The sequence below is a fragment of the Sitodiplosis mosellana genome, unplaced genomic scaffold (genome assembly GCF_009176505.1).
Source record: "Sitodiplosis mosellana isolate CC-2019 unplaced genomic scaffold, AAFC_SMos_1.0 Smas_scaffold_11, whole genome shotgun sequence".
Lineage (NCBI taxonomy): Eukaryota > Metazoa > Arthropoda > Insecta > Diptera > Cecidomyiidae > Sitodiplosis > Sitodiplosis mosellana.
The window spans coordinates 557,719-617,497 of NW_022595253.1; the positions used below are offsets into that span (position 1 = coordinate 557,719).

At 37.4% G+C, this 59,779-nt stretch overlaps 1 protein-coding gene across 2 annotated transcripts; it reads right to left on the reverse strand.

Annotated features, from left to right (window-relative positions):
* Window positions 1–24,331: 24,331 nt before the first annotated feature.
* LOC129567380 (T-box protein H15-like) lies at window positions 24,332–46,077 on the reverse strand. 2 transcript variants are annotated; one of them, XM_055444208.1, is made up of 6 exons: window positions 45,313–46,077; window positions 41,962–42,284; window positions 41,302–41,432; window positions 28,305–28,590; window positions 26,300–26,535; window positions 24,332–26,119 (listed from the first exon to the last, which is right to left on the reverse strand). In XM_055444208.1, the coding sequence occupies exons 1-6, from the start codon at window positions 45,428–45,430 to the stop codon at window positions 25,618–25,620; spliced, it is 1,596 nt and encodes a 531-aa protein (XP_055300183.1). In that variant the 5' UTR covers window positions 45,431–46,077; the 3' UTR covers window positions 24,332–25,617. The 2 variants fall into 2 exon arrangements, with proteins under 2 accessions (XP_055300183.1, XP_055300182.1); XM_055444207.1 differs by having other exon boundaries at window positions 26,294–26,535.
* Window positions 46,078–59,779: the final 13,702 nt, after the last annotated feature.

Below are 59,779 nucleotides of genomic sequence, written 5' to 3' on the forward strand. Positions count from 1 at the left end.
CTCTTCATCTTCGGTTTCGATGGTTGCATGTGCGTCGACGGATTTGTCGAAGTGAGTGTTTGGAGGTAAGCATGGGCACAAAATACAACAAATCTTACATATCATCCATCAGTTATTCAGTAAATAGGAAAGTGTCAGTAAGTGGCATCGTTTTCTATGTTGTTCATCAACAATTTATCATCGAAACGGTGAGTGGAGTGTCTCTCTCGACCATTCAAGCATGGAAATGATAATTGAAACAAGCACACGTTTTCGGCCACCAAATCTGTGTTTCACGACGGTTTTGATCAGAAAGAGAGAGAGAGAGAGAGAGAGAGAGAGTGGCAACTGATTGAAATTGAAGTGGCCCAACGCTCAACAAGATTAAATTGAATAATAATAGCGCTTCAACTTGATTTTATTGCCGCATGAAACGCGATTGAGAGAATGAGCGTTTTTTTATTGTTGTAGTTTTTCTGCAGCACCACACACAAATCTGTACTAATTGCTTTGCATGTTTGATTCTTTTCGCCCAGTTCTCTTCATTTGACCCAATTGATGTTGCCATTTTCACCGACTTCTTCGCTGTGGTCATTTTTCATCCGATTTTTCCTCATCGAGTGGTTTCGAAATAAAATGCTCTTTATTTAATTAAAATAAAGCAAACAAATTACGTTAATTTACTTTCTCAGAAGCATACACAAACACCACGTGATGCAGATTCACTTGATTGATTCGATTATGCTGCATCTAATGCGACCATCTCTCCACTTTCTTTAATTTCACCATCAAACTTCAGAAGACCACAAATATGAAATTGAAAAGTTTTTTTTTCTCCTTTTTTTTCTGACGTGCACAAAAAGTTTCTCAAAACACCATTTCATTTTATTCAATTAAAACTTTCAATTCTTCTTCGTCGGCAAATATGCGTTAAAGTAGACACAGATGACGCCAAAGATGACAGCTTGTCCTACTCTTCTCAAATTGTTTTGTGTTTTTTTTTCTCACTCTCCAAATGAAAAACAGATTGAAACATGAATGTTTCGGGGCCGAAGCGAAAATGCAAAGCCACAAACAGATTCGTTTGTTGGTTTCCGCACACCAAACAAACTGTCAGACATTTCACAATCGCTTTGAACTATTGACTCCCGAAGTTACAGTTTATTATACAGTTTCGACTCCATCATTAGAAGTCATTAGGTTATTACAATAATACATTTCCGTGAGCCATATAATTTTCCCCCTTAAACAATCATCCAGAATGGGAATAGCACCGAGAATCCAAATGATTCAAAACAACACTGGCTGGAATGACTAAAGCATAATTGTTGATGTCATTACAAAATGTTGCCAGCTGAAAACACCAACAGCAAAGCAGCATCACAAGAATCCATCAGAAAAAAAATTGAATGTTTTCTTTTTCGGTTTGAAGAACAAAAAACAACAACAACGGCAAAAAAAAATGAAATGCATATTGTTTCTTAATTTGGTGTTACAGTGAGATTATATGTTTTTGTTATTTCAAAGCTGAAAAACCAAACTCGACTAGAAAGAAAAAAATTGAAACCAAAAAAAAAGTATGTTTTCTAACAAAAACATTTTTTATGCGTGCTTAATGCATTACACACTGACATTTGGCTAATTTTCTCTCTGTCCACGCGTAGGAGCTTCATTTTCCAACCGTTTTTAAGGGATGTAAATAAAAATGAAATTGAAAAACGCAATGACGCGTGCCTGCAATAAAAAAAAACAGTCGAACGTTTGTAATTAAGAGAGTAGAAAAAGCAAATAGGTGTTTTTTTATCAATCGTTCTGATGCGTCAGACACTTTGAATGGCATTTTTTTATGTAATATTATTATGGAAACCATCCCAGAATTCATCGTTTGACTCGCGTCGTAAATACGTTTGCATTTGATATTGAAATTGTGGGTGTGATGAGGTCATATCGATAAATCGAAGGTCGCGCAATGTTCGAGTACATCAAAATTGCTTCAGCCTCGATTGTCGTATGAATATACACAACACGTGCTATTTGAATACCAATATGACTTTTATCCATTTCACTGGGCAAAAAAAAAACGGAACGTATTGTGGATGGCATTTTCATTAGGGCTAGTAATTACTACACAAGTGAACATTTTCTCAACTTTCGTTGCACTTAGGCTTAATTACAATTTGTTAAAGAGTAAATTGATATTTTGCTAAACACAAGGATCGCTCAACCGTTTTTTTTTACCTTTTTTTCCATCATTTTAGTCGGCGATGTGGAAAGGTGGCACCAAATTGCCATCGGATTTGTTGGATCTTTGAAATGTTGGTAGCTCATCAAAAATGAATATAATTTCGTCGAAAAAGGGGTGAAAATGTGAGCAAGTTAGCATTTTCGGAATTGAATTCGAATAAAAATAAAGTTGTGAAAAACGGAATGATGACGAGTGCTCGGCACAAGGGCTCGAAAATTCCAATTTCAAGTTGCCAGCGTTTGTATGTGTGTGTGTGTTTGAGCGAGAGAAACGAGTTGAAGGCAAGCGACAATATACCCGCACACACATTTCATTCGTCTGATTTATGTGGCGTAACGAATTAGTTCGCATTTTCAGAGCGCGTTCACTATCGAGTTCACATGCTCATTTTCCCGATCATCATTTTATTCGCATTCGGGCTGTAGATTGAGTCGCGATGAAATTGTTATCAAAAAAAGACGATAGCAGTATATCCGAAACTACGGAGAAGCACACAACATCGCATTGTATCCGTGTGCGTTGTGAATTTTACTTGCGCGCTCTCCGTTGAGCCTTTCGAAAATCTAATCGCCTTTTCAATGTCATGTTTGCCTGGCTCTATTTCTCGAGTACAGTCGAGATTTATTATCATGTTGAATGCAAAGAGACCATGATGATACGGCTCTGTGAGCTGCTGCTGAGTTGTTCCATTTTTAGGCCATCCATTCTTCGCATCACTGAATTTTTGCGAGCGTGTACAGAGAAAGCGCAGCACTACCATTTTACACAAAACCGTTGGCATGTATTCTCCCTTTTGACACTCATTTTTAGTTGTGCGCGACTCAATTGCTTTTTCAACGTTTTCACATCCGAATTTTCAGGCGCTGCCAGGCAAACGCATTACTTTAAATCACACGATAATAAAAAATAAAAGTTATGCGCGGAACACACAGAGAGTGAGAGAGAAAAAAAACAGCAAAGTCTTACAGTGATTCCGTTGCAGGAAAACACCGACGAAATTGACGTTGGGAAAAGGGTGGAATGACAAAAAAGAGTCTCCAAAACTGTCTCTGCTACTGGAAATGCTGTGAAGCGTGGGCTATCAACAAAGTAACGCGGGTTTTAGCAAATACATAAACACAACGCCTCCGATAAACGAGAAAATTTTTAAAATGATATAAAAATCGATTTCCTTCTTCCTTTTTCCTCGCTGCTCTGCCATGGAAACTCAAGAGCTCGTTGGCTGCTCTTCTTGCCGTCGCCGCCGCAAGTCACACACTCACTTGTGGAAATAGTAGTAATATTTTGCACATTTTCGAATAGATTACGGATATCGCTTCAGCACATTTCGGAGCGAAAAAAAAAACCTCGTCAAAACTTTCTTAAATTTAAGGCTTTTGGAGCAAATACCCTTTTTTTCTTGGTCTCCAATTCTTTTTTGGACACGAAGATAAGCAACGAAAGAAAGTTTAACACTTTTATCGGTAGTTTTCTTTAAGGGATAAAATGGATGGATATCCAGCCGACAAAAAAAAAGAACAAGGAACATAGTTTCATTGACGGGATTTTGCGAACGAAACACGGATAAACGGAGCAAAATACTCTTAACGCTCTCTTTCTACTCAGCGAATGTTGTGAAGGTGTGTCGATTAACACACATTGAGGATGAAACAAAGACCGTCCCGTTTTTAGTGCTACTCGTTTATGGGCCCGAAATAAACGTCTTTCATTTTCGCATGGCCGCTTTATCATTAACATAAACAATCGACCCAAATCGATTAGTCAACTAAAATCCTCCTTCGACTTGACCTGAAGCATTTGAACATTTTCCACAGCATTCGATTCAACTCAGAGAAAAAAAACAAAAACAACCAATGACCATAATCAGAAAAATGATAAATCGTTTGTTCCTTTTGAGCGTATCGCTTTTCTTTCCATAACCAATTTGTGTTTTTTTTTTTTGCTTTCAAGATCAAAGTTCGACATTCGTGTTAAAATTAATGTGAACATCCTGAGAGCGTCGAAACAGTGCGCTCACTTTCATTAAAGTGTGTTGAAGAGAAAAAACCAAAATGTTACGCATAAAAAAAAACTTAATTTCGTCTAGACGATAGACAAATTCATTAACTTGTACGATGCACCGAAAAATTTGTGTAAATATTAGTGGAGGCTTGAAATATTGGAATCCAATACACGCATTGTTTTGATTTATTCGTATTCATTTTGACTTTATCGAAGCGAATAATAGGAATGGGCAATCAGAGCAACCACTCGAAAAATCAAAAAATTTCTGATTTTTCTTCTTCGCGTAGCTTCATGTATAATTAGACCGAAACACGAAAATGATTTATGAAAAGCGATCGGGTAGGTGTTAACTCACTCATTACGATATGTTGAACTGCCAATTTTGGCTTGAAAACAATGTGATTTTTTCAATCGATCAACCGAGTCAAATAACAAAATCAACCAATTTCGACGTAATTTTTTCGATAATCATGAAACTTTTGTTTTCGTTTCAAATTAAGATTATTTTCTCCAAAAAAAAAGAACACTTGATCTTGCCTTGGATACAAGTGATTTTCTAGTTCCATTAAATGCTTTCCAATAACCATTCAAAGTGGCCATTAAGCTGTGTTTATTATTTTCCAATTGTTGTTAATTTGAGAGTAGAGTAAATGGGCCAGATTGAATGATGCCGCAATTGAGAATGCAAAAACAAAACCGAACCAACGTTGGCGATAATCACTCCAAATAACTGCAATCATTTCATTACTCGCACCCAATATGTACACATCGCGTTATTGATGCTGAGCGAAAAAAAAAAATCACAACAAAACAACGGAAAGCTATAATTTTTTTGTTCCCGCGATCTATTCATTAAAACGATTCGAATTAAATGACTTTGAAGTGTTGTATAACGTAAAGTATCGCGAACACTAAATTGCTGCAGAAAATTTGTTTGAAATCAAACGCGCTGAGAATCGAATCAAAACGCGATTATTTGTGGAAAAAGTTGTGCATGCCGATAAATGCGTCAGTTGTTAATACTTTGTTGCGAAAGTATCACGTTGAATATTCAACCATCGAACGGTTTAACCAGTGATTAGAGCCAGAAAAAATATCATGATTATCACGAAATTTGATCAAAGTGCGATTTGATCGTTTTCATTTCCACAAAAAGTGGTTTAGGCATGGAAGCGAGAGAAAAAACGGTTTCAAGAAAATCGTTTTCTTTTCATACAACTAAAACGGTTTTTATGTTATATATTCACAATCGAGCGATATTTATCAAGTGAAATGTGGCAATGATTAAACGATTCAACACTTTCGATGTACAGTACATGCATGTGTGTGTGTGTGTGTGTGCATTGTGGTCACCCCGTGAACGGCGGCTCATAAATTTGAATGAAAATAGTGACGATGTGGCTGCCAAGGTAAGGAAAAAAGGCGAGAAAAACATGGTGTGTAATCCAGACTATAAAAGGAAATGTGCGGCATCTACTGCGCATAGGAAAAAAGTAGAGTGTTTTTTTTCCGGATCGAACAATTGTAACACAACAGTAATGAAAATTAATTCCCACTTTATTAGCTAAGCAAAGCATGACGAAAAATCATAAAATCAGCTAATTTATTGCTTGTTAGTATGTTGTTCGAATTTGAATTTGAAATTAACAATTGAATATGATGAATGCATCGTTCGTATCTGAAGTGTTGTGCACATTCCCTTCTCCCTCCATCCCGTTGGCGAGCGGGCGCGCATTCATTCGAATTTATGATTTCGTTTTACATGTTTTATCCGATGCAATCGGAGAATAGAACGAATTCCATTTGACGCTGGACACGGTCGCAAATTTTCAAAAGAACCACTAGCCAGCTCCACATTAATGAAAACATTTTAATTAGGTTTCACATTTGCAACTTTTACATTTTATTTCCAAGTTTTGTGTTTTGAATGGGCAACGAATCCGTATATCATTATGGATTAATCGCAAAATTGAATACTTAAGTGAGAAAATTAAGAGCGGAAGAAAAATTAAATGGGAAAAAATACGAGCGAGCAATTGTCGACAGCAATTCGTTAGAAAGTTATTCGCGCTCAATGCCTTTTGAAGTTGATTCGCGTAGAAAACAGGGAAATTAGATTGATTTACGTCAAATTTTGATGACACTCGAATTCATATCGTGCCTTGAAGCGATGCGTGCATACACTAAATTCAAACTATCAAACGTTCAACTCGTTCAATCATCAATTAATTTGAAAAGAGTGCAGTGTATGACCTCGCCACATTTCGACTTCGACCTTAAAATAGCGCAAATTTGGGGTTTTTCAGTATACACACGTTATAAATTATGATATGAATCTAAATTTTGTTGAAAGAAAAAGAAGGCGAGAAACAAGCGAAAAGAAACGAAATTAAAGAGAGAGAGAGAGAGAGAGAGAGAGAGAGAGAAAAGTAACAAAGAAGTGTATGATGGAAACGACAAACGTATGAAAATCATGTTGCACACACCGAAATGGAAAAGGAATATTTTAATGAGAATAACGGCCGTGCCGTCATCGTCTTACATGATAAAGAGAGGAACAGAGGCAAATCGAGGGCTCTCGCGTGAATTTCAGCTTTGGTATGCATGTTCAACGCAATGTTAAAGAGAATAAAATGATTAATTATTTGGCTTTCATTAATAACAGAGAGATTAATTATATTTTTTTGACATTTTTTCACTGGCGTTGTGTTTTTACTCCATGCATTCGTTATTGCTCCGTGTGTGCTCGCGAGTATCTTGAGATTCCAATCAACGATGAAATACGAACAGAACAAAATGGATTCATATATGTTCATGCAAACACGGATGAAATGCAATACGTTGGTGTTTGAGAATTTGCGTTTTGCTCTGGCTCATGTGTGGAATGGTTAAAAAAACAAATTTCCTTAAAATAAATCGATTTAACGAATGGAACAAGCGCAAAAGTGATGCATTTCACACAATTTACGAGAGTGAAAAAAACTACGGATTGAAGTCTTTTGTGAGTGTCGACGTTCAAAAGTCATTAGGGGTTAAAAGAAATTTCATTGTTTCGGCCGAAGAAATCGTTTATTTTTTTTTTTCTTGAAGGCGATAAAGAAAAATGAATCGAAGCGATGATTTTTGAGCCGTTTTGCTGCCTTTTCTTCTCATATGAATGTTTTGACTTTCCTTTTTCATGCTTTACATCGAATTTGTATTCAGATTCCTTTGATTGGTCCTTTCTTTGTATGCTGACGAACACTGAAAAGGCACCCATCGTTGCCTTTTCTTCGAATATTCAACGCTAGCTCTGTTCTCTATTACAAAAAATAGTTCTAAACGCCAGCGAAACAACTGAATTCCACTGAAAATCAAAAACCATTCAAAAAAAAGTCGTCTTTTCACTCGACAGTCAAGCTCTATTACAACCGAGTGATAATTAATTATATCGCTTCTTTTTCGGAGGAGAATCTATTTTGAATATGGTCGAAGCGCACGCCTTCAACGATGCGTAAATCATCGATATATCCGCCTTTGACGAAACAATGACTCGATTTCGACGCAAAACCCATTTCACCCAAACAAGTTCTATTCAAATGGGCTTTGTTTTCATATTTTCCATCAACGCGATCTATCGATTATTCCATTTCATCGGCACCATCATCATCATTCGTTCGACCATATAGTAGTCAATTCATTTTTCTTTCAAGGTGGCGTTACAATTATCGCTTACAATGGGTCGATTTTCCCGATCGTTTACATACATTCAAATCGACTGACAAACGTCAGCTCAAAACGTATGTTGATTGAATTGTTTGCATTAACATTGAAACGGAGTTAGATTGAGCATAAAATCGACTTTTAGTGACGATAGAATCGAATCGGAAGTTGTTATTCAACTAAGCATGGGTGAGACCGAAAATGGATTTTCTAAAGCGAAAATTATGGTTTCGAACCGAAAACGGTGTTTTTTTTTTTTCGAAGAGAAAATCTTTCAACGATCGAAGAACAAATGCAGTGAAGCGTTTTTTTTAACGAAAGGAAGTGGATTTTTTTTTTCTGGTGATTTTCAGCTTCTAACGTTTCATTGACGACCATATGCTGAACCAGCGATTCAACATTCGTATTCAAATTGATAATGATTAATTGTTCGTTGTTTCGGCTTTGAATGTCAACAAATTCGGCTGCAAATGATGGGTTCTGTTGAAAGTGATTTCCTTCTTGAATGCACTTTTGATGGCGTGGCGATTATGACAAAATATTTTCGATACTTTTCCTCCATTCAATCAAATCCCGAAAAAAAGGAATTGAGAAAAAAAAAATCAAAGTAAATGCCAATAAAAAAAAATCAAAATGTGATAGAGAAATCGATAATGTTTTTATCCTGAAAAGACCACTTTGTGTGGGTTCCTATTTAGTGTGTGAAAGAAAATCTAAAAATCGATTCATTCATACGAGTTAATAAGGTGGTGGTGTATTTTGTTGTGCCTGTTCAGCCTCAACAATTTAATTTGAAAATCACATATAAAAAGTCGCTGGATCGATTTCGAATTGGTCTTACATGGATTCGCTAAATAGCGTCATTTATTTTCTCGAAAGTCATTTCAGTGCATCGAATGGTTCGATGATGATATCGTCGTAAATGCATTTAGAAGAGAAAAAAACGAAATTCTGTTGGTCGTTTCGATTGTGCCTTTTGATTGATTGATTGATTCGAATCGATAATAGAATCCATAAAGTATAGTACCTATATAGAAATGCATCCATATTGAATGCTGGAAATGACAACGTGTCTGCGTGTTTGGTTGAATGTGATGGCAACTACATCTTCGGATTGTCGATCATCATTGCCTCCTCTTTTTTCTCTGGTCTTTCATCCGTCGTTGGTTCGTCCGTACAGGCGATTTGCTGAGGGTTTTTTTTCACCGTAGGCTCATCAATTTATATAAAAATGACACATCATTCAACAAAATCGAAGCATTTCAGTGTACAAATCGCTTCGAATGAACCGGCAACAACATCTAACCAGAGAGTGGTGGATGAGCGCGCTCACACAATCTGGTACATCAACGATTTTGGTACGATATCGCGCGCGCCGTCATGATTGCTTGTTCTTTTGTGATCGGTACCAGTGTTTTTTTTAGCAGCAGTAGTTTTCGTCTTTCTTTTCGTTGTCATCTTAACATTTTTATTTTGAAATCATATCAATGCGTTCAATCTTGATCTCATGAGAATGAATGATAAACGTACAAATCAAAAAAATGAATTATTAAGAAGGAAGCGCATGATTGTTATGAAAGACAACAACAACAACAACAACAACAACAAAAAATGAAGAACGAATCGTTCGGAAAAGAGTGTTTTTTTCCTCTTCGTTTGTGTTCATTTATTGAACAAGTTTCGCTTTTTATCGAGATATGCATTTCTGTCATACACATTTTATATTTAACGAAAATGACATTTCACAGAATTGGGCTTTGTTTGTGCGTTTATTCGGCTTCGCTAACATCGAGGTGGCTAATGCGTTTTATCGCTTGACTGACTGCTTTAAAGCATCTATCAACTATGAAAATTCTTCAGATTTTTTTTTGTTTTCTCTGTCTCTTTCTCTCTCTCTCTGTCTCTTTCTCTCTCTCTCTCGAATAAATTAAATATAATTGAAATGAAAAAAGGCAAACACGGTAAATAATGTGTAATCATTAGAGATGGGTGATAATTTACGGTCAGTGGAAGAGGTTATGGAAATGAGCAGACATTTGAAAAAGACGAAGAAAAAGAGGTTGAGAATGCATGCATGGGTCTTTGAACGTCAATTTGAAACCATCGTTCATTTTTCTATTGACGCGCAGTTTTGTTTTCGTCTCTTTTTTTTCGCGATTTCAATGCATCGATAATCCGTGGCATTTACATGAAGCCGAACATGAATGACAATTCGACATGCTTGGCGCAAATTAGCCAAAGCACCCAAGAACTCACAAACAAGTCAGACACATCGAAAAACCATCATTCAACGTTTGCACATTTGTTAAGCGTTCCGAAAAGCAAGAGAAGCAAAAACAGCAAAGGAAAAAACCACGAGCGAACAACAACATTTAACAGCACAACGAACGAACGAACGAACGTTGAAGCGCAGTCATCAGCCCGAATGATTAATTGCGTTAAAATAACTGGTTGATAATATCTTTCTTAAACAACTCAGAATTCAATGAGTTGTTGCCCGTTGTTTCCATCTCGCTCTTGCTTCTTGATCGAGTGATGCGAGACGCCAAATTCCAGGATTATTGCACACTCACAACAGCAATATTCTTGGCCAATTTTTAATTTCTTATTCAATGTCGAACAAAACGTTTTCCTTTCATGCAATATTTTTGTTCTTTGATGAGTGTGTGGCTATATGCATTTACTTCGAACGACTCTTTACGTTTCAAGAAATAGTAAATCTTCGAATTCATTAATCAAATTGGCGTGTTTGTTTTTTTTTTACATTCTTTTTTTCTCTGTTGGTTGGCTTTTCATGGTGTTTTTTTTCTGCTTTTGATTCGGTTACCTGTCTACCAGGACCAGCTTGTTTGAGCCACAAAGAAGTGAGCTTGGTTCGGTGTGAGAAATGGTGTTGTCGTGATACAAGTTGATGAGTTGAGATAGAGAGAGAAGCAAATGTTGTTGCATGGCATGTGCGTGCACTGTTCAAATTTTATTTGTGAATTATTTTTTTTTTCACGTTCGTCTTGTTTCGTTGTTCATTCGTTTTGGTATAAAATTTCCATTGTTATTCCACTTGAGTCGACACAAAATGATCCAACGAGAATGAAGAAAAATGACTGGAAATTGGCTGAAATTCGAGAGTAACCTGAATAGAGATCAAGTTTTAAGCGCTGGCGTTAATATGCAGTAGGCACAATGAGAAAATCTATTTGCTAATGAAGACCTTCATCATTGGCGTCTACAATGTGCTATGCTCGTTTTCCACTCTATGTGTGTGTATATGTGCCAATCTCTTTAACATCCGTGAAAATACCACACACGCACCTATAATTCATTAGTCTAAAAATTGTACGGTTGTGAATATTTTGAAAGTGCTTCGCACATAGTTTTCAGTCGGTTCTCGATAATTACTCATCTGTTTACTGAGCAGCTCAAGTCGAAGAAGATGGGCTGTGGTTCTGAGTCAGATCTCGGAGAGTGTTTTCTTTTGAGTTTCATTGTCGGGCCGCCTTTTTGGTGTCCGATCATCTCTACGGTTGTGCTGCCTCACATTTCCCGGGCCCATAGATTCAGTTTTATTGCATGGAATTTGCTCATAATTTGCGCGCGAGTTATTATTGAGCGTGCATTGACGTTGTGAACGACTATTAATCCAAGAATTTATTGATCTTTGGCAACTACGACGCATTCATTTGGCCGTGTTTTTTTCTCGTTATTTTCGGTACGCTTTTTGCGCACTTGCCATGCCGATTTTGTGCATTCATTCATTTTTCATCGCACTGTTTTTCACTGCATTTTTTTTTTTTTTGCTTCGTTCATTTCGACCGCCGTTCAAGTTTTTATTGATCTTTTCGAAACGATATCTTGCATCGCAGAATTGGCAGACCGCGCACGACTCACTTTGACCATATCGAACACACGAAACAAAGAAGAAAAAAAAGAGTAAAAACAACGAATAATCTTCAGCACATTAGTCGAGATGAAATTATTAGCTTCGGTAGTCTGTAATTATGGCCATGTAATGCCGACACACACTCACATATCGACCACAACGCAATGGACATTCTGCACGAAGCACACATAAAACAAGGAATGCGTTTGTCCAAATCGTTGTTTCGCTTGCATTTTTCCTCTGCTACATGCGTCGCCCGTTGTTGTTGCAGTCTTCTGCCTGTCTTCGTTTTTTAAATCTTGGCTTTGGCTCAAATACGTATTTATCGATGTGCTAATTTTGAATGATACTCGCGCAGACACATTACACTGAAATGGAAACGACTTTTTCATCTCCGAATGGCTGCGCTTTTTTCTCCTTCTTCTGCTTGAAATTACTTTTTCCGAGTTGCTTTGGAATCATCATTTCTCTTCCCATCCGTTGTCGATATTCAGAAGCGCATCGTGCTCGCTTTTATTTCCATATCTAATTAAATCATCCAACTAAATTTTCAAACATATATTGCCGTTGTTTGAACCCATTTAATATGGACATTTCAAGAAGTTATACAATCGGTTTTATGCGCTTTTCGCCCGTTTTATGCTAAATGGGCCACATCTGGGGATGTGCGCCGTGCGCGCGCGCATCTTGAAAAAACCGTTTCTTCGTCCTAAAATGCTATTCTATTTGAAATGGGTTGAACTTGCTGAATGTGATAATAATCCGTTGTGAATGCGCCACAGCACCCAGCGACCGAGCGACACAAGTTGAAAAGTTGTAAAATTGCTTGAGTTTTTGTGTACGTGTGTGTGCGAAGAGAGCATTTTCGTTTTTAGCAAGACCGAAAACGCTAGAGCAGCTCTTTCATTCGACAGCACATTTTATTGTTTAACCGCCGCGCAAATGTTGAAATGATAAAAAACACAAAGAGCACGCGGGTAACTGGCAAATACTCTTCGCTTTGCCCAACCAAATAAAACAGTAAATAAAATGAAATACCCTGAAAAAGTTCGGAATTTAATGCGATTATATATGTGAATGCGCGGCAAGTGCTGATGTAGTAACAATGTGTCCTCTGTAAAAAGCGATTTTCGCTGAATACCTCCCCCTCATGCCGCTCACACTCTTGAGCAAGCTTTATTCGTTCCTCTTGGTTGCCAGAAGAGTATGAGAGACAGAGAAACAGTGAGCGTCGAATGCAAGAATGTTTATGTTATCAGATCAGACGAAATGAGGTTTTTACGATATACCAACATCGTTTTCTTTTGCCAAATTGACATAAAATTTGCTCGTTCCGTTTCGCTTCTATGCATTTTTGTCGTTGAGTTCCGCTCGCGCTCATTTGACATTCAACTTTATCCGCTTATCATTTGCAGGGGATGATTTTTAACTTCACAAATGAACATCCATGCCATTTCACAAGCAAACACCAAAAAAGCAGCTACAGTAAAAAAAAACACGACATCACCAGATAACCGAAACACAAACGCACACAAAATGCATCATCAAAAAAATGTAAGTGTTTAACATTCGACGGGTGCTCCACACGAAAATTCCAAGCTCATAAATGAAAAAGGCGAAGACACACACTCACCAGCACACAGAGAGAGAGATACGCAGAGTCGAGTCGTTTAATACGTACAAATTTAGTGTCAAAGTAATAATAATGGCAGTTGTCAGTAATATCAAGCAGAAGCGTTGGCATCACAAACACTGTGCTATCAGTTGACAATATGAGTGAACGAAAGCAGAACGGAGCAAAAGATGTGATAACCAAATAGCACGGCATATGAAAAAAACAACAGCAACAACAATGCGCGATGGCACTTTGTAGGCGTGGAAAAGGCGAATGAATGGCTGGTTGACCAATTGCCAAGGTTTGTCTCATTTATTTTTTTGTATTCGAAATTCCTTTGAATTGTTGAAATGACGAAACGGCACCAGAAACAAACCCGAAAAAGGTTGAAACAAACCAGCTAGAAAATTGCCTAAAAATTCGTTGTCATAAAGCATTTTTACGACGTCGCCTTTGTATTGTATGTAGTAGATACTCCGGATTTGATAAACATCTCTCACGCCAAAATATAAACTACATAATGTCATCGTACGCGAACCATGGTAAATGTGTGTATGTATCATGGCGTTTTTTTTCTCTTTTCTCCTTTATTCCAACACTCAACACCACTCGGGTATTAATCGTTGCGGAAAAGTACACATAAAATAGGAACCATTCTCTTGGCTGTTTTCTTCTTCTTTGGTGAAATACATTTTTAAGTGCTTGTGATTCTGAATGGTGCGGCTTCAGAGCAATACCTCTAGCAACAGCTCACATGACACAAAGTGGGAAGTCATAAATGCTAAAAGAAGCGAATAATTATCAACCTCAGCGTGTAATCATTGTTTGATCGCAATTTGTGTGTTTATGCGCTTGCCCTCGACATTCATCAAACGAATTTATCATCTGGTTGTTGCTTTTTTTCATTCTTGTTCCACTTTTTTCCGTTCTCTTTTATCGGCGACGGGCAATCGCTATGTCGTCTAATTTCTTAAACAGATCATATTATGCATATTCGGTGCCAAAACATTAAAATACTGTTTTTTCCCTTCTGACCACTCTGGCAGCCTCTGAAAATATGCGACACGTTTTTGCTCACCCGCAAAGTGGGTACAGCAAAGAAGCAGAGAGAGAGAGAGAGAGAGAGAGAGAGAGAGAGAAAGAGCCAGAGTACGTGCCACATTTAATGTGAACAATAGCACATTATAAATTATGTTACGGGTTGGGCTTTTTATCATCAAATTATACGCTAATTTATTTTATATAAAATGTCAAAAAGCAGCCTCGATACAGCACAAAACAGCAGCATCAACACCAACAACAACAAATAAACGGCAAACGCCTCGGAACAAAGACACGACTTTTTATCATTGTCATCGTTTGGTGTTTGCCATCTCTCGCACGCGCACATTCAACGCGAGGGGGAAACAAACAGCACACTGATCGTATCGCTACCCAAAACGAGGATGTGATACCCAAAGTACATGTCGTTTCGCCGGGACGAGAAAGAATTAACGGAAGCTACAGATTTTTATTAGCTCACATTCTGCGTTTAACATTGTTAATTTGCTGTGATATTTTTGAAATCTTTAACTGGTTTGAATAAAAAAAAAAACGTGCCAAGTTAATACATGCAATTTGGTTCGGTAATTTAGAATTTGGAAAAAAAAACTACTCTTTGAAATATAGTGGAAACGATGCTGTTCCCATGACAAAAAAAAATTCAATTATCATTTTCTTCGGATCATGATAATTTTACGCATTTTAAGTGAAACGCAATTGATGAATTTCTCGTCCAAACATTCGCATTCGATTTGATGCTTTGCACCAATACAATTTCCAAACCAATACACGCACCCAGATTATAACTAAATCAAGAGCTTACCAGAAACGAAATGTTCGCAATAACAACAGCGAAATAATGGCAACGGCCGTCTCAATTCTCAAATGAATGAGGCGTATAAAGAAGAGTAAAATATCATCGCAAACATTGATAGCATTTGGATTAGTGTTTGGCTGTTGTTGGTAAAATGTTGCAGAATTTATGGTCGCTTCCTTAGAGCCTCGCTCACTCGAAAAGTGAATTAAATGAAGATATACGATTCAACAATTCCGTTTCTCCCATACGTTTATTTCATATCATTCTTTATTGTTTCGCATTCACTTTTTGGCACCATCACTACCACCACCACCGCTGCCGCCGAACACAAATCGATATATTCGCTATGTGATGAAACACAACGTTTCTATTCTCGTTCAACATTTTTTAGGGATGTTTTCAAGCTTCACTACTTGAATACCAAACTTTCGGAAACCGAAATCGTGCAACATTATTTATAATTTCATTTTGATTGTTACACGAAAACCACCAAGGATTTGACGATGAAAAGTGTTTGCTCATTTTTTTTCTTTCTTCCTTTCTATTTCGGCACCGCTTACCAACTCCACATGTCAATGAATAATTCGCTTATTGTTTGCATGGCTGTGTGTGTATTGGATGAAAGAGGAACAGCTACGAACAACCGTGTGGAGAACGATATACACAGAACGATAATGTACTCCCCTCTTTCGCTATGATAGGGCATAAAAAATGGCCGTGTGAGAGTTTTCTATTTGGGAAATTAAGTACAACACACGAGAGAGTCAAATGCGCGAACTTGCCGTAAGCCATTTTACAACTTGTGATACGAATGAAATGTGAACGACGTTCACTGAACGTGTTCCTTGAACCCTTCGGACGAACTGAGGAAATAACAAAACCTGAACCAGAATTTCAAAAGATTTAGAATGGAGAACATTTCCGTTTGAGACAAATGAAAACAACATTGAAAAGGAATTAGAACATGAATGAAAATTATTCCAAAATTTCGTTCGAATCTGAAAAAGTGTTAAAAACACCAAGAAAATTAGATCTCTCCCTTTCTTCCTCTCTAAGTTTTTGAAAACATCTTCAAAATTGATGCAATTCAAATTAGCTTTGTAACCGCCATATTTACGCCAAATACTCCGACTCTAGTGCCGTTTTTTCTGCGATGTACCCAAGGCTAATAAATATGATTCCGGCATTTTTACACTTGCCATTTGTCGGTGGTGTTTTGTTCTCTCTCTCTCTCATCGTTGTTGTTAGGTATTTCATGTGTTGCTCTTTCGTTTGTGCGATGGAATATTTGAATTTCTCTTACACGTGAAATGATTTATGATGACTTGATGAGACATATTCAGTGCTCTCGAAAAATTGACTCATTTTTTCCCTCGTATATCGCTTCCTGCATTTTCCTATCTACGTTATAGTAATCTGTATTTGAGATTTCGTTCTCGTTTTTTCTTCTTTTCTTCGTTCTGCGTCAATTTTCATTTTGTTTGGTCGCATTGTGGTGGCTGTTGCTCTAAATGTAATTCGTTTGCGGTGTATGATTTGTGATGTTCTTTTTGGGAGAGTTTGCGCTATTGCCGAAAGTGTTTGCGTATTGTATGTGTGAAAAATGCAAACGTTGCCTCGAAGGCATATGAATGATGGTTGTGTTTTCTTCTCTTCCTTTCATGTATGTAATGCTTTCATTCTCTTGAATTTGGTGGGTTTCACATCTTTTGGATAATTCACTGCGTTCAACTCATCGCCGTGAATACCAGTGAACAACTTTGTGTGTATGTTGTTCAAAAATAAATGATTCCGATTTTTATTATTTAAGCGAACAAATAAAATGTTGGGCTTTATGTGAGGCGGTTTTGTTGTTTGGTGGGGCCAGGGAAGAAGAGTCGTTTTTTTTCTTCAAAAAATGAGTCCAGTCCGGTGAAGAGAAATACATTGAATTTTGTTGATTGCACCGAGCCTATAAATTGTGTATGATGAGTCGACTAGCAGCTAACTGTGGTGCGCAGATTCGCACCTAAAACGGTGATGTTGAAACGAAACGAAACGAAATGGCATTCGAATAAATTAACCATATTTACGTGAAGCATAAAAACACTTGTAAATTTTCAACAAAAATGTGTTTGTGTGTATGTCGGCGGTGGTAATTTGCACAAAGAGCGAAGGGTGATTCGGGCCGAAATCCGAATCTCTTTCTTGTGTGTGTGTGTGTGTGTATGCTTGAAAGAATTGAAGTGTTGTAAAAGAGCAAATCATTTAACTGGTATTACGTATACATATTGCACTTTAGTAAATTGAATTGTAAGCAATCGGCGGCGTTTTTTTCTCCTCTGTATCTCTACCTCTTTGCAGCATGTGTCAGAAATTGCAATGCGTAAGGTGCACACTATGGTTTTGTAAATTGGTTGGGCCCAAAAATTGCACACAACCAATATAAAAGCAAGCACGTGTTTTTGCGCGCCCTGTGCGCACAGTTCACCAGCCAACTCAATAAACATCCAATCAGTGGGATAATCGTGGGCAATATTTTTCTACTGTTGATTAGCCCCTTGCATCTATTTCACATAGATTTCACACAGTTATCTCCTCTCTCTCTCTCTCTCTCTCTCTGGCCCATTCAATGGCATAAAATATTAGATTTCCGTGCCAATTGAAAACCACCATAAAATTTAATCGTAAATGTGCGCTACTCGTTTCTTCGGCCCATCATCATTGATCGACAAAACGCTATCATTTCGTCGAATCACAATATAAAAATGAATATTCATATGGTTCGATCCCTGGATTGGTTCCCATCGATTTCATGGCAAATTCGACAATCATTTTGGCAATTTTAATGGCATCGCCTTTGTTCGAAATAGAGACGTCACACTTTTCCCTTGTTCACACAAATCGAATCAATAAATTGCTCCGTGCGGTGAAATATTTCACATACAATAACGGTCCAATTATCGAAAGAGAGGCATCAACAGAAAACAAGTGAATTTCGCATTTTATCGAACTCGATCTTTATTTTGAGGTTTCCGCATTAAATGAACTTGTTTCTCAACGTCTAGAGCACTAATTCCAACAAATCTCAAAAAGGTTTTTTCAAATGCATTTGTTTTCAAGCAACGTGCAATGATTTGAGTGTATGATGTGAAATAAAATAGCATGACATTTCCATTCGAATCACCCACGTCACCATTAATGCGATATAAACTATTTGTAATTGCCGGAGCACATGACCAACGTAGTGTAAATTCAATTTTTCAAATGAATGCTGCTGATTTGCTGAGATGTGTGTCCGCAAAACAATGCAATCATCTCGAAAAGTAACATACATATATACCGGTACGGTTGATGTAACCGTACCGAAATGGCACTGTCACACTGTGCCGCAGTTAATCAATGGGAATTTTTCCGGCTGTCTATTTAGGGGATTGTAATCTCAATGTATCTCTCGTTTAACTGCCATTCCACATCCACACACAACAACAAAAAACACAACAACTCTATAACAGCAATCAACTCATGTTAACTTTATCGCTTATTTCTAAATTGCTTGCGAGTGTGTGTGTGTGTTCGTTGTGCTCTTATGACACGGAACAAACAAAAGAGAAATGGTGATCAACCCTCGCCCCCAAAAAAACAGCAGTAACAACAACAACCAATTCAAACGCAAGCAATACAAATCAAATCAATTGTATCGCAGTTTCAATGGTATGAGATGCTGGTGGTGGTGTGTCCTACTCTTTTATTGCACGACTGCTCTGCATGCAATGAATCTCCCGTATTGTGGTAAACGATGCTATTTTCACGACCGGCAATTTCAAACAAATTTCATTTCGCCTCGTAAGTGCTACCGCCGCCGCTCACAATCATGATGCTGATGATGATGAGCGTGCACGAAGGGGGCGAATCAAATGCGGAAACGGTGAACACATGTATTAGGCTAATTTTTTGACACTTGTTTGCCTTTGAGATTTTATCACAATAAATTTAATTGTATTATCTTGTTTGACAGGCCTTTTGACTCCGAAACAACTTGTTAAAAGCAATGAATGCGAATAAATTTTTTTGGCAAAACTGGAAATTGAGTTCTTTTCAAGAGGTGAGATTTGAAAACGGTAACAATTTCGACATATTTCAAACGGAAAAATTTGTTGATTTGGAAATATTTATAATGAACCGTTCTTTTCCATCTAAATAAATAATTACATGTTCTCGTGTGAATGACGTTAATCGTTGAATGACTTTTTAAACCGTCTAATTAAAGTTGAGAAACGCCTTTTTTTCTTGGGAATTCAAGTAGCCGAGTTAAGAAAGGAGTCTCGCCTCTGGAAAAAAGACCTTCAATCGAAATCGATGACATTTGGGGTGATATACGGTTTGTGTCATGTCAACAGCGTATTTTATGTTTGCGGCATAATCGCAATGTGTGTGTGTGGCCTGTTGTACCACTGACACTCAATTCAAACCGAAATTCGATCAAGTACATGACATTTTCCTTAATATGGAACAAAATTTCACACCAAATTCCAATTTATTTTCATATAGCTACTAGCTAGGCTAGCCCAAATGAACTACCGTTCAATGGTTGTACGTGAAATTTGATACGACTTATCGATTTCCTTTCTGTTCTTCACGCACCAAATGGTAACAAGGGAAACGATACAGCTATACAACCATCGCCGAGAATTGGTAAACGGGACAATTTGACACATGGAACATTTCTTACGTATTCCACATTCGAACATATTTCATACCGAATTTTCTCTTGTTTATTTACACTTACAGCAAAAGATAATATATAACTTATTTTAGTTGTGCACATTTCCTTAAAATGGGAGAGAATTTGTCACTTGAGCAAACGGTAATATCTAATTTAAACGAAAAACAACGAAAATAATAAGCTTGCTCAGGCAAATGAACGACCACCCGCACCAACATCGAACAAAAATTCTGAATGCCAACCAGTTTGACGTTGTGTTCCGTTCGAGAGAAAAAAAAAAGAAACGAAAAAGTGAAAGTTTACAAAGTGCCACTTCACTTCCTAATGATCTCGTTTGCGCACTGATCAATGCCAACATATGCAATGGTGATGACTGCTGGCTTACTGCCTGCCTTTGTCACATGAAGAGCGATGAATGCGTGTGGCATTCCACATGGGTTTTGTCTGTCTTTATTTTTTGGAGTATAAATTTTCCTTTTTTTGAAAGAGGATGTTTAGCGGCTGCCAGGAGAAAAAACGAACTTCCCTGCATTTTCCTCAAATTTTGTTTCTTTCTCTCTCTCTCTCTGTTTTCATGAATTGTGAAAGATGTTAAATTCAGGTACACGCATCACTGAGCTTGATTTCCATTCGATGTTCGTTAAAGTCGTAATTTATTTTAGCATCAATTTACCACCCGATTTTGGTGTGCATTGAAATCAAAAACCCAATGAAAAGCCAATTAGAGCACATTTCAACTTCAAACCGTTGATTTTCACAGAAGAACATTGAAGAAAACCCATTAGAATTAATCGCCGTCTGCTTGTAAGTAAAAAAAAAACGAAAATAACAATTACATGGAATTTAAGCATTGCCATGGAATGTTTCTCGCATAAATTTCTTGGAAACACCACATTTAAACTGGATACTCTCGTTCTTATAGTGATTTTTAATGGATTTTCTTGCATAATTTGAAGCACACAGCCAAAATACGATTTATTTTGTGAGTAGACATATGGTCGCTGTGAATAAGTATATAGACTTGATATCACCACTACACCACCAGTCGTCAATGATGCATCAATACATTTTGCTGCAGTGTGGCATAGCTTAATCATCATTATTACGATTCTAAGTAAGATCGACCGATGGCATCTGATAACCGATGTTGTTTATTTGTCAGATTTTATTACGTGATTACTCAGGTTTGTCGAAAGAAGCACACACAAAAACGGTGTGCGGGTCGAAATTGTTTGTATAGTAAAATGAATGAAAAAAATTGCCATGAAATTGAGTGTGTATGGGTAAGCAGTTGAGTCAAACAAAAGTCGTATATGAATTTATGAGGAATGAAAAATCATCGGGAATCATCTGAATCCGCTGGTTTTTTTTTCTCGTGTGTGTTTTTGTGCCTGTGTGTTGCTGTTGTTGTTGTCAATTCGTTGCTTTTTTCCTCTTTTGCTCTTGGTTAGTTTCGATTGATAAATGCGTCAGACACAGTTGGTGGCTAACGGCTCAACGAACGACCAGACATATCGCCATCGCATGCCACAATACTTGACCGCAGCGCATTATTCACAACAAAAAAAAAATACCTAACAGTAGGCGATTGCTTAACAGAATTAACCGATTTTTCATTCTTACCATTTCGAATTTGGCGTTATTGTGCGTAAATATTTACAAAATATAACGAAAAATTATTTACGTGTATTCATATTATATGCCGTGTATCTAAAATCCGACCTACTGTGTGTGTGATACTCGGCTCCTTCCAAAAATCCATTATTTCCATCTTTGAATAATTAGAAAACTAAAGGCAAAGGAAATTCAGATTGCTTTTGTTTATTTCATTCAGCCTTTCTCACTTCATTATCCGACTGTTTCGAATGCGTCGTCGTGAGACTAAAAGGGTGCAAGTGGCTATGTGTCTATTTGTTTTGAAACTGCGTGTGCGTTTTTTTTTTCGTTTCCAAAACGTATTTAGTTAACTAATTTCAGGTAATTTGTCAAAATGTTAATTGAAATTAATGACAAATGAAAAATGCCCTCGAATAAACAATGGCTGTGAGGTGAAGTGGCACAGTGAAGTCTGTTTCATTGCGCTTTGAGCAAAGACCATGCTGAAAAAAGAAGACGATTGTTATTAATTTGCCTTTGACTCGAAAGAAAAAGAAAAAAATGACTGGTGAACCTGGTGAAGTGGCAGGTGAATCGTCAAACTTCATGTGATTAGCACATTCGCTTCAACAACTTTAATTTGCTGATTATTTTTTGAGACACACACTAACTGTGACCTGTGAGTGAAAGCGTCTCAAACTTTTTCTTCACTCTTTGGTGTCTTTTTCAACACAGCTCAAACCGAATCCGAGGCGCAACCATTCAAAAAAGTTACTTGAGTCAAAAATGAAATTCATAAATATTCATTCGAGAATGTCGTTTTGGATATATTCATAACCGTTTCCTGTTCGTTTCGATTTCGAATTCAGTTATCACAACATGAGCTCTAAACGAGCAAGAAGCGATGATCACCTTGCGCACATTTCAAAAGGAAACCATGCACGCACATAGCCAATCTCATCTCGATTATTATGTCATTAAAATATTTGTTTTTTCTTCGTAAATATTTTCAGTTGTTGTGTGTTTATTTTTCGTCATTGATATCTATTCGAAATTCTACGGCAACAATTTTACGATCCGATATTAACATTTGAATGGAGACACCGTTTCCAATCGATTTGATTGGTTTCGTTTTATGTTCGCCATCGATACATGAGGTAAGGTCAAGTCGAGGCTGATGTGTATGTGTGACAAATAAATTTAAACGAGCTTTGAAAATGTCTTTATCAACACGGAGCAAGCAGCTTGAGTGCAAAGTGTTTCGGGGCATCCAAACCGAACAAATTGAATGAGAAAAAAGTTCATTCAAATGATGAAAGCAGAATATTAAGAAATAAACAATGAATTGCTAGACTTCCAGCCGAAAACAAGGTGTAAAAATGCGAGCGAATGCAATGTAAAATGATATCGCGCTTCATTGATATGCTTATGACTTCTTCTATTTTTTTTATGAACGACCGAAATTTATTCTTCACCGTTCAAATTATAACTCGAATATAATCGTGATAATAATTACCCATAAACAATCGACTGTCAATGGAATGTGAGACTGGTTGGATCGTCGACATCGACAACGACGACACACTGTCTCTTTCGTCAGAACGGAGTACGAGTGTGCGGCGATCGTAAATCCTTTTCGGATTGCATTGTGTTGCCTTGTAGGCTGATCGAGTTGACAAAAAACCAATGGCCGATTCTGTTCTGAGTGTCCTTCTTTCATTTTTATTCATTTGGTGAACAAAAAATTTATAACCAAAGCTCGTTTTCACCCGATCCAAAATAAGAAGAATATTTGATTTTTTTTTTCTCTGTTTCATTTGATCGTTGGTTGATATTCGACCAAATATTAAAATTAAATTTATTGGATTGTCGAAATGAGCTGGCTCATATTTTATCGCTTTTGTTATGTGTCGCGTCGCGTTTTGTTTCTTCATCTTTCTCTTCTTCATCGGGTTTGCTCTCTCGCGCGCTCATCTTATTTTAATAAAGTATTTGTTTGTTTGTTTGGTGTATTGGTCACTCTCTACGTCCATTCACACCAAGTAAACAACACTTCACCATCCAAACAGTCATAATAATCAGTTTGTCTTCTTCGCAGCTCGACGCTTTTACCTTTTTGTCTCCTCGTTTTGTTGTCATTGTTCCGAACAAAGACGAAAGAAAGAAAAAAAGTCCTACATTTTTCACACTATTCGTGTGGTGTGCTCTGTGATCTCTTGTTTGGTCTTTTTTTTCTTTTTTGTCACTTTTCTTTTTCTCTCTCTCTCTCTCTCTCTCTCTCTCCGTGCGTTTCAAACCATTTTCTCTCTTTCTCTCTTCTTTTCCATATTTTCGCCCGTTTCAGTGTGTGATATGGCTGAGAGACTTTTATTGCCGTTTTTAAGCCATTCAAATAAGATGCTGGTTTATAAGCTATAAATAATAATAAAAAAAAATATGAACACAATTCAAGCATTTTAAATTGTATGCATCGTTTTAGGCTTGATTTAACGCGTTCGCGTATCCATCTCATCGCGTTCAGCTGCCGTTGCACCAATGAAATGCGAACGAAACAACTTCGAATTAGTGCACGGGACGATGATGATGATGATGATGATGAGTGGTGAAAAATTCGCAAAATTGTATCAAAATCTAAAGATATCTTGGAAGAAAATCGGTTGAAATGTGCAAAAACAACGATGAAGAAAACCTGCCCGATAGTGTGTTCCGCTGAAACCGTGGCAATAAAGCAATAAAACAACAAAAGAGTACGTTAAAATGGTATTTTGTATGTAATGTTTTTATTTTGCATTGATTATTTTATGGGATGTTATTACATACATGGGTGTTTCTCCTCTTATTTAATCTATACAATCCAATGAGTTGATGTTTTTTTTTTTCATTCTTTTAAATATTTTTTATTTTATTAATGTTTTAAACTTTGAGTGTTGTTAAGTGAATGATTCTATGTCATTGAATTTTTGCTTTGATTTTCTTTTTTGCGTTGAGTCTCAAATTTTCGTGATTCTATAACATAAAATTGATGAACGAGCTTGCATCATCATCATGCTTTAATCACATCGAGTCGAAATTGTTTTATTTTTTCGTTTATACATGAGAGAGAGACTGCAATTTGTATCTTATGCCATTTTATTTGTCATTCTACGTCAAATGTTAAATGTTTGCGCTAACGCCAATAATAAATTACACGTGAAGCGAGAACAAGAATCGAAAGGAATCGAAAGAAAAATGATGAAACATTCACACAAATCCAGATTCAATGAATATACAATGGGTCTTATATTTACAAAATCGAATGAATCAGAAATAGGAAAAAGGAGAAAAAAAATTATCTTACAAACACATTATTATTCTGATTGTTACAAGAGATATATCTGATTGCGAGAAAATCAAAATAAACTCAAAAACATTTTAGACAAAACGATAAAAAATACTCGAGGTTTGCTTGCTTTTTTTTTTAAATCACAGATTTCACTAAAACATAAATAATAATCTTTTAAAAATTACAATTAAATTTGTTCTAGAACCGAATAGCGCTATAAATATTTGAACATAAATCGGATAGTTACATACAATGAATGCGTCGTTGCCCCAATCACGAGCTGTAACCATTTAAATAAACTGCACTTTGCAAATTGCGAGGGAAATGAATTTGAGAGGCAAAAATTTGTTGTGAACGAAATTTTTTTACATCAAGACAGAAAGATATCGACTGTCTCTTCCTTTCTTTTTTTTTTAAAATCAAATCAATGGGTTTGCTAATCGCTTGTTTGTCTGTTATTGTTTCATTCTTCAAATCTAAATATAAAGTCTCTATGATCTATGACCTTAAGCACTATACATGTAACACTAATAGTTTTGTTTTGTTTAGTTAGCTTGAAAATTATGGCTAAATTTTCAATTGCATGAGATGAGATGTTTACTTCAACAGATGAAGAGGGTAGGGGCTGCGGAGAGGAAAATTCAAATCGCCCCGAAACACATCGAAGTGAATGTGCACGTCGCGAAAAGTTCTGAAATTCAAACTCTCTCTAAACTAATTTGGTGGGCTGTTTGACGAAGGATGCGTTTGTGGTATTTGATAAGGGCTAAAACGTTTGAAGTATTTTTCTCGCATGTCAACCATTGAAGCGGCTGTGACAATCGATGGTGTTGGCGATGTTGTTGTTTGCGATGAACCACTTGGTGAAATGGATGGTTTGGCTACGTTTGGTAAACCGACGCCCGGTCCACCGGATTGCCCACCAACACCGGCAATGCCGGACAAGAAATTTGGTGGTATATGCTGCGGCCAAAAACCTTGCCACAGTCCCATATTTAAGTTTTGTCGTTGATATAACTGAGGTAATATTGACTCTTGATAGGCGGCCGCTGCTGCTGCTGCATTCGGATTATTGCCAAACATTTGTAAATGCTGTTTGGCCCGTTCAACGAATGCCATCGCATCCTGAGCTACTAATTGCGACAATGAATTATCACCGTATGGCCGAAACGGTGCATTCATGTGTTGTTCAAGCAAGAGGGCATCGATCGGATCTCTGTTGATTGAGAAAAAAAGAAACGAGAAAAAAAAACAAATCGTTTAGATCTCTTTGTTCACATTGCATGATTTCTTTTCTTTTTACTACTGAATGTTTGAACCCAAACAAAAAAAAAACACGAAACAAATGAAAGAGAGAGAGAGAGAGAATAAAATCGATATAAAAACTTACTCGTACCTGCCAAAGTCGGATGAATCACGGAATCCTTTTGCGAATGGATTTGAGTCGATTTTCAATTTGGTGATTAATTGGTTTTGGTATGCTGTGACCGCTGTGAACACAGTCGACGGGAATACAAATGTTTTGTGTTTTAAGTCTTGTAGTTCGGCCGGTGTGGTTGGGATCTTTTGACCAGATTTCAGTTGCACTAAATGAATGCGTGGCTGATATCGATGCATTGAATTCAACACGACCTGTAATCGAAAGAGATGAAGAAAAAAAAACGGTTAGAAAAGTGTCATCTGCGTGTGCTATTCCGAGTAGAGCTCATAAATTTGGATCTGAGTAAAAAGCTTTATGTGAAATATGAACGAATCGTGAAAAACATCGTTTGCATTTAAATGGAGCAATGACTCTCTCTTTTTTTCTGTTGCTCATATTCCAACGAAATACGATTGAATTTCGTGATTGTTCGAAAAATATTCTATTCTTGTGCATCACATTTTTCGCAGTCAGTTTTTTTTTTTCGTATTTGGAAGCGCAATAATTCATGAGTGATTTGTCCGCCCCCGAAATGTAAATCGTGTTTTCACACAAAATATTACAAATTGCCAATATGTATCATTTGTACGCGTTTAGTTTGGTATACGCACGAAGCAGGCGAAAACGAGAGAGAGAGAGAGAGAGAGAGAGAGAGCGTGCATTCGGCTGTGTATGCACTTGCGAATATGTTCGTAACATCCATATACACACACACAAGGCAAATACCCATAAAGCGAAATGATAATGTACGACACATAATGTGCACGATGACGACGACAACGACGGTGAGCACACACAGCCCAGCCATTCAGGCTGAGCGAGGGAGAGACGCAGGCGGGAATGCCAAGAGTAGAACGTACAACGGAAGAAAAGAATGGAACAAAAACGAAGCGAAATACGAACGAGTACATAAATTATCCGAATACGTAACACACACCGAAATGCTATACACAACGACGGTCGACGGTCGCCTAGGAAACCCAACACACGGAATGCTATGCCACGGTGATTGGATATGCCCATCTCGAGTGTATTCACTGCGCGCGTTCGCGCACTTTATGCAGTTTCCAGCGTAGAGAATGAACCGAAAAACGAACAACAACAACGAAAAAAAACCAAACACGAGAAGCACAATAAAATATCCAAACACAAATCATCCGGTTCGGTTTGAACTACTACGTTGGCTTTTTGTCTCCCAAACGCCTGAACATGCACTTACACACACACACACAGAATCCATGGCATTTGTTTGTTTTGTGCTCGTAATTTTCTGCATTTTACAATTCTATTAAACGTCTATTTTATGCGTTTTGGCCGGTGAAATATTGTTATGTTCGGTATGTGTGTGTGTGTATTTGGTTGGTGATCGAATTTTAATGCTTGCAATGCATAAATTAAGCTCAATGGGATTCAGAGCGTTCGAACGAACGAAAAAAAAACCATTGCTCAGTGTTTGCCCAATTCGAAATGCGTGTATATGTGTAAAAAATCTATGAGCCATTTTGTGTGCGAGTGTCTCTATTGTGCCCGAGCATGCTACGGGGGTTTTTTTTTCACGCCGAAACTTCAATTATTGGTGTTGAATAGCAAATTGGATTGCATGAGTGAAATGTATTCAATAACGGAAGCCGAGGCAAGCACACATATAAAACGGTAGCATATGGACTCGACCGACCGAATAACTGCGCCGACGCCAAATTTTTTTTTTCTCCACACAGTTCTTGTGTCTTCGGCTTCGAACACCAGCCATTGCACGGCGATTAACGGAGAGAAAGAGAGTATGTGTGAAGAATCGAGACGGAAATGGACGATTTGTGAAAAAAATGAGCGGAACCAGAATTTTAACTAGGAATTTTATGGATGCGTTCACTTTTCTCAGAAACGAATAACTTTTTCTCGTTGGAAATGCGTTCGTTTTTTTTATGCTTTCATTTTTTTTTCTACGGAAAGTAAAAAGTTGAAAAGGATTCGAATTACTTACTTGACCATTGCGATCCATTTCGTTATTTGTGAGTTTAGCCTTTTCGAAGGAGATCACCTGTTTGGTGAGTGCTTCAAATGTGAACGGAGTGTCGGGATGTGCATGCAAACGTGGTGGTGGTGGTGGATCGGCTTTACCAGCTACAAGCCACGCCGATCGATGATAAGCATAGCGATAACGACGCGAATCAACTGGAACAATATCCAGAAGAACTGCATAGAAATCGGTTGGTTTGGCTGGTCGCATCAAACCCGAGAATGACACACGAACTGTTGGAAACATTCGTCTGCAAAAGAAGAAAAAAAAAATTGAAAGTTAATCGATTGCTAAGAAGAAGAGAAAAAAAAAACTTAATATTTCTAAGATAGAAATCATTGAAACATGATATTTTCTTAATTGAACAGTTTTTTTTTTCTGGTTTTGTGATAAAAATCACATAATCGTTTGAGACGGAAATTCTTGTGGTTATTTTTACGAGTTGTTGACATGGTGCGTTTCAATGGAACAACGTGTCGAAATATCAATCCGGTATGATCTAGTATTCATTAGCCACACATGATTTACATAAAATCATGAAATGAAGAGAAAAAAAAACGTCAAAAAATCACACATTAAATTTATTGACGAAGGTCCAAAGTGAAATTGGTGGCTCAAACGAGAGAGAAAAATGCGGCCAATGACTAAGAGAAAAAAAAATCAAAAGAATTCTCTTGAAGCAACAACGAAACAAACGGAATAAAATAAAAACATGAGAAATAATCTACGAATGTATTTCATATATTAACGAGAGATAGAGACGAAAATGATTAAAATCATTGTCAAAGGAGAATCGCATTCCACAATCGCAATAAACTTCAAATTAAATGAATTACCTGACAATATACTAATTATCTTAATGACATTAGCGACCATGTGTACATGTGTGAGCCTGTGCGAATTCGTTTCCAATGAACACGAGAGAATACATGAGAGAGAGAGAGAGAGGGAGACAGATGAAGAGTGCGAAGTGCGTCGTCGTCGTAAAAAATGGATTTGATTCCATGTAAAAATGTAAAACATGAGTTGAAATTAATTTCGGAATATTATGGTCAGCAGCACGGTTATGATTGCATTGAACAAATTCGATTGGAGCTTGAGCGCGCGCGCGCGCACGCGTGGAATGGTGCAAAAAAGCCATCACCAGACAATTATTATCATCACCACATTTTACATATTTATGGAGTTTTTATGATTCGCAACGAGCGGGCGAGAAAGAGATAGACTTTATATGCTGGAATGGCTTCTTTTGTTGCAAATGGTGTGCAGAACGATAAACATTATCAGTGAATGCGCATGGATTTTTTTAGCGCGTGAGCACCAACACCAAAACGGCAAACCATCCACGAAAAACATCGATAAGAACGATGTGCGGCGACAACGGCGATTCTTATCGATATTGCATTCATGTATCGGTCCATTCTATTGCTGCGTCAAACATTTGTAGCTTTATTTCGTTCTTTTTTTTTCGTACCAATCGTATTGGGTGTATTTATCATTTAATAATAATTTGTGTATGCTGTATATTCTCTTTTTTTCTTTCTTTCTCTGCGCATTTTCTTTCTTTCTCTTTCGTTGTCGTTTTACCTTTTCGCTCACCGTTTTTTAAATGTTTATTTAACTTTATTAATTTGTGTCACAGCAAGAAGAATAGGTTGCGCTCGCGCGTACACGGCCAGCACTCACGAGCGCCCAAGTGAAATTTGAAAGAAAAGAAGTTGAAAATAAAAGCTGCGCGCGCGGCAAAAGGTAATTTAACCCGTCGACTCTATAGAATCGCATAAACATTTATATTTATTCACGTGCAACAGCGTACTGAATCATTTGTTAGGCCCTGCTCTTTCGAGCCCAAGAGCAAAACGCGCGTTGGTTGTGTTTGTTTAGACTGGCTTGAAGTATGGATATCACGAGCAGCACCCCCATGGCGATTAAGTTCATGCGTTTACTTATTTCGCATTGCTGTTGACTGCTGTTGGTTGGTTGGTGTGCACGGCGATACTGCTGCAGCTTTTAACATGACACTTTTTAATAATTGGTCTCTGACTCAGTTGGACTTTTATAATGACAGATTCAGCCAAAAGCAAGCCATTTTTTCTCTTTCTTTCCCTCTCTCTCTCTCTGTCTCTGTTTCTTTTATTTTAAATCGTTGAACTTACACGAAAAGGTGTTTCATACCACACAAAAAAAAAACGTGTTCATGATGAAGAGTTGGAATTGGATTATTCTAGCGTTTTGGCTAAGATGCATAATTCACTCGATCACATTTTTTTACTTCATCGTCGTTGAGCAGCATGATAAATATGTAAAATATTTGCACGAAAAATGCTCGGCGAAGGGAAAAAAAAATTGCCGACTTGAAAATCGTTATTGATAAATTGGTGTTTGAGAAATCACAGCACATGCCAAAGGTGTTATAATGATGAAAACATACGTATCGTTTACAAAATCCGATTGAGCATCGTGGTGAGAGCGGAGATATAAAGCCGAAGGATAAAGAAAGGACGTGTTTGTAAACACAAATGTACTGTAACCAGCAAGCCCACTTTCGATACAATGGCAATTAAAATCCAGCATACAATATGCGTGTCGAATGAGTGAAAAAGAGACGAGCGACTCTGTTTCTGTTTTGTTTCTTTTTTTTCGCTCGACTTGTGTGTGTGTGTGTTGCCTTTAAGGAATATATATGTGCACGCATTAACCAAACTACTTGATGAAGACTTTTTTCTCTTCTCTTTGTCGATGCGTACAGAATGAAGCAAATAAAAAAGACAAAGAGGTCACAAAATACCTCACACATGCATCGAAACGCTTTGAATCGTTGGACACCCAGTCTCGAAGATTGTGAGGAAGAAAAATTGCGCACAGTTCTAGCCAATTTAACAGAAAAACGATACGATTCCAAAAGCAACAAATGAAAAGAGCCCATTAACTCTCGGTATGCGTAGACAAAAGAGAGGAAACCGATACCCGGGTGAGAAGAACGGAAAAAAAAGAATGAGAGAGAGAATGAAAAACTCAGTGAGAGAAACCAGTGGTGTGCATTTTAGACAGGCAAAATATTGAAATAGCACATATTTGTGTGCCCAGTTGAATCGTCGCTCAGTCAGAGCACGACGAAATCGATGCCCATTGCATTTTTGTGCACTTTGTGTTGAAATGGCCAACGTAATTTAAAAAACTGCGTGCAGTGGAGTTTTTTTTTATGTCTTTCAATCTTGCTGTTGTTGTTGTTGATGAAATATCACACAAAAAAGTGTCCTTTCGATGAGCCAACGGACTGTTCCGCACAAAGTGAATCAGTGGGAGATTTTGAAGAAATATCGAAATTGGTATTTTATGCTTGCAGAAAGAATGACAAATGAACACGCGCTTTAAGCCTTGTTGCATATTATGATTGCGTTCTTCTCCTCTTCTTCCTCCTCTTTTTTGACTTTGTGACCAATTTACACCTTCGACTTTGCCTGCCAGCTAAACACTGGCTGTATATCCCGCATTGGATTTTCTGCATGTGTGTGTGTGTGTTGCATGGCAAAAGAAAAGAATTGGCATCAAATCAACATTTGTTTGAACAAGACATTGAAAAACGCCATGCAGAAAAAAAAGCCGTCCGGCCTAATGCGCTCTTCTCTTTCCTGAAGGTGTAAACAAACTATAAATTATATTTAGTTTTTGCCATTCTTTTCTTTCGCTCAGTTGTGTATTGCACGCACTGTGGCCATCACAATACGAGCATGTGCTTGACACACATATCCAAATGCACCGGGATTGGCAAACTCGGTTCGCTCACCGCTTCGTTCTAACCGTCAGAAATGCGAGCGCAGTCACTTCACAATTTCTTTTAATATACATCGTACATTCAACCTGTTATAAATTCTCGGACCAACAAGAGAAAATCAACAACACACACACACACACACTCGCACACACACACACACACACTTGCACACACACTCGCACACACAATCTCCATTTAATAATGCACACACGTGAGAGATTTAACGCCACCATCGAAGTCAACGGAGAATGAAAAATAAACATACATGAATTACGAGTTGAGAAGGATCAAATTGGTCACCAGATATATTCCGATGCATTTTTCCTTCGCTCTCTTTCTCTTGCCCCATCTGAATTTTTAATCGGCTTATACTATCTAGATGCGTGTGCATCTTGGTGCTCACGCTGCTTGTTGTCTAGGCGGGGTAAGGTGTTTTCGTTTGAAATGAAAAATCGTCAAACTCGTATAAATTACGTATTTTGTATCTTTTACTGCTTCATTCGTTTCTTTGAGGTCGTTGTTGGTGTCGGAGCGGCCGGTGTGCGACAGGCCATTTAAGCGATGACAGATAAAGTCGATCACATTATTCTAAAATGTTATTAGACCATTTAGCCCGTATATAAATATCTCAATGACAACGTGTATCGATCGAAGTGGTATCGGTATATTCTTGTGCGTCATTTTGTCTGTGATCTTGAAAAAACTGATTCTCACCAAAAACAAACAACATTCGCTTGTGTTTATCTTAACAATTCGTTTGGAATCTTTGAAACAACACCTTTTTTCTTCCACCGTTTCGATTTTGATTTTCAATTTTTTATCGCTTGTAATTAGTTTATAACACGGAGAGAGAGAGAGTGTGAACAGAAGACATGCGCTGGTAAAATAGTTAGTAGCAAAATGAGTCGGTGATGAGTGAGTAGTTGCATTGTATTTTTGTGTATTTTTTTTGCATGTTATTCGATTCGATTTCGCACCCGCTAATGCACAATGGGCTTAATGTTTGGTTTGCATGCTTTCGTTAATTTGTTATAATCACCGCGCACCGTGCACTTCTTTTGCACTCGTTCGAATGTTGGTTTTATTTGCGTTGTGTGTGTGTGTGTGTTTTTTCTCTCTCGCTGCTTTTGTTGCCGTTTGCTTCAACACCACGTTATTTAGTTTGTCAATATGAAAATGCATTTTATTACAAAATATACGTTTCGCTGATTGCTGCCGCCGTCGTAGTCGTGGTTGTAACGGCTGCTTGACGTTTCGTGCACTTTCAATTTATTAACTGTTTACTAGTTTTTTTTTATAATAATGTTCATTGCATTTTTTCTCTCTCTCTCTCTCTCTCGCTCTTTCTGCCGTATGATGATGTTGATAAATCAGCCGATTAGAATTTCGCAACCCATTATTATTATTACCTTGACGTTTTTCTCTCTCTGTTTATTTCATTTTTATTACAGCTTCAAACGTGACAATTGTTCATATTGGCTTTATCGGCGTGCAACGCTTTTTTTTCTCTCTCTCTGTTTCTCTTCATATTCATTTGAATTGTTGTTGTTGTTGTTGTTGTGTTGTTGTTGTTGTTTGTCGCTTGTTAATCACAGCTTTGATATCATTAGCAATTGGAGTTTTCGTGTTAGCTTGTTTTTGTTTCACATTGCAACCGATTTCAATAAATTTACACATTTCATTAAATAACCACTGTGTTGATGTCTTCAATTTTGAATGGTATTTAAAATGAATTATTGACATTTATGCCATCGTCGTCGGTTGTATGTTTTTTTCTGTACCAATTTAGACAAATTCTTTTAAGATAAAATTCACCGTGAGGATTTTCATTTCGATTTATTGGAATTAGTGTCAGTTGGAGTGTGTTTTCGGCATTAACCGCATCGATTTGTTTGTCTTCTTGTTTCGATAAATCATGCGATTAAAATGGTGATGAAAGTTTGAAACTTGATATATTTCTCATAAAGTGGATGCGCGATGCGACTGAGACAATGTATGACTGAGTATGGTATGTGTGTGTGTGTATGTGATTGTACACAGAGCCGATGACATTGTCACATCACCAAACAGCAAATTGATTATATTCTGTTCTGTGAACACGATCGGTGTTATCCTCATTTCCAGAGAAATAAGAGAACCGGTAATTGCCATTTGGTTATTGAGACCGATGCCGACCAATTTTAATGTGAAATGGAGCTGAAGAACCATCGGCAACGCTAAACATATACATAGCATACATTGTTCACTCATCATTATTATCGCTGTGCACAACAAGAGACAGAGAGCGCGCGGGCTAAAAACAAAAGCGAAAGAGAAAGAGCGCGCGTGAGAGAGATAGAGAGACCGAAGAAGAAAAAAAAAACGTATAGTGATGAGTTAGCTTCTGCTTCAAAAGAAACCGGCCGACTGACTTGCTTTGGTCAAGTGCACGGTAAAATGGATGTGTTCGGCTCTCTCTCTCTCTCTCTCACTCACACAACAATAGCCATGATATGAAAAATGTGCAAACAATCAACAGTGCCGAAGAGTTGCGCTTGTATGTCGATCAGCTCAACTTCTCTTTTGCGTTTGCCTCGGCTTCGACTCCGATTTGGCTGAACACTTCATTTTATTGCTCGCTTATTTTGCGCATAAAATTTCAAATTAAAATGGTTTTCACACTATCTGCAGAACTTGTTCGCATAATTTTCAAACTTGTCTGCATGTTGCATTTGATAATTGTATATAATTTTCCACATTTGCACAAAGCGCGCGCGCGCGCACACCGAACACACATACACACGTTTGTGCGCCGCACAACTCTAGTGTTGAATAGATTTTGATCGAAACGAACGAACGAATGAAAAATGCAGTGCATCATGAAAAACGCATGTGAAAGAGACCCAATGTGTTTGGAACGCCGAACGGGAACATCACTCAGTTTCGATTCGGGCGATGAAAAGCAACGAAAATAAAAAAGAAGTGCGAAAAAAAACCGCCGACAACAACAACAACAAAAGAATGTTTAGTTCTTCATATCGTGAATACATCAACGCCCGATAATTTCTGTTTGTTGTTCATGTCTTGCATCGAAAACTGCGCTAAAATTTTAGCGCACCATATCAAGTGGTGTGTTTGTTATACCGAGTAGTACATGTATATTAATCCCGGTTTTTTGTGCGAGTAAAGTGTCTTAAGGTTTCCGCTCTCGGTGTACTTCTCACTCACTCATTGAAGACAAACTACATTTATGTTCACATAATCATAAGTCATTAGCATAGAAATTATGGATGAAAACACGAGGCGAGAGACGCACTCAACGGCCACGGAACTAATTCCGAATATATATTTCGACTCTACTCACCGGAATCAAACACGATCACAGGCAAACATGGACAGAGGAAGGAAAGAAAAAAAGAGCAACTAGTCACTGGGCCAACAATGAATAAAACAATTTTAATTCATCATTTTGCAGGTGATCATAACACGACTAATCGATGTGTGTAACTCTATCTTCATTGCCACACCAGCGACAGGTGTGAAACTGGTGTATTTGTATTTGAGCACATTTGTCACAACCAAAGGAAGCATTTCAACCATTCCAACTCATTCATTGATACATACGCATATCATGGATTTGAGTTAATCATTCGTTTCAGACAAATTGATGCCAATTAGACTGGTTCATGCATGATTCTAATGATTTTCGCACTATTAAACTCTCACTCGGAAGTATTTATTTCTGAAGCCATTCGACTGAAATTCTCTTGCATTAAATCTTCTTTCGCTCGGCTTTTTTTCACCTCGCTTCTGGGTGCGAAGTGGTATCGCATGCAGTAACACCGGCACAATGCCGATTATGCAACAACAAACAATAATTGCATTCGGGAATTAGCTGCAAATTAACAATATTTAATTTCTGATGTTTTTCTTTTCTTTTGCTGTGTATTTTTCCTCAACACATAGACACACACATTTTTCATATCGCGTTTCGCTTCGTTCGACGCATGGAATTTCAGTAGCAGCATTCGAATGTCTGCTTTTATTACACATTTTTCTATGTGAACAAATGTTTTTTGTCAATTTAAATTATAACACACAAAAAATATGATTCACGCACATGTGAATCGAAAGCAGTCGATTCTAAAACGGCGCGAGAGACCGAGAAAGAGAGAGAGAGAGAGCGAAAAAAAAGAATACACAAACCAAAGAATTTATGAACTACAAAATGATTAACATACCAAATGAAAGATCAGTTAAGCACAATTGAAAGCCAGCAATGCAACCCAATGCAATTTGGTATGAAATGCATTTTAATCGAAAATTATTTGTTCATTTGTTTTCTTATCTCTCACATACACACACACACACACACACACACACACACATTTTCCACCGATGCCAATGTTTAATTACGTTTTGTCTGCATTTCGTAACGAACAATAATAGTCAAGAATTATTTCAGTTTTGCGTTCGAATCCTTCATAAATTGAATGTAGCACAAGATTCTTTTTTGTTAAACAAAAAGATCAAAGTGGAAAAAAAAGAAATGAAATGTTTGCTTTTTTTCACCTTGAAGAGCAAGGGAATATTTGTTGAGGAAGGAAAACAAAGGAAGAACAACCGATGGATGGCTGGGTCAGGCGCTGAATGAATTGGGCTCAATTGAAATGGAATTTGAATTGTTCATTTGTAAATGGAATATCATATGGTTTTAATCGCGTAATATTTCTTTGGTCCGGTGTATTTCATTTTTCTCCTTCTCCATCATCATCATTGTCATAAAAAGAATAGTGAAAAAACAAATGTGAAAATACATTGTATTCTGTGCCAGAGAGAGAGAGCCAATAAATTTACATTAACAAAACGGAAAAAAGAGTAGCCAACGAAGTAAATGAGAGACAAAGAGCAAACGAATAACCTTCAGGTTCGTGAAGCTACGACGGGAATTAATGGAATGACATGAAATATAAGCACAGAGCACAGCAAACAAATTGTAAGACGATCAGTTGGAATTCTTTGTGTGGTTGTCGTGTTTTGGTGTAATTTTAAAGTTTTGCTCAGGTTCTTTCTCTTTCTCTGTGCTGTTGTTGTTGTTGCTGTTTTTTTTTTGGAGAAATGTCTCGAGGTAGAGAGGAGTCAGAGGCACACGTTTTGGTTGTGGTCAAACGATTACGAAAATTAAGAATTGAACGCGCCTGACTATATACACATTTAAACATCTGTCACTCTCAACGGAAAACACACCCGATCATCGGTGTACAAAACGGAGACGAACGAAAAACAAGAGAAAAACATTTTTATAACGCACAATATGTTCATAAAGCAGTGGCAGTGAGAATAACAGCCTAAAGACCATCGAAAATTATGTCAATTCGAAGACACATTTCATTGATGCTCACAATAAATCGACACCGTTATAAAACAATACACAAGTGGACAATCATATCAACGTTTCGTTCGGTAATTTGTGTTGTCCGTTATTTTTGAACGTTGATGTCATAATTTGGCGCGTCCAGAGGACAATTCCTTTTTTATAACACCGAATTTTCGTTCATCAGAATTTTGCTTTGAGGCAAGTGAACACATCTGATTGCGTTCGGTTGAGAAGAAATCGACTCTCAAACTGAAAAATGCGATGATAGATAAGACATTTTTTTCCTTGTTTCACAGCCGATCACTTTTTTACGTAAAAAAAAACAACTGAATTTTAATCTTATTCATTGAATTTATTTCAATGTTGGATTGAGGTTACCGAGAACCCGATTAAATGTGCTTAATGCATAGCACTTGAGAATGTTTTATGGTCATTGAAATTTGAAATAGATTTGCGGTGCCCTCGCGCGCGTGCGTGCGTTCATTCACCGAAAATATACCGATAATAAAGCCATTTGTTAAATATGCTTGTGCTGGCTGATGGCTGGTGTAGAACATCAAAAAAAAAATTGTTTCGTCCGATTATTACATTTTATTGGCAGTTTCTATTGCTTACAAAACACATTGGCTGTCTTCATGTATTAATTGCGGTTTTTATTACATATTTTGTAAAGAAGAAAAAAAAAACTGTTTTATTGTAGAAATGTTTCAAGTGAGCTCGTGGATTTTGGTTGAGACGGTAATTTCGAATTCATCGTTCTGTTCGTATATATGTTGCGTACGCCTTTTTATTATGATATCAAGTGGTGCACGCGTTTTTCCTCGTGTAACGCCACAAAAATTGTTTCACATTTTCGAGAAAAAAAAGACGAGGAAAAATAAACCACAACGTCATTAAGGGGAAAAAATTCAACCGAATTTCGTGCGATGAAGATGTTTATTGGGACATATGGTTTTTTTTTCCTTCTTTTCGACGACTTCTCGTCAAAACTTAATGACTGCGCTTATCGAAAACGTTTTTATTAGCGCTGTTGGATGCTTTTCAAATGGTATCACGAGCGCGTGATGCGTTTCTTTTTCCATTTCAAATGATACTGGAAGGTATTGCATAGGCAAAAATTGTGTTTGTGTTCAACAAGGTCTTTTCCTGCTGATTCGACATGAAAACAGATAAAGCCATAGAAATTGCATTGTGCACAATAAAAACGATGCTAAAATGTGTACAAGTTCGAAGATGAAAATGCACTTGCAACTTATTATGGCCATTTATGATCGCAATAAAACTTCAATAGATACAAACAGAAGAGAGAGAGAGAGTGAAGCACTCAAAATGACAACAACGACAATGTGACTACGGTAGCGTATGCTCAAGTTCAATGAAATGCAAAAATATCTCATTCGAAGCGCACCAACATGATGATGCACTCGTCTCTCGCTCTCTCTCTCTCTCTCTCTCTCTCTCTCTCTTTCTCTCTCGATACATTGACAGCCGTATATTACTAGAGCGGGGTTATCGGACATGCTTTGTTGCACATTTTGCTACATTTTATCGTTGTCAAAAGCAATCCATGCATCGAGCCACACAGTTAGTCTCAATGACACAGGCGTGCGCGCACATACATACGATTTTCGCATAAATTCATAAATGCGGATCGACGGATTTTTCTGTTCTTCTTCTTCTTCTTCTTTTTCACATCCATTTATGCGCATTTGTGCAATTAGCCATGCATTTAAAGACATTGTTTCGTTTAAATGTGTCTTCTTCTTTTTCGTCTTCCTGACCATGAAGTAATTTCGTGTCAGCGTGCACAGAAGCCATTGAGCATACCTGCAGATCGGCTGAAGGATGTGCTTAATGTGAAACATTGTGTTGTTTCACTTGCCAACACAATATTTTGTTCAAAAAAATTGTCGATTAACAAATAAATTGCAGCAACCGACGAACGTGAACATGTGTTTTTGCCAATTTCCGAAATGAAAAAAAACAACAAACGAGCGCAGAGTTATTCCGTTGATTTACGTTGGCATCTGAACACAGATACGCTTAACAAATTCTACGAATGTGAGATGTTAAATCAAGTTCAACGGGCCATTTGACGTCAGCCGATAAATCTGTAGCTCATAATTTTAATTAAGCTTTAAACATTTTATTGATTTTGGGTTTTGGTTAAGCATTTGCCATTTATAAGCGACACTCGTGAAACATTGATTCGCGTAGGACGCAAAGCATGGCATTGTTTTTTTTCCCCGCAAATCTCTTGCAGCCAAATGGCAATTGATTTTTGCATCGCCGCTAAAATTTTATTGAGCTCAAAACGATGGAAAACAACACAATGAAAAAACTGAGCAGGATATTATCGAACGCTAATATATTTTGCGGGCATAGTGCAACTATAATTTTGACTAATGCTTTCACTCCTCCTCCTCCTCCTCCGTTGCTTACTGTTACCCAAATCAAAAAATCATCGAACAATCGATGCAATTAAATAGCCCGTAGCCCGCTGGCTTTTTTCGACATTTAAAGAACGTGCGCGCACGCGCACGTCTCTTTTTTGCTGCTGCTGCTGCTGCGCGTTTCAAATGAACACCGATGCCCGATATAAATTGAGTGTAATGGCAAAAGTGGCGTTTCGAATTCGGCGAACACACGCACAAAATAAAATCGAATGCTTATGAAAATGGCCTAGGTCATAATGATGGCCGATAATTAAAATTCCGGTGTGTGCCGATATAAATCGGTCGATGCAAATTGACTCCTGTGAATCTCTCTGCAGCCAGAAAAAAAGGCCTTGCGATGCATACACGCAGTATGTGTGATGTTGTCACTGTTGCTAATGAGTTGCATACAATTAGCGTTTCGGGGCAAATTTTATAACATTTCTGGTGTTCATAAACTGGAATTCACGAGCGATTTTTATTGCCCAAATTCGGCTTGGAAAATACGATGCAGCGCAAACATTAGGATAATTTGTTCAACTGTCGTTTATAGTGCCAATTCATTTATCGCTGCATTCATTTTTTTTATTTTTTTTTTTTGCTGTTGTTGTTATTTTTTGGGGTTTATGCTAGCACTCCACCACTGAACATAAACTTTCAAATAATTGTACACAACAAAACCGCCAAATTGTAATAATATCAGTTGCAGCCATTTAAATTGTCGATTAATTTTAACGCCTCTATATAAACCAATTTCGAAGTGTATAAAATCGAAATCGGCATGTTATTTGGCACGGAATGTGCGGAGGAGTGTGAGATATATGCAAAAATGCAACGGCAGCAGTAATGCTACACAACAATTTGTTGCATATGTAGTGTAGTATTTTTCGACTAAAATTTGCATACATTTACGCGGTGGACGCGCGCAATTACGAATAATACTCGCGCGAAAAATTATAGACTTTTAGTATCAATTTGTATGCACTATAATTTGAAATGGGTTTTTATGTCGGCAGTGGCGGCGGTCGTTGCTGCGCACTCAAAACGAGAAATTGAATTTTATTATGATATCATGATTATAATAATTATTTTCACTGATTACACACACTCTCTCTCTCTCGTGCTCGGCCGACCGCCCTATTCCAAATCGTGTAACGCATTTTCTCATGTGCACAAAAACGCACACGCACATTAACGCTGATCGCATTAATTGATTCGCCAATTAGGTAATTTATTAAAATCAATAGCAAAAAAGCATCGAAACCGATTTTCAAATTCCGAAGCAAATCGATTGATTCCGAAACCTCAAACTTTAAATAATAATAAAAACGGAATATTTGACATCGATGAAAAAAATCGAAATAGAAAAGTAAAATAGTAAAAGTGGATACATACCTTCCGGTCTTTGTGATGATCATTTCGGTGCCGAGCTCATGGAATTTTTCCCATAAATCTTTTGTTTCCAAATGACACTGGATTGGTTTCAATTCATCACAATTACAAGAGCCTAAAAGTGTTGGGCGTGTCTATTTGAGGCGAAGCACAAGCAGCATACACAACCGCAACATGTTGTTGAATATCGAGTGTGTGTGTGTGTGTATTTGACGCGAGAAAAAGAGAAGAAGAAGAAAAAAAACATAAGAGATCGATTCATGAGTACACCGAGAGATATAATTTATTGCTGAATGATATGGTTAAACAGAAAAGAAAATTCGTATTCGGTTTGGCTTTAACTTTGATGTTGTGATTAAGACAACATCAACAAAGACGAAGACGACGACCAAAACGGAATTCATCTACAAAAAAAATTATACGATGCAATTGAGAGTAAAATAAAAGAGAAGAAGAACCAGAAGTGATTTTTCTTCTTCGTTGTCACACAAAGCGAATGCCGAAGTGTTTTTTACACCCGTAATTATACGTTCATAAGCATGATTATTTCGTTCGTTTCATTCATACTGACTGGAAAATTGAAAGCATAACAAGCCGACGGCATATCGGCAAACAACAAACAAGCCCGATCCGATGGCCTGTGTGTAAAATGATCTTTCTCACCTTTCCTGAATCGGGAGATAGACGCTCATCATCGCTGGCCGTCGACGACACCGGTGAGGAGAGTGATGATTTTGTGGGCCGACCAATACGGTTCTTTGTCAGTGTTGATGATGATCCATTTCCGTTGTTATTGTTATTGTTGTTGTTGTTGTTGTTGTGTGCTGATTGTGATAAGCTGCTGCTTGAGGTTTGTGTCGATGGAATGGCCGTGTTTATTGTGATCGGCGGAATTTTGTAGTCTTCAACATCAATTATGGCATCATCATCATCATCCTCAATATCGTCCACATCGTCTTGATAACCACCACCAATCGATAATGGACCTAAACCAGAAAAAAAAAACATCAAATATATTTAGGAATAGCGAGAAAAAGAAATAAAAAAAAGAGTCTTTAAAATGCAGTCAACGGCATGGCACTGAAATTAGCATAAACAAATCTATTCAGTTAATTATAGCGTTTGCTTTGCAACCAAACCACTGAGAGAGAGAAAAAAAAACTCAACACCGTCTACGTGCAAATTTTCTCTGATTTTCTCACTCAATTTGAATTTAATTGTTGAGCGCGATTTGTTGCCAACTTATCATCTATTTAGTACGATTGCGCGCGACTTGCAACCTCTGTGCCGAATATGTGGTGGCCGCAGCCGAAGAAAGACAATTGCAATTTATGCGTTCTAATTGAATCAAGGTCTTGCATACCACAAAGATTCGAAAATTCGGACAGTCAATTAAATGCACTATGCGAATGCAAAGGCAAACAAATGGCATGCATGCGGTCCGTTAGTCGGTTTACGGTTTAATTGGATTGTGTGCTGTGTGTCTTATTTTAAATCACGATTAAGGTGGTGATTCAATCATCAAACGTGATTATTCAATTTTCTAACGATTTACCCAATAGAATTGTTACTCATCACCATAGTCATTAGTCGTTCGCATCGACAAATGGTATTCGCTTCGTTTTGTTGTTTTTTCTCTCTCTCTCTCGCCAAGGTGTCATTAACAGTTGCGCCAAAAATGATTTAGACCAAATACGCGAAACCTCAAAAATATGTAATTCCAATGAGAAAAAATTTCGCGTCAATTCGATTAGTGTCAACACGCTTTGAAACAACCATATGCCAAAAACGAACAAAAAAAAAACTTGCTCACTTCCAACGACACACAAATTTATCATCGATTTATTCAAATTCGATTCGAGTTTGTTTATGAAAAAAATGCCAAATCTCAAAGTGATAAAAATATAAATGAGATTCGAACGAAGCGATAAATTGTGTTTTCTTCAGCCAAAGCAAAGCCGGACAACATTTCAAGAAGAAAAAAAAAACTGAAGGGAGATGAAGAAAAAAAAAAGAAACGCATTACGAACTGAGAGAATAAATTAATAATTCCACAAATTATTAATTTCAGATTTATGTGATTTTTTATTATGAAGTGAAATAAAATGACAGCAACAAATCGAAGCGAAAATTGAACACAACGAAAAATGTGCAAACCTGCTGCTGCAAACCCGACTGATTAGCAACCCGCAGAAATGAAACGGGCGAAACAGAGCAAGCAAGCAAGATAATAAAATAAGACACTTGAATCTCAGCGCGCTATTCGTAGCCGATTAAATTTCCATATTTAATAAAAATATATATACGATTCCAAGTTTTTGAATGCGATCACGCAACGGAGAGCGTGGTGAGCGACCGAGGGAGAGAGTGAGCGAGAGAGGCGAAGACAAAGCGCGACAAACAAATACCAAAGCGACAAAATATTTCCACCGAAAATGATCAAAACAGTGGTTCTCGTGTCAATTATAGTGATTATTAATTATTTAATTATTTATCTCTTTTCAATAGAAGAGAAAAAAAGTCGTCGCCGTTTTAACGGACGATTGTCCGTGTGATTGTGTGTGTGTGTGTTTGTTGTTGTGTGAACTTAACAATAAAACTCGATAATGTCACGCTTTGTGTACACACAATCGAAGTAAATCGATTTATTGTGCTAATCGATTTGGCGCTTTGCAAAACCCAGCTCCAATAGAATATATGATAGAAATTATGAATAAGAAGGTGTGAATAAGAGCTTTAAATCGCATTTAATCATTAATCATTAGCATTTGATTGCAGTATTGCCGTCGCATTATATCACATTTCAGCATTTTGAGCTGTCATTTATTCTCTTGACTTCATCTTTTAATGCATTTTCTTTTCTTCTTCTTTCGTTTCGTTTTGTTTCGTCTAAGATTTCATTGAATGGCCTTCAAAACATCAACAATCATCAGTTATTTCGTTTTTTTTTTCTCTCAATGTTCTTCCTTCTCTTTGACATTTCTTCCTGTTTCTGTTTTCTTCACCAAAAAAATGTTGTCAATTTTCTCAAAGCAAGAGAAAAAATCAATTTCTAAAGATTTTCCCACGAACGATTTTTAGAAAATTAGCGTGTCGAATCGATTGCATCAAGTTTTAATGATGTTTTTCGCTGCTGTCTTGCCCAAAATTGGAGCTGAATTATTGCGTTCGACATTAGGCACGCTGATTAGATGAGAGAGAGAGAGAGAGAGAGAGAGAGAAACAGAGACTTCGATTCGCTTGTGAATATGAAATCATTGAAATTGTTGCCAGCAATAATTTGTCCATATGAAAAAATCAGCACCTGTTTAATATGTCTCTCGTAATGACTTAATTGATCTTCAATTCATTCGATTAGTTTTCAGCCATTCGAAACATACACACAACTGTCGAAACCATCTCTTTTCCATTCGTTTTCCACGTAAAGTCACTAGAGTTAATCGGTGGACACTTAACCATTTTTCATATAATTGTAAGATCGGCCGCGTTGCAGAGAGTGACCAGAGCAAAGAGAAGTATTTATGTCGAAAATAGCGATAATGATTTCATTAAAGTGTATTTCCTATAAACGACACCATTTACGATGGCACAAAACGTATAATGGTGGATCTGATGAAGGTCTTTTTCGTCACAACAAGAAGTAAGAAAATAAAATCATTAAAATTGGTATGGTAATTTTTTTTTTTCGTTTTGGTTGAAAACGATTTGAGCTCAATTGGAAAGAGTTGATCTGAAAATGTTTTCATCATGAACAATTTCAGTGGAAAATGAAATACCGTCGCAAGTTTACACTATGAAATGAAGAAAAAATACAGCACGCGCGTTTTCGATGAATTGTTGTTGCGTGCACAAAATTATACTCGAAGCCATGCCGTCGGACCGAATGTTTTTATTACAGACTTGTAAAAAAGGTGTTTTCTTTTATTGACTAAATCGATTAAACACACTACGAATTAAGGGAAGAAAATGATGATGATAAGCAATAGATACTAGATAGCTGTTACAACAACTTACTTGAACTCTTATCCGGTGAATCCATGCAGACCGATTGTCTGCCCATGATGGCAGCGATGGAAAAATCCGTGGCTCCTTTCACCACTAACGCTTCGTTGCACTGTGTCTCCGGCAACATTTTTCGTTTGGCTTTCAACGCTATTTTTGATTATTTTTTCTTCGAAACTGAACTTGCACAATTTTCAAATCGCCGTTTGCACTTCTAATCACCGAATTTACTTCCGTTTTAATCGAAAGAAATTTGGTTGTTTTCTCATAAAATAACAGTTTTCAGTTTGTAATATTTTTTTCTCATAAATTCACTCGAATTTTTTTCCAGAAAAAAAAAATCAGTTTTTCTATCACTTTTGTTTATACCGAACCGAACCGTCAACAAGTTCTGCTACTTTATCACTTTAGTCAAATTCCGAAATTGTTTTATCTTATGTTGGCATGATCTTTATACTTTTTTCGTATGGCTCACACAAGAGATCTTTTGAACAGCGAAAAAACCAATCTATGTTCTGTACCGATGTGAGTTGAAATAAGAACAAAAGTTGTAAGATTTTTTTTTACTTCAAAATAAAAAGTAACGATAAACGAGCGAGCGAACGAACGTTTAAGCGCAGTACCATACTACGGAACAATTCACACCGAACTAAATCAAAACCGTGTGTTGAGTGAGCGATGAAGGTCTCGGTTCTTCAGTCTGTTTGTCGATTCTCTCATTGCACAGCATTAGCGTATCGGTGTGTTTATCGTGCACACACGCACATCCAAACGACTGTGTGTATTGGGCTTTTTCTTCTGTTTTATTCATGTTTCCCATATGTTTCACTCGGTTCGGGTTTTTGAGAGTGTATTGGTGCATGCATCGCACTTCGTTCGAGTGTTGCATTTGTGCTCTGTGTTCCGTGGCCAATTTGATGTGTTATTGAAACCAGTTTGTGATACTCGTTTTTTTCCTACTCAACTTTTCTCTCTTCAACGCGTTATGAATTGGCTCCTCCTATCCATCTGGTACATAAGCTGTCAACAGTACGTTCGGAATGTAGTGTGAGAACAGTGAAACGCTTTTTATTTACTTTGCAGTGAATCGTGTGCGGTGCGGTATGGCAGCGACGGCGAACCAGAGCGGTGCAGCGTTGATGTTCGAATTTTCGAACATGATGCGTGCTGCGTGCTGCGGAGAAGCATTCTGATTCGATGGGCGGAGCTAACGGAAAAATAAACAAAATTTAATCTTTTATGTATATGAAAAGCGTCGTTCGTTCACTCGCTTGCTCGCTCTATCTCTCGCCACATTCACAAATCGATTTTCGAGGAGCGAAAGGCGAAAATTTCTTTGTGTAAACCAGTGTGATGGCATGAACAACAACCAAATCATGAAATCGTTTAGCAATTATATCGAGTAAATTTGTTTTCACAAGCCCAACTCAAACAATTTGCATGATATAGTTTTTGAGGCTCTCGCTCTCACTCGCTCGCTCGCACGCTTTTTCTCTCTCTATTATTTATGGACAGGACATTGTATGTGCGACTCGGTCGGTCGCTTGGTCGGTTGGTCGGATGAAAGTGTGAAACTTTGTCGCAATACTACGTAGAACTCTTGTTAGAACTCGCAAATGAAATAATGAATTATGTATCAACAGGGGCTCTATTTCTTCCTCATTTTTGTCGAGTTTTTTTCTCTCTCTCTCTCTCTCTCTCTCTCTCTCTCTCTCTCTCTCTGTGTGTGTGTGTGTTTCCACTCGACCCGAAAAATGTTTTCCTACATTTTGAAAAAGGAGCATGAAGGAGAGAGGTATAGAAAAAAATACGGCATTTGGGTGTTTTGGCGAATTGAAATTCTGGTGAAGAAATCCAATTTAATAAAATGTTCTTTAGTGCCATAATGGCACAAGCATTTGAATCAAATATTCGTATACACAATCAATTTTCATTTTCAATTTCCGGACATGAGCTATTTTCCAAATAAAATCGCTTCGATTGCTTTTCACCACAAAAGCTACACTTTTTCTCTCTCTCTCTCTCTCTCTTGTTCCGTTTCTCTGTCTCTTGCTCGTTTCCTGTGCAAATGGTCGTTTTTTTCTCTCGCTTCCATTCGAATCCGATTTAATACATATAGTAGTTGAGATTGGTTGAATTGTGTGTTTGTATGCGCGCGCTCGGGACGAATTTTCCACATTTTTTCCCACCCGATGTTGCGAGTAAATAGCCCAACATTTGGCTCTCGCTTCCATTTTTGTGTAGAAAAGATAAAGAGCAAAACGTGAGCATCATCAAGGCTTTCATTTACACCATTTATGCGATACGTCGTTTCTTTGTATATTACGTGTCTATATATAGGTTTTTGGCGAATGTTGTCGACGACAATGCCAAATAAGGAGAACGGGATTTAAACATAAAGGGTGATGAACGATTTCATATTGTGCATCCTTATAATCGTGTTCCGTATACAGTGCGGTTTCATGCAACGCGAGAGAGAACAGAACAGAAAGAAAACAATCAAGACAAAAGAGAATCAGATTTTATGGCGACGACGATGACGACGGCGGCGAAAAATTGATAACATAAGAAGAGGTGGAGCGGACATGCTGAAAAGGTGGATCGCTAAGAATCTGCGTGTTGCTTTTATTAACTAACGGTCACTGGACTCATCGACAAACATTCCCCTAACGCTCTACACGCTTTCTATAGTCGAAAAATGGTTTTTTCTTCAACGAACAAACGAGAAAGAAAAATCAACGATTCAAGTTTATTTAACGATTTAGTACATAGAAAGCTCAAGATTTATCTCTGTTGCTGCGGTGAATAACGAATGAATAATAAACTATTTGAAGTCAGTGAACGATTTCGTTAAAGAATTACATTTTAGCAGCGGTGGTTAAGGTGACAATGACAATATTTACGGGTCATAGCAAATGAGAGACAAAATGACAAATATAGCGATAGCGGAGACATACACACGATAATGATAACGAATATGCTTTTCTATGGTTTATCATGTATATATGGTTCTTGGCCTTGAACGCCACAAAGTTTACATATTCACCAATAAAATTTACATATTCTACGATAACATGAGCGAAATTTGCTAATTTCTTCCATGATTCTGATAATTTACTCGCTAATTTTTCTTTATTAACATTTTGATGTGTGATTCTTTTTTCGCAACAAACAAGCTACGTTCGAGCTTATGAAATGCCAATTTATTCTGAATAAAAAAAAATTTGACGATAGCTTTTTAAATTAATTCATCATGAAGAATGGCAATTTTTTTGTTCTTGTCGTTTTTTCACTTCACTTTTAATTTTGCGCTAAATGTGTGCCTAGAGTCAGCATGAGTGCTAAAAAACGCGTAATTGAATATTTCAATCGAGTTCAATGCGACAAAAATGAACTCAAGAGACTCTTTGAAACGTTCAATTCCATCACAAAGGCGGCAAAGCATTCAATTTCAGGTCATAAACTTAAATAAGATCATTTGACCATATATGATGGATATGGCGATTGAATAAATACAATAAATTGACTGAATTTATTATTGCAAATTGTAGGTATTAATTCGATGTGTTTTAATATAATTTTTTCGACTGGAAGTGCATTTCATAATTTCAATAAAAAGTAATAAGATGAGCGATTACACTTGTGTATATTTAATCATCAAGCAGGATGAAAAAAACGAATCCTTTAAGTATGGCGTGTTGCACCTTTTTTTTCTTCCTCTCAAAAAGGTTCGAAATATGCATGTGACGTTGTTATAAAGCGTAGCATAATTCCACATAGTGCCACGTTGAAGCCGACAGAGGTTTTTTCGGTGTGTTCGTTTCGCTTCTCATACTTAGTTATTTCGTGGAGCAATTTCGTTAGTCAACACACCATCATTAGCATATAAATACGAGGCATGCGACTGTTGAGAGTACAACAAACACTTACGAAAAAAAAATAACACCACGAACCAGAGGAGAGCTTCGGACTCGTGTTTGCCAAATGAAAAGAAATTGCCGCCATTGATGTGTCCATTGCCGATTTTGCAACCATGTTCACATTTATGGATACGAATTCGCTTTTCCGGTTCTCTCTCCCGCTCTCTCTCTCTCTCTATCTCTCTCTTTCTCGCCGACGATGGTTTTTTTCTTCTTCTTCTTCTTCTTCTGCTGAATGCGCATAATAAATTCGACTGGCTCTCGTTGAATCAACAAAACATGAGCACCGGGCTACGAATGTCCATGCTCTCGCTCGCACATTAATGACCATAATGAAATAATTTAATATTTTGTTCATGTTGTGCCGTGTGTACGGTTGTGCTAAGCATAATGTTGAAGGTATAGTTCACTCCACATTGGCTTGCTACAGATAATAAATGTGTATCAATTACATCAAAGAAATATTTCTTGCTTTTCGTACATCATATTTCAGAATCGGTTTTGATGCCGGTTCCCGTTGCACTGTGAACAGTCCAAAGCGCTATATTTTGATTATGCCTGTGTGTGAATGGGCCGCCACACGTTTTGTTTGATGTTTGCGTCGATCACAGGTTAATGCTCATCGGATACTATTAAAATATATTACGTTTTCGCATAATACTTGCAATGGCCTGTGTGTATGCCGTTGTACACACAACGGGGCAAATGTAAGTCGCATCGTCTCATCCAAAACCACCATTTTCATGTGATACTCACTCTCGAACAGTCACGGCGTGATTACAAAAAGCATAAATAATATTGTACTTTTAAGTAATTTTCAGAATATTTATGCACTTATTGGCCATTGCCATAACTTCTTCGATCATTTGCCGAATGCGGAAGGAGCCGATAATATTATTATACACCATTTCTTCTTTTTGTTTTCTGTGCCGCAAACCAAACGAGTTCTTAGCCCAATAAATCGGTTTTATACTTTGATTCTAGGCCTAAAATATTTCCATGGACAAAAAAAAAATGAGGAGAAAAATTTGAAGTGAAACGTCTATGGGCGCGTACTTCAAAAATTAAATTAAAATTCCGTAGAATGCATGAGTACTCTGTAGTGGAGATAAAGTTAAACAGTTTGACATGTGTCACCAATATTTTTTCCTCCCAATTATCAACCAAACATATGAACTGGTTAGAATATTCACACACCCACAGAGCAGTACACAATCACAATTGAGTGCAAGACTGTACCTAACTAAATATCAGCAAATCACCAATTCCAAGAACGACAACACATTCAACATACAATTAAGACAAAATGACATTTTTTGACAGGTGGTAATACAAATATGGACAATAATGGCCAAGTCTTCAAAAATAAAAAAGTCGAAACACTCGAAACGGCAGTCAGTTGTGCTTTTATTATCGAAGTCAAAACCTAATCACTGCAAACGGAAATTAGTGCCAAATTTTAAGAGCATTTTCTGTTTACAGAACTGCTTGAAGTGTAAATATTTTTCAATTCTATTTGAATAACGAACGAAGCTTGAAACCATTCAAACTACTAAGATATTGAAGGAAAAAATTTGTTATTATTACAAGAAAGGTTAGCTATTGAAATTCTCAATTTGTACTGCACTGTGTGTGAAAATGAAGCATTACTTTAGCGCTACAGTACTACAATTGAAAGGGCAATTAATCAATTCCATAGTTGAAACCATTGTTTGTTTTATTGATTTGACCAATTAACTATCAGAATGCATACACTGTTTCTAAATCAATACCTTTTCAATTTCCTTCACAGGACCCATCGTCGACAAAATGGAGATTACGGATATGAATCTCATTTGTCTCGAAGAATATTTCGAATATTTGGAGCTGTGTGACATTCTGAGTGTGGCCGATGCAAACAAGAGACTACGCAGAGCTGATGAAAGCGTGTACTTTCGAAAATATAGTCAACAAACTACACTTTCATATAGTGAAAATAAATTGACGTTGCGTCGTACCGATAAGCCAACAATTGAACATCAAATGATCCTTGACTTGAAAACGTCATTTCGTTTTTTGCGCTGTTTTGGGCACATGATTTATGGAGTTCAAATTTTCTGGATACTACAAAGTTAGAGTCCAATATCTACTTATTCAACTTAATGAATATTGTGACACAACTTAAAAAAGTTAGTAATGTACAATCCAGGATATCCACATCCATTGGGATATCCTTTTTTGTTTGATCAACTTGAATACTTTGATACCTATGATAGATGGACGGTAAATTTGCACGATTTCATTGATCACCAACCATAAAACATATACTACTTAAAATGAATAATGTTGATCATTCACACCTCGCAAAAGCACTACCATTGCTATCGGAAATTACTCTTCGGCAAAGTAAGTTAATCGATTATGTGCTTGAATTCGTGTTCAATTTTAAGTTACTCAAAATGCTTGAAATAAAAAATATGACTCATATTATATGAGCAATGAACACGCATTTTATGGAGAATTACGCACAAGTTTGGGAGATGAATGGCGAGTTTCAATGCAAGATGAAACAATTGAAATTCGCCGCGTAACTTCGCTTCGTATATAAAAAATTACAGATTACATACCACCAAATTTGCTTAATTTCCATTGAAGTTTAATAGTAAACAAATTTTGTTAGTTTGTTCGCTTTGTCAATAAAAAAAAAGAAAAATAATTTTTGTTGTTTTTATGAAAAAAGGGAAACATTCAACTGAATGAAGTTTTTTTCAATAAAATTCTTGAGTAAATCAATAAGTTCGACCTAATTACAAACTACACACGAAATTCTCATTGTGAATCAGCAAAATTACATTTGGGAGCTTCGTTTGAACTTATAATCGTAGAGAAATATCTGAAGAAAAAGGTATAAACATATACAACAAAAAACCATATAACGAAAAAACAAAGAAGTAACAAAATTAAATGGCTAATGACACGAGCGCGAAAAAGAACGAAAAGAGCGGTTCATTTCTGGGTTGACGTGTTCAAATCAACAATAAATTTTCATAAAAAGCGATAATAAAATGACAAAAACAGTTAGAGGCACCGGGAGTGAGCTTGTGCGCCAGTTGATAATTCAAAGAGTCCACAGTAATTAAATTCGAATTAAATTCACAAAACTCCGTTTTTGCCTCGACTGACTGACTCACTCACTTACTCACTCAATCGCATGCAATGTGTATTTATTCACCCGGAAAAATTATTATCTAAATTTCCGCACATTTCATTGTATTCACGCACCAAATCTGTGGCACGGATTTAACTCCGAAGGAAAAAAAAACAAGAGCCACACATACACACCCACCGAGCAGTACACAATCACACAACTTTTCGGGTCGGATATTTTCGGCATCGTCGGTGTTTACATAATTAGCAAAGCGAAACGAAAACTTTTTACCATGCTGGCTGGTTTGGCAGTGGAGAGTGGGAAAATGTTGGGTTTGGTGTTTGCGTGTGTTATCATTTCAACCCTTTTTAGCAAGTTTTTGGCAACGACAAATTATCTAACTGCTAATAAGCTAAATATTATGTTGTTGTTCATGGGGAAGTGTTTTTCCCGCCGGAGCAAACGATGAGAAGACACACACACACACACACAGAGAGAGAGAGAGAGTGCGATAGGATAGAAAAAGAATAGAAGCAGCTCGTTTGATTTCCATGCAAACACACACATAACACAACACAGAAAACCAAAGCGGGCGCCAATTGACGCCATTATCGTTGAACATTCTGTAAATGTGTGCTGTTTTGCAGCATTGTTTTGGATGTGAAAATGGCGTTGAAGCCTTAATCAGTCAGTCGGTTAGAATTTGAATTGGCGTTGAACGAAAGATTGTGTGCGATGATAATAATGATGGAGATATTTAAAATTCGAGATAATTTGTTCTCGGTTAGTGGAGTATAAATGGAGTCGGCAAATGTGTATACAAACACATTGGACACGTACTCGATATGTTGGTGTGCGAAAGGGACATTTGTCGAGAGTTCATTCTCTGTGTTGTGGTTATTGTTTGGGCACATGTTCACTTGACTTTAAGGCAAATAAATCTTTTAATAGCTCAAGAGGGACTACAAAACTACTGTGTTTCTCTTTCTCATTCTACTCTCCAGGCTGAGCATGGTTTTGGTGGAAATTTTTTTGCGTGCACAATGTGCCTCGATCGTTTCACGCTTTAAAACGATTTTCGCTAAGCGATTTCACAGGATTACGAAGTAATCGTAAGTGAGTGCGTTTCGGAAAAACTTTTGCTATCAATCTCGAGTGACGATGAAGAGCAGCAAATCCGACCGAGATACAAATCTTGTGCCATGAAAAATGGGCTCACTTTAATATTGTTTAGAGACGCACACACAATATATACAAATAAGATAGAGAATATGTTCCACATAACAAGATTTTAAATTTTCTATTTCTAAGCCTTCGAATTAGCCCATAAAATATATTTCAAAATAGCAGCCGCAGTTGCAGCAGCAGCAACGGCTGCTGCTTAGTACATTCTAACATGTCGCTGAGTCTTTTAATGTGCGTTTGTGCGAACATTATCAGCTTTTGAATCATGAATGTTGCAGTTCGCTTGCGTGTTGTGTTTTGTGTGTAGCTGCATTTTTTGTGGGATTCTTCTCGGTCGGCAGCCATCGAAACGATAATTAGCTGACCGAAATGCGAGGAAAATTATCAAAGCGCATGAGAAACTTCAAGCGTACGCACACACTCGGCGTCAACGCAACAACGCAGAAGCGAAATAGAATACTTTCATTTGAATATTCGTGAAAAATGCCGGAGTCACAGTATGCACATAATTGCAACACTTGTCGCTTTAGCAATATTAACGAAACCGCCCAAAATGTGTACCGCCATTCTATGGACGGGATGCTATTGCTAATGCCAATGTGCTACAGTGCTACACATTTTACGGAAAGAAAGGAAGCAGAAGAAAAAAAACAGAACAATGTTGCGCAGTCCGTTGATTACACATCGCATGTGTATGCATTGTTCTTCATCTTTTTTTAATAAAATTGTGGAATTTATCGTGTTTACGATGAATAAAAAGCACATGTGCGTTTAAGTACTCGCTCTCTTTCTCGCCACCATCACCCCGGAATACGCGGGCCAATTTTCCATGATGATGTTCGTGATTTGCTTAGCCACGTAGCACAAAATTATCGCATTACTTTGAAGATTTGCATTTTTTTGCGCTTTTGCCGCTGCCATTGCCGTCGTCGTCGTTGCCTCCTTCCGTTCGGTGTATTCACGGTTGTATTACATTGGAAGATCATCGACAGCCGTTTGCTACAAAGTTTTCAATTTGCATACGAAATGTGCGCGACGCGTCAAATACGAGCAGAAAGAGTGAGTGTATGTTTCATCGGTTGCTACCATAGTAGTGATTATGGCGTCGTTGTGCCAAACATTTCACTGGCTGCTGAAGAAAATTCTCATTGAAAATAATCGGCACCCAGCGCCGTGCGAGTTTCAAAGTAAATATCAAGCGTACACACAACGGAGAGAGAGAGAGAGAGAGAGAGAGAGAGAAAGAGAGAGCGAACGAAAAAAATTGCTGTTATCATGCGATAAACCGACATTTTTCTATTCTCTGCTTATTCACGCTAATGTTTTCGATTGTAAAGGCGAAATGGCTCTGAGTGTGTATGTGTTATTTTTTGTTTCTTTACTTCCTTCTCTCGCGCTCATGCCTGTAATTACCGTGAGCTCCAAGTTATATATTATTTGGCAGGCGACGGCAGTTGTTCGAAATTATTTTTTCAAATCCATTTTCACGATTACACATCGTTAAGCGAGAATATTGTGTGGTTGCTATTTTCCTTCCATACGCTCGTCCCATATCTCTATCTCTCTCTCTCTGTTCAGCCGACACTGCTGACGTACGCGACCAGCACCACACATCCACAACAACAACAACAAACATTTTTGTTGTTTTTTTCTCGCCGAACTTAAGCCCCGAAAATTACAATTACACACAAATTCAGGTGTTTCAAGCAAACGGTTTATATTTCATCGCGTTGATAGTGAAAATTAATGGAAGATTATGTGTGAGCGATGACCACACTTGCCCGTGCGCACCGTGCGAGAACTGCCCAAAAAATTATGTAAACATTTTTATTGTCAAATTACTGCATACAGATTCAGACAAAGAATACTCCTGCTGCGCTCATCACCTCACTCACATTTCGCTTCTTCTTCTTCTGATTAAATTAAAAGCTAATTTTCCTGCGGTAACAAAAACAACCGAAAATTTACGCGTTTTTCGTTTCTGGGGTGTGTTTTTCGATATGAAGAGAAATTTGACACGAAGAAGCTCGCTATGAGGAATCTCGCTGTGTCATTCAAATGGATTTTCATTCTCGACATCCAGATTTGATTCTTTTTAATGCCAATGATAATTAAGCCGTCGTCGTCGTTGATCATTATTAAGTGTAATGTGTGTATTTCACTCCATTTTCGCAATTTGAACCGCATGAAACATTGACAACTGGCACCGTTTTTCCCCAATCAAGTACACAGCGAGAAATGCCATTTATTTGATTTTTATTAGGCTATCATGCGCAGCGATGGTAAACGACAACCGCTAAATTTTTCAGCGCTTTTCCATTTTCTGAATCGTTCTTTTTTTTTCGTTCGTGTGTATGCGTATGCCTTTAAGCGGCGTCGTTGTCGTCGTTCATCGTCCAGGAAAAATAAATTGTGTCGTAGCGACAAAATAACCCCTTTTTATATTCTCGCCTTTTCTCCATTTATTTTCTATTTAATCGCATTCGAGAGCCTTTCCATCTGTCTCGCTCTCTGTGTGACTGAGTTTGTGTCTTTTTATTTCGATCTCTCTCCCTCTTACACTGTGTCGCCAATGCCCTAGAAAATAGATACTTTTATTTGGCACAAATGACTGTCGATTGTTAATTTTCTGAGCCATTTAACATGGTGCGATACCACGATGGTGCCCATTGTACATAATTTCGCTTTGTATTTCGATTCGAATCTCGTTCTCTATCTCTACCCGTTTCAAATTTGTCTCTTATTGCTCCGAAAACGGCCGCAATCGAATCGCTTCTCACATCTGTGAAATTGGCCGCTTGTGTTTCCAACTCTTGAAATTTTCTCTCATTTATTTGTCGTGATTTACTTTTGCGTACTGCGAAGCAAAACCAAAACTGCTCTATCAAAGCCCACGGGCAAGATAAGGTTTGAGTTTTTTTTTTCTCTTCTTCTTTCACCTTTTTTTCCGGCAGAAACAAATATACAAATGCATTTTGAGAAAAGAAAGCGATGAATAACAAGTATAGGCAATGAGGAAAAATTATTCGTATGCACTACAATTCCCGATTGCTATGGAAATTAACGCACGAAAAACTCTTGAACGATTTTTTTTTGGTTGGGTTTTGATAAAATTCGAGATTTTTTTAACTTCCGCAATTCCTTTCGTATCATTACGGTTTCTTTTTTTGTTTATTTCGCTGACTCATTTTAAACTTATTTCCCGTAGGATACATAATTAACATTGAATTATATAAATGTGATTTGAATTCAAATGGCATAAGAACCTCGTTCAAAATCTGAAGATTGCCGAATTTCCAGCGAAAAAAGAAAGCAATATCAATTCAATGGAATGAAGCCGATTGCAAAGGGAATAGCCAAAACAATATCGAATCAAAAAGTTTTGCTTGTGACTTTCCTTTGCTCACGCTGCATCAAATGCTGAAGAAATAGGTAAGAATTGAAAGCAGACGATCGACATATCTAGAAAATGGCATTTTGGGCCAAAGTCAATCTTGTCACTCAAACAAATTCTATGCATTTGAACTTTCCCATTGAAAATGTGTTGGTATTCGATTTGCTTTTATCTCACTTTGTTCAGTCTGTTTTGCGCAGCAATCGATGAGAATCAATTCGTGTGCGGTCGATGCGAAAGACATTATCGTTGCCAAAAATAAATCACCGTGAACTGCACCGACCACCATACATGTGTTCAATTGCGTTGTTTTTTTCTGTGAGCTGTTGTTAAAATGCGTTCATCGGGTCGGTGTAGAGTTGGCTCGTTCGCGTCATTTTAATGAAAATTCAATTGCTAATTCTTTGTGTTCAAGTGAACGCAGTAAATGCGTCATCGTCCATCGCCTGAAACGGTTGCCCGTTAAGATGTCGTTAACATTTAAAGTTACATTCTCTCGGCAACTTTTCATCGTTCGGATGAAGAAAAAAAACAAAACCTTCAAAGCTCAACCCAAAAATATAATTGAAAAGTGAACGTGCATAATTTATTTTTGTTGATTGTTTTGTCCTTTCAAACTTTTGTTTCAACTAGTGAGACGGGTAGAGAGAGAGAGAGAGAGAGAGAGAGAAAGAGAGTGAGATCGTTCAAAGGAATAGAGTGAATGTGTGTGTTTTTAGCAATTTTTCGCTTCATTAATTACCACCAAGAATGAGCGAGTCACTGGCCGCGCGATAGCATCTTGTGTAGTTTCCGTTTTTTTTGTTGCCTCAAACAAATCGAAACTGTCATTGGAAATGATCCTTTGGTGACATTTTCAAGACGACATGCGTCGAGCATGTGAATTTGTTGTTGATATTCGTCGTCGATGCCATAAATAAAAAATGGATAAATGAAGCGATGATTTGAAATCTGACCGTTGATCTCGTTTACTTTTTTTTTCATCTCTTCTGTTGAAATTCGGATCGTTGGATACATATATTTTTCGTTTTTTTTCCCTCTATCGTTTGGAATCGAGAGTGTGTGAGAGAGAGAGAAAGACCCGTTCCTTCTAAATGATTTCGTTTACGTGTCATCAAATTTAAAATATCATTAGCTCAAACATTTGTGACAGTTCTGAAGTGTTTACAGACGAAAAAAAAATCATCACAAGAGCAACGAACACAACAAAATCATCGTTTCGAAGCCAAAATAATTTATTAATTAAACCGGATCCGTTCGAGTAGAGAACACAAAACCGAGAAAAAAAATGCTGATCATTTTGATTTGATGGTAAATTTCGGCTTTAATTATGAGCAAAGTCGTTTGACGAAAGTTGCGCGCACGTACACACCAACAAATTAATCAAGCAGCCACAGCGCAGCAACAAAAAAATCACCCGGCGAATGAAATGTAGGGAATAAAAAAGTTGATTGTAACGCGGAGAGGCAACGAAAAAAAAAATTATATGGGTTTGACGCAGTGAGTCTGTCATCTGGCGACAAAAAGCACCTTCCGTTTCGTGAGTTGAGCAATGAAATTCACAAGTCAGCAAATATTTCGTAAAGTCACACGATGCACGGGTGATTCACAGCCTGCCTGCCTGCTACACAGCTCAGAAATTAATTACAATTAAATAAATTTCCCATATGGAGTGAGTGAGTGCGATTTTCAGGCGCGACGACAAAAGTGTAAAGTCGCAGCAATTCAAGTAGCTTAACGCCAATTAATTTGAAAGACAAAGTCTTATGGTATATTCCATATCGTATCGCTGTCGATCTTGTACACCAAAAGTGCACACGTTGTTCGCTCGATACAAAGAAGAAAGAGAGAAAAAAATCGAGCAACTTCTTTGCTCAGTCGGATCGCGTTGGCTATCGTGCAAGTGGAATATCATCGCAAGAAACGTCAAGTAAAACACATTGTAAAAAAGCGACAACTAAATCAAACATCAAACTGCACTCACACACAATTTTGATTAATTTAACGCTAATTCGTCATGTAACACAGTCGAACGAATCGTGTTCCGAACCGAGTCACTGGTGCGGCCCGATCTCTTAATTATGCATTCAATTAAAATCTTTAAATAAAGCGCAGCCACTCAAAAGTGTAAATGTGCAAAAATTATTTCTCCGTTCGCATATTTCTCTCTCGTTGGCACATTTGACGTATGTGCTGCTCGCAGCTAAACAGAGCAAGAAAGAGAGCGAACAAGCGAGCAAACGAACGAAAGAGATCGTGGTGCAATGACAGTTTTACAGATTTACACATGCCACTCCGTATAATGTGTCTATCATTTTATACGGTGTGCTGATATGTCTCTGTTCTGATTATGCTCGCTGGTTGCTCTTGTTTTTTTCCCTTCTACTGTATTTCTTCGAGATTTTCTCTCTAATTATTGTTATTACTTGTGTGTGTCACTTTTTTTTCAAGCTCTGCTTGTCGCAACCTGACTCTGATTGAAAACCACGAGGATAAATGTATTCAAATTTATTCAGAACCGATTGATTTTCACTCAATTCGTGTAACGTTGTCGATGCTGCTGCTGTAGCTGCTGCCATGCCCGTTGTGTGGTAATTCGATATACACTCTCAGTAAATACATTGTGATTTAAACATCACTCGAAACGAGAAAACATGACCAGAGGAAAAAAGCTTCCATAACAAAAAAAGCGATCAATCTATTTCGTACTCGGTAGAATGACTAAATACCGTGGCATCGTACCAATTAGACAAATATATTCGACATTTATTAGATGCTTGCCTTGTCGTTTCTTTCTTCTGTTCGACTCTCTCTCTCTCTCTCTCTCTCTCTCTCTCTCTCTCTCTCTCTCTC

Bases quoted from the DNA above. Each gene is read 5' to 3' on its own strand.
- LOC129567380 (XM_055444207.1), bottom strand. From the start codon at position 45,430: ATGTTGCCGGAGACACAGTGCAACGAAGCGTTAGTGGTGAAAGGAGCC. The intron at 28,591-41,301 runs GTATGTATCCAC...CTTCTTTTGCAG, and splicing joins ATCATCACAAAGACCGGAAG to ACGAATGTTTCCAACAGTTC. The intron at 26,120-26,293 runs GTAAGTTTTTAT...CTCAATCAACAG, and splicing joins TCCGACTTTGGCAGGTACGA to AGATCCGATCGATGCCCTCT.